The sequence below is a fragment of the Idiotropiscis lumnitzeri genome, chromosome 3 (assembly GCF_059441095.1).
Source record: "Idiotropiscis lumnitzeri isolate Australia: NSW breed Sydney's pygmy pipehorse chromosome 3, RoL_Ilum_1.0, whole genome shotgun sequence".
NCBI classification, from domain to species: domain Eukaryota; kingdom Metazoa; phylum Chordata; class Actinopteri; order Syngnathiformes; family Syngnathidae; genus Idiotropiscis; species Idiotropiscis lumnitzeri.
In genome coordinates, this window is record NC_142393.1 from 815,120 (window position 1) to 884,842 (window position 69,723).

The following is a 69,723-nucleotide window of genomic DNA, read 5'->3' on the forward strand; positions in this document are numbered from 1 at the left end:
AAATACACAAAAAGAGATCAAGAAGTTGGAAGTGAGCGAGTTTGCCCTTCTGGGTTTTTATTTCGAGCACAAACAAGCAAGGCAGGACTGGAAGCAAGATATTTATGGACTCAACGAGTTCCAGGTTAAAGCATCACGCACGCACGCACGCACACAAGCGCGCGCACATACACACAGCATAATGTCTGAGGCCTAAAGACAAACATCAGCTTGCAGTGTCGTTTACATCTGCACAACTTTATTTGTGGAGCCCTAAAAAAAACAAACAAAAAAAAAACAGCTGCCTGCTAAGTGCTGGAGATAAAGTAAAAGTCAGACTTGTAAAAACAAAAGACTGTTAAAGCAACAAATGAATAGCTTAAAAACAGTAAAAAAAAAAAAAAACGAAAGCAATGTCGAGTCAGCTGAGTTGAAAGTAGGGCTGGGCGATAAACGGAAAATTTACCGTTACCGAAATGTATTAGAATGACCGACATCATTTTGCCCATGTCGGTAAATTCGGTGCCTAAAAAAAAAAAAGAAAACGAAAAGTCTTTTCTGTCTGCGGCGATGCTCACGCCTCTTTAAGACGGCTCCGGCGCAAGTAGTCACGTGACTCATGCGCTGTAGAAGAATGTAAAGAGAAGACGCGTTCGTATCTGGCGGTTCAAATCCTGAAGCGGCTGACACGGCTGCAGACGAAGTAACGTTAGTTGAAATTGTTCCTGTCGCGCTTGTCCCGAAAAGAAATTGGACATCTGTCGTTTGGAAATGTTTTGGGTTCCATAAAGACGATGTTTGAGCAAAAGAACACGAACTACAAAGTGCGTCGTAAGCAACAGAAACAGCGCGTCCAACCTTTTCTTTTTCACCACCCACAACACAACCGTGCTGGGCTGAAAGTTCAAAGTGAGGAGCAAGGTTGGACAAGTGACAACAGCCCATAACGGAGGCGACACCATCCGAGAGAACGTCTCAGAGGTGGACGCGAGAGCCTAGCACAGAGCTAAAGATGGAGCGCCTCAAGCTACAGTGGAACGCGCAAGATTGAAACGCCTCATGAACGCAGCCGACAAGAGGTACGAAAATATTTGCCGCAAACAGCACTTCCCGATAAGGACAACAACGGGAGCTTAGACATGTCAAGCATTTGGCATCCACATCCGACTTGTGGTCGAGTCGCAACATGGATCCCTGTTTGAGCCCGAATGTGCATAGACGACAAGTGGCGACCGCACCCGAGTACTCGAGACGGCACATTTTCCTGATGAAGCGCACGCGTTTATTTGGCATTGGCGTTCCATTGACATTTTTTTCATTTTGTTTACAGGCGACTAGCGCCTTTGCACGTGGCATTATTTTTATTGTTTACAAGATACCTTTACGCAAATCTAGGCCTTTGCAAATGGCATGACAGCATCTCGGCACAATATATTTGCATAAAAAGATTTTGTGAGAGGTTCCCTTTTTCTCCTGTTCTTTGTGACATTGTTCAAGTCATGCAAAGCAAGCTATTTCGAATGTTTATTCAAATGATTTTTGTACTTCTATTTTTCATTGAAAGTAATGTGTACCAGTTGGTCAATAAAAAAAAAAAAAGCAGTTAATATGCATTTCCTGCATTTATTTTATTATCGAGGTAAAATCGCCCAATTTATTGCGATATTGATTTGAGGTCATATCGCCCAGCCCTAGTTGAAAGCTAACAAATAAAAATGAGTTTGAACGAGTTCCAATACAAGAGCTTCATGAGAAATTGAACGTAAACTTTTGCGTCAAGATTTTAGACTTTTAGATCAAAGACTGCGTCTCTGTTCCCTTCTCTACTTTATTCCTCAGCCAAGTGAATTTTTTTCCAATGGCTCACAGTAGTCGGTGTAATTTCAAAAAATGTTCGTGGAATACGTATAGGAAAGCAAGGACTGTTGAAGCGCTTTGTTTAAAAAAAATGTTAAAAAAAATAGTTTTTAATGCGAGGCATGGTTGTCCATAAAATTGGAGACAGCAATTAACTAGTTAATTAGTGAATATGTGACTCATATTTCGTTTTATTATTAGTCGTAGTAGCGGTATTGTTGTTGGCCATAATGCCCGAATGAATGTTGTGCACTGTGATTGGCTCATGTGTGAAAAGAGGCGGGTCTTCGGGTGACAGGTAGGCTGACTTTTGTAAACAAGGCCAAAGGTCAAACTTGCCGACAAATGCTGAGAGCGAGTCTGGCACATTTTGGGAGGAAACGCCTGTGGTGAAAAAAAGGCGGGAATTTATTTGTGTTGTTATTATTATAATTAATATTTTATGATCATTTCAGGGAGATAAATTGAACAAACTATACATTCTGCCGTTTATTTCCACAAGATAAACGTTTGTTGAAAAATAATAATATGATCTTTTTAGTAATCAAGCTGCAGAACATCTTTATTATTTTAAAGTCAAATCATGTCCAGCAAAATGTGAATTTAAAACACTGCCGTTTCATAATAAAATGAACACGAGAGGAAATGTGAACATTTGATTTACAAGTGAATTTAAAGTGTGCAATCTTAAATCCCCCCCCCCTGAGCCCCAAAATTTGAAGTTCCTGAGCTTCTATTTAAAAAATAACCAAAAAACGGGAAAAAAAAAATGTCAGTGTGACCGACGGTGTAAAACACATTTTGCCGTATTATTCAAATCAAAGTAAAGTATGGATGAATTGAGATGATTTCTTTTTTTTTAATAGAGAGCCGTTTGTAACCGACAGTATTGTGTCTAAAAGTCAGCCGTTAAAAACAACAACAACAACAACAAAAATGCTAACGGCTCATCATAAAACATGTCGACACGTTTCTTTCAATAACATTTCTTGGATGGCCGGGCCTTCAGGTGCTGAGCAATTCCAAAATGCTCCCCTTGGTCATGAGCACCTTGCTAAGTGTATTCCGCGCGCCGGGAAATATGGCCTCAGCTGTGGGACTTAATGGCATTCTGCAGGCCGAGATGTGCTGAATGACTGAGTGCAAGAGATGCATTTGCATGGGGCGCCGATCCATCTTCACGTCAGCGCCGAGGTGACTCAGGGTTCACGCGCTCGCTTGTTTCTCTCCTGCGCACTCCATAAATAAATCTCTGCAGCGCTCTGTTTACCGCCTGAATATAAATTTGTTTGCAGTCGATCGAAGGCCTGTGCGGAGGTATTAGAAATTGTATTTCTGTAATGGCTTTCAGCAGAGGGTGGAGAGAAGAGGAGGGGGGGTAAGGGGGGGGGTGCCAGGATGGGCTGAAAACGGGGAGGAGAGGGGAGAAAAAACAGGTGTAAGCAATCTCTATTCTCTCTTATGCAAACAATTGTGAGAATGGAAGGCAAGAGCGTCAAGCGCCGAGGGGGCGGGACGCATTCCAATGAAGGAAAGGAAGTCACCTTTTTATCTTGTAGGACAAAAAAAAAAAACAGCAATCGCTGTTTGCTCACAAGCGCCATCTGTGCCATGAGCATATTTCAAGTGCACCTTTCCACATGTTACATTTAAGCGGAGAATCTTGCCACAGAACAGCTTGCCTGCCGCCGAAACACACGTTGAGCAACAACAGAAGCCGTGAATTCTCACAAACAGCTCCACTTCAAAAAAAAAAAAAATCATACTTATGCGGTGGCACAGTGATTAGCCCGTCCCATTTCTGAGGTTGCAGGTTCCAATCCCTGCCGCGGCCTCCCATGTGGCGCTTCCATGTTCCGCGTCTCTTATTGCAAAAGCATGCATGGGAGCTTCCGAGGCTTTTGACCAATTGTGCCCTGCGATTGGTTGGCATCCAATCCAGGGTGCAACCCCGCCCCCTCCCCAAAAGTCGACTCGCTTAGGCTCCAGCTCACCTGCAAAGCGAATGAGGAAAATGCTCGCTCGGCCCTTCCTGGTCCGTCCGGGTCGCGACTGGAGCCGCGTTTGCATTTGGGCGGCAACGTCGCGAGGAACCGATGTCGTCTGCTCCGAATGGATTCGGCCTTTCTGCTCGGATGAGCGTCGACAAGCGCTTCGAGTTGCCACGTCGAGCTCGGATTGAGTTGACCCTCGGCCGGCTCGCGCAAAGGTCAGACCTCATTTTGTGTCGGCTCTTGACCCGCCCGTGTCGACAGAACAGCATCAGCCGCAGAACGGAACGGAAGCGCGCAAGCGATCTGTGCGCAATGAAAAGCCCGCGAGCCGTCGTCAGCGCAAAGCCGGAAGGTGTCGCGGAGACGGCGAGGAATCAAAGAAGCGCAAATTGAGAGAAACGGTCAGACGCCGTGCCGCGGATCGTCAAGCGTGCCATTGACGGCTGGAGACGCCTTTGATTGATGGAGCTTTTCTAATATTGACATTTGTGAGTAATGGTCACGTCCGTGCGCAGACCACACACGATGGCACGCCCGCAAGCGACAACACGACTGCCGCGGGCTCATTTCCATTCCCGCCTCAAAAGAATTTCCATCGCGAGAGAGTCGAGCAGGTCCTCCGTGGCTGGGTTGGTGCTTTTTTTTTTTCATTTTCCCCAGTCATCGATGGGTTGTGTTGACGGTTCTTTCAATGGTTTGCACATTCAAGCCCCCAAAACGTCGTCAGCGTCCGAACGCAAGACACTTCGGAAAGAATCTTTTACGGAGCGTGCGCAGAGCGGACGATTTTTCCCATTGAACTGTTTAGACGGCGCTGGTTCGGATCGGCTAAAAGGAATATCCCACCCGAATGAGATTTTGTTTGGATTCAGTCTTTAATTCCGATTGAGGTGTTTGGATGGAGCGTTTGGTCATTTGGATCCTTCCGAATCCCGGCATACTCGAGGAAAGTCAAACGGTTCTCCCACTTCGGTTTGACGAAACACCAAAATAAGCACATCATCAGGTCTCTTAAATGAGCCAGCTGATCATTTTTAAATCAACGTCCGCTGTTGGCCACTCTCCCGTGGCGGCGTCATTTTGGGGGGGGGCGAGTTGAACAACATGGTTGGGGGCCGACACTTTTTATGACTGGAGGCCGGAACGGGACCTCGGTCGTTGCCGCAGGTTGGGGGTCGACCGGCAAAAAAAGGGTCAAGTGCCCAGCTCCGGCCATTCGGATCCTCTCCAACGGGAATGCACGGCGCCGCGTAAACTTGTCGAACGGAGACGGCCGACCTAACGTTCAACGCAGCCGCCGAGTGTTGCGCATCTTGATGAGGCTCGCCCGGAGTCGGCGCGGTCCCGAACCAGATGACAAGCGGTCATCCGTCACGTTCGCCCCGAGCCGCCGCCTGCTTGCGGGAAATGAGCGGGGTTCAACATGAAACGGGAGGAAATGTTCATCATGGCGGCGCGTGTTGTTTCTCGCCGCGGGGAAAGCGGAGGAGAGCGTTTGTTTGTTTTGCTGCGCGCTCGCTGCGCACATCAGTGCTCCGCTGGGTGCGCAAACTTCATATGAGACGATTAATTAGCTGCGGCCTTTAACTTCAAATTGGACTTTATTGAGCATCTTTCTTGCATTACTTGTGCAGGTTAAAAAAAAAAAAAACGCCGTGTTTTTGTGAATTTCTCTTCTTTTTTCATTTTGATATTGGCTCCTCGCAAATCATTGTTAAACTATATTTGTTCTGCTTCCGCAGGCCGCAGTAATTGTTCCCATGCAAATGCATTTCATTTCACCATAATTTCCCTTGAAGTTCATTTTTATTTATTGGCATCTTTGCGAAGAAATCTCTCTTCAAATGTGAACTCACGTTTATGTTTTGAGCAGAACTTTCATAAGTGGCGAGCAAAACACCATAAAAGTCTCCAGAATATTCCACAAAAGTCTGTGACGTAACGAAATAAAGAAGTTGAGCGTAAATCTGAAAGGCAATTCTGAGAAAACATATTTCCGGCCGTCCACGTGTTTGTTTTTTTTTTTGCTTTGTACGTGGGCATGTCACATGACGACCGTGTTTTTGTTTTTTTATAACGTGAACGACGACAAATTGCAATTGGGCGTCGTCCGCTGCAATGTGAATGTTGTCTACATTTGTTTGTTTTGTTTTGGGTTTTTTTTGCTCACCAGAAATGTTTACAACCCTTTTTTTGGGATGACAAATGAACAAATTGAAAACAATTGCTGTTTTTGTTGTCGGGACACGTTTCGTCTTTTTGTTCCACGTCGACGTCTCGTCTTACGCGTCGGTTTGCAGCCGTTGTCGTCAGCCCACAAATCGCGTCGCTCGTGTCTTGACCCGTTTTCTCTTCGTTTGGCTCGTATTTAGTTGGGCGCTTCGGCTCGGTTGCCGCTTTGTCTTGCTGTCGTGAGTCCAGTTAATCGGCGTGACTTTGTTACGATGACCTTTCCTTTTTTGGACTTTGCTCATTGAGCATTTTGATTCTTCCCGTTTTCGTCTTTTCCATTTTCATCAAAATTTCCCCTTTTGTTTTGTTTCGTGTCGTCCACATTTTGCCCGCCATCACCAAAGACGCTCAAGTTTCACATGAGCGTCTGAACGACGACGAGCCGGACTTGTCATGTGCTTGATGTCTCCAAACGTGAGCCGCATTTTGCCCGAACGTGCGTTGCGTTGTGTGCGTTGTGTGATGAAGCCATTGACTGTTGAGCGATTCCGGAGCGATCGATATCGGTCAGCGTTTGACATTTAGCCGGATGATTGTTGCGGTCGCAAGTTCGTTCATTAAAGCGAGCGACTTCCTCAGATGGAAACGTGGAAAGAAAAAAGAAGCTCGGCGCTTCTTTGATGAGCAACTTTACCTTTAAGTGTCGCCGGTGGGCGCTTGGAATGTCATCAACACGACACCAAAATATGACGTTGACCGCTGTCGAAAATGGAGGAAGTCAAATTTGCCCGATTGATGAGTGGCATCACTTGAGTTATCATCCACGGAGCTGAGCGATACCTTCGACTTTGTTTCGCGCGATGGAGCAGACAAATAAAAAAAGTCGCCAAGGTGACAGATGGAATTGAGACGCGACAAGGACTCGCTGCCGAGGTAGGCCAAGCTGAACTACCGACGGTTGCCGGTGGGCCAACCGAGGTTTAAAAAAAAAAGAATAAATCTCATCTCATTCTTCTTGCCCTCTTTGTGTGTCAAGTTTCCTTCTTTGCAGCGAAATAAATTTAGTTTGTATGTTCAATCCCTCATGTGAGGTGCATGTGAGCGCATTTTGGGAGAATCTCTGAAAGAACACGCAAAGCCGAAAGGGCCTCATTTGACCAAATGTTGCTCTTCAATCGCTTGTCGGCTTTTTCCGGATGCCAGCCACCTTTTGGTCTTTTATGAGCTCGTCATCATTACAACAAATGGATGCAGGACTTTTTTTGAAAAATATATTTATTGAACTCTTCAACTCTGATGAAGACTTTGAAAGACGACAACATAGCGTTCATACGTCCATGAAAGCAGAATATCTCTCCAGACGTTCTTACGTAATGAGCGATGTCTATTTATAGGCACGATTAGTGGAGTGTAAGTTGTTATCTCCGTCACGCAGCCGCACTTGTTGCACTCCGGGTCCAAATAGATCACCATTAAAGCTTGAGTGGCAAAGAGAACTTTTACGAGTATTCGCCGACAACGCTGTGAGTAGTTATGGTCTTGTAAAATGCTCAAATGAAACAAGCGAGGAGACAATCGGCAAGAATCGTATAATGGGGAAACGATTGAGTGGCTTGAAGGAACGGAAACGTTTGCTTGGAACAAAACATTTGGAGTTCGGAGTTGTTCTTTTTGCATTTTTTTCCTTTGCAAGTGAAAAGCGCACGAATGTCGGCATCACGATTTGATGTGTGTGCCGGTGACGCCACAAATGTCTTTGCCAATTTCTCAAAGATTTTTGTAAAAAAAAAGGTAAAAAGGAGTGAGTTGTTTAAAAAAAAAAAAACTGAAACGCTGAAACTACATTTTATGTTCCTAAAAGTAATTAAAGCCAAAATATTTTGGTCTTTCTCACTAAATGATTCACGAGCTTTCAAGGTTAATTACGATGACGCTAACGGCGGCAAAACTCCGTCAATCCCGAAATGCTGAGCATGCCTTCGGTCTGCACGAATCATGATTAAATTCTAAAAAGTCTTCATGATGGCCTCACCGGGGCCTCCCAGGGGGCGCACCCCCCAGTTTGAAAACCACTATTCTTGAAGCCAGGGTCAACGTTTGTCACAAGCCACGTTTTAGCCACACCCCCAAAAATCTGGAAAACTCCAATGGTGAAAAATGATTCACGTTTGCTCCATCTTTGCAACTGAGTTCTAAAAATCGTCCGTCTTTGCTCATTTTCAGCAATTATATTCAAACGAACAAATCTCTGACTTTGTCTTCCACTTTTTCATTGTGGCCTTTTTTGGGGAGGTGTGCCTCGCTTGTTGTGTTTGCGTCTTGCAGGAGAATGTGACCAGGAAGCGGCGGAGGTAAACCTCCAGCGGCAGCGGCGTCATAAATCAGACGACGCATCCAAGAATCTCAGGAATGCAACACTGTCTTCCTTGCACCTCCCCCACCCGGGCCACCCCCATTTTCGCTCTCTGCAGCCAGCAGACATATTTGGAAGAGCTGGGAACTTCTTTGTCCACTCCCTTCGTTGCCCCCCCCCCAATTGGTGAGCACTCAGGCGGTGTCGCTGTCATGTTCTGCATCATTTTGCACGGGTCTATCGGCCCCCCGACGCGCTGGCAAACGTTGTGCTCTTGGTGTCGAATATCGTCGGAATGGCAAGCGCTGATCAGGTCATGAAATTGGAGCGAGGCGAGTCATTCCAGTCAGGAGGGCTTCCTCATTACCGCCCTCACTTCGTCGCTGTCACTATTCCTCCGTGGCAACTCTTTCACCGCAAGGCCACACACATGAAACTGTCAGCAGCAAAAAAAAATGAAAAAGGCCTTTTTTTTCATTCTTTAGATGCGAGCGTTTGCGTTCCCAAGCGCACCTTCTTTTTGGCAGTGAAAGGAGGGCCAGCGACTGCATTTGGACCAAAGTAGCGGGAAGCACCGGGGTTGGACTCGAGACGCTGAATCTTTATTTAACATCTCAACAATATTTTGGACACTTCTATGCGGCCAACTTTGCGGAGGAGCCTTTTTTGTTTTACAACAATAACGTCCCAATGCACAAATGTGCACAATGACAAGCTCCGATGAATTTGGCGTGGAAAGAGCCCTGACCTAAAAGCTAAGGCTTTGTTTTCACCAAAGATCAACTCGGCTCTGCTCCACTTGACTTGAGAGCGACTCCTTTGTGAATCCCAAAAAAGTAGCTCGGTTCGAAAATGTGACGGAAATATTTAGGAGGTCGAGGATTGGTCCGAGACAATCGTCGTCGTTGTGCCGCCGCCGCGCAAAGCACCGATCTGGGAAAACGGCAACGACAAAGTCATTCGATTGACTATTGAGGAGCTGCAAACGTTTGTAGCTGACCAGGAAGAAGAAGCTGGACGGGTCCACGGGGCTCCAAAATGTGTTCCGTTGGTTTTGTCCATGTGTGCAGTGCACGCTGGCTCCAATCGCTCATGAGATGAGGAGGGCCACCTCGGCTCGTGGCGGCGCTGGCGGCGCACTTTTTTGTGGCGTCGAGCTGAGTAGAGTAGAGCAGATACCGTTGGTGGAAACGAGGCTTTACGCACGTTTCGGACCAACTCGAGGGTGGACATTCTTCTCCTTTCACGTAATTCCACAAAACTAAAGAAGACGATACCATTGCTCAGGTTACAATGTCAGACAATTACGTTGGACTGAGAAGGGATGCAGGATTTATTTCACCCCAACCAGAGTACATTTGAGTACTCGCAGGAACTTAACCCTTCATTCATAAATAACACTAAATATGATTTTTTTATTATTTTAAAAATCAGATGTGCAAGAGAAAAACGAGGGCAGATTCAGAATCAAAGCAAAAATCTTCAGCGAAAAACACGTAGTTGCATAAAAAAAAAAATGTGTTGCCAATCGTCATTGTGGGTGCCGCTGATTTAAAAAAAAAATCATCAGCTCAAATTGAATGCTCACTCTTTACCAGACAACTTGAGGGAATCAAATCATCATGTTCTGATTGTTTTTTTTCAAGAAAATTGTTGGCCCATGTTGGCCTCGTGGCAAAACACCAAAAGAAGACCGTCAACAAGACCCTCTGAAGTCACGTGAGCTAAATGCTAAAGCTCATCATCTTGCTTTGATTGCGTAAACTTCATAAATTGTCTATTGATGGGATATTTTTTTTATCTCCATCTTACAAGCTTATTAATTTTTAATTAGATTTTACTTTTAGTGTGGCCCTAATTCTCCATGGTCAAGTGTTGAAAAGCTTCCGATTGAAAATGTTGCTTTAATCGCTCCGATTCTGACAACGCGGACAAACTGCGCCAGTTTACTTTTGTGACTCCATGTGGAATTTTTTTTCTCCTCTTTTGTCGCCGGCGTGAATTCCAAATAAAACATGTTGAGACTGTGAACCGCTTCTGTTGACAAAAAGTGTGTTAAATGCTTCACATGCGTCTTAAATATTGAGAGAATTTTTTTTTTTTTGTTTTTTAATGAATAATACAACTTGTAATCCCAAAGTATGGCAGAAATCAAACGGCCGCTGTCTCAGGAGGCAAACAAGGTTTGCTTATTGGCTGAGCCTGCCGTGTTTGTTGTGGCGTCCGAGCTGCAAATCTAACATCCATCCAGAGGGAGGCCAGCCCTGACTTGCAGCTTTTGTCAAGGAGGAGGCGAGGCATCCTGTCATGCTGCCCACTGGGCTTAGAAGTCGTGCTTGCGCGGCTCCAAAGGTTCGGTGATTAATGGCGGGGAAGTCGGAGGGGCCAGCCTGCAGGGAGACACTTTGGCTCGGAAACGCTCCGCAACTTCACTGCGCAGTTGGGAGGAGTTTGGACAAACACATTTTCCACCGAGCCGTCTTCGATAATGCGACCGCCCAACTGTGAAATGAGCGTTCAAGCGCGAGTCATTCCAAGCAGGCATTGTTTATTAAGAACGGACAGTACGTGACAATCCGCCGACAACTGGATCAACGTTTTTTTTTTTTTTCTTTTGAAAAAATAATGGACGCCGTTCCATATGAGCACAAAGTCGACCGTTTCACAGTCGCACGCAAGAAACGAGGCCACAAACATGCGACAACACTCTTAACAGCCACCAAACCTTTTTATTGATTTTTTTTTTAAACATGCTGCATTGGTGGCCTTCAGGAGTGCAGGAAATTAAACACGACGGTCGTTTCCTGAAAACGTGTGACACTTGAGTGCTGCGGCATTTCAGATGAGCGATGCTAATGAGTGCGAGTAAACGTGTGATTGAGATGAAGATGGCGGCCCCGGGGCCACTTTGGGATGCGCTGATGACCATCTGGGCCGAGCGGGTCCCGTGCTGCCTTCACATAGCGCTTTGGAGTTGGGGGAGATGCGAGCCGAGCGCTGCTGCTTTTCTGTTTTTCTTTTGACTTGCGAGCAGAAAGTTGAGATTGGAGCTCGTTATGATGGCGGTTAACCGTCACGCAACTCATTGGACGAGACTTGTGGCGAAATTCAAGCAGTCCTCAAGTTGTTGCCTGACACTTGCGGGTGTATTTTACCGTCGAACTGAACGTGAAATCGGGAGAATTTTAAACAACCACGTGCTTTCATTTAGTCTGCTAGCTTCATGCTAATGCTAACACAAAATGGGAAAGTCATATCGAACGATGGGGAAATTTGAGTCTTGCATTCTTTATCGTCTGCAAAAAGGTCGACACTGTGCAGATGTCCGTCTACACTTCTGTCGATACAAACGGTTTCATTCTTAAGATTCGGTTTCAATTTGTTTTTGCAAGACGTTTTTTTTACAGTATGGTATAATAACATTGATCAAAAAATGCTTGCTATTTTTTTTTTTTTAATGAGAGGTACAAGGAAACTTTTCCAGGTGAATTTCTTTTCGGCTGACACCAAATCTGCTCTCATCGGGTATTAACGATAATAAGGATAATCATTATAATAAGACCATAATATGAGTTCTTTTTGTTCAAAATCAAAATGATGAATTTGATGTCGACTTGACATCAGACGCCCTCTGTGATGACAATGTTAGCAAAAATCCTTTTATGGGTCAAACTTAAAAAAACGACAAAATGTACTAGAAAAAAGTCAAGACATTTTTGAAGTCAGAGTCAAAAAGACATTTCGGCACACAACACCATCTTGGATTGTTTTAACAAAAAAAGAAAAAAAACTTTTTTTAGTGAGGAAGCTGGTAGGGATTTTTTCAATGTGGAAAGTTGATTTGAGGCGTTGCGAGCATGGACATGAAATCTATGAAACTTGTGCGTCAAGTTTCGAGTTCATGCGGGTCGCAGTCAGAACCGAGTGAGAACCGAGGGGAATCATTGTCCGCATGTGAGGAAGAGAAACACCACCACAACTGGGCTGCACTTGAATTCTTTTTGGCTCCTGCGCTGCCTCTCGCGCGTCACGGTGCCGTTGCGGAATCGGATCTTGACCCGGTGACCGGCGAGCCACGCGCCTGTCGCCATCTCCGCCCAGCGACGGCCACGCTTGCTCGGGCTGCGGTGGAATTCCTTCCGCGGCCGCTCGAGGTCGCGCTCGCCTCCCCGGGAAGACGAGCCCGTCCAATCCCATCCCTGTGTTGAAAGCGCACACAAGAACAACACGTCGGGTCACATGTCCATCGCGCTCCGAAGACGTTGATGCTCGGAAACAAGTGCTGAGCTCCGATCTCTCGGCGGGTATTCCGTCAACGCTTGACACGTACCGTCGGGAAGGTTTGGCTCCCCAAGCGTGAGTCGGACGCCACTGCGCCCGCCTGACAGGCCACATTCATCACGCCGGCCGACACGCACGGGCACACGTGCCGCCGCCCCATCTCACTCGCTTAAACGCCTCCTTGGGACATCCCCGCCAAATAAGCGCCGTTGGACGGCGACGTTGATAGCGAAATCGCACGCGGCGCTTAACAGGCGCTTAATAAGACCCGAGTGACGTGAGACCACGAGGCGCACATCTTAGAAAGCGCGGATGGGCCACGCGCGAAGAACATGTTGCGTAATTTGTCGCAAGCTCTGCAGCATCTGACACTCGCCATTTTGCAACCGAGCGGTTTGCAGAACGCAGGCGTCAAAACAAGACCTGGACCACCAGATCATTTTTTGGGGTCCATTAAAACGAGGCGAGTGTCTTTTACTCCGTTCGTTGTTTCAAGTAAGATCCAATTTGTCGTCATGGGCAACACAAAAACTTTCTTCGCCCAAATTACGGGCAACCCAAAGAAAATCCATCGATTATTTGAGCCGCTTCTCCTCACAAGGGTAGCGGGCGTGTAGGGGTCGTCGTCGGGCGGGAGGCGGCGCACACATTGAACGGGTCGCCGGACAATCGCGGGGTACGCAAAGACAAACAAACAGCTCGCCTCACATTTTTGGAATGTGGGAGGAAACCGGCGGACCCGCAGAACCAAACAAAATTCTTCACAAAATCCAAATGAGTGCAATCTTTCGCCTATTCAACGTAAATAATTGAGAGTAAGTAAACATAAAGTGAATTTGAATTTCTTTCCCACGTGAAGAAGATGGCCGATTGCCATCACTTCGTGCCACAAGTTCCTGCAACTCCTTCAATGTTGCAATCGGCCGATTGACAACCTGCCTGACCGATCGTCTTTTCGAGCACAGGCGTTCAGGAAATAAAAACCTGGACTGCTACAAGTGGAACCGGCGGCGGCCATCTTGCGTTGTCTCCGGCTGAGCACATCTGACTTGAATACACTTTGGCGTTTTCAGGTCGTTATTTTCTGCTTCTATGGTGAAAATGTCACACGATGTTGGTTGACTGAGAACTTTGGTAGAAACTCTAAATGCATTTTTCAATGGACCAGAACGCAATTATGAATTTTCTCTTTGCTCTACTCAAAGATTGTCCCGCATCTTGTTGCCAGAAACATCAACAATGGAATGAAAGCAAAGCTCATTGGGACCAAATTGGCTGTCGAATGCCAACCTAGCCTGTAAATCACGATTCACCACACTGAATGGTCCAAGCGGAGAGCAACAGAGGCAACGCAAGATGGCCGCCCTCTGGCTTCAGTTGCCACCGACAACTGGCGGTCCAGGTTCATTGAGGCTCTCAAATATGTCGAGATTTTGTAAATGTAACTCTTAGTCATCATCAAGTGGTGAAAGGGTGACCTGTCTTCACCGTGCTCGACGGTATTTTTAATGCCTTGGAAAATTGTTTTGCCTTTAAACGTTCAGATTTCTCTGATGCTTTGGACGCGCTCCGTGGACGCTCGGCTTGTGCTTTAAAATGTGGCTAGAAAAATGACAGCGAAAGCCTACCGGACCATCTGAACACGATTTGCGGCGCTTAAAACGGTGGCCGATGAGTGCTGACTCCGATCGATTCATTCTGAACGCATGCGGCCACGGTCTACTTCCTGACTTGTACGTTTTCATGCTCGTGACTGCAAAGGGTCGTTAGAGCTAAACAAACAATCGTCATGCTGAATATTTTTCATAATTAGGTGTTATGTTGGCGACCGTACAGAACAAAAATCCCTCTTTACCCGATTGCTCCGAGGCGCTCGTCTGCGGATTCATGGCAATTTGGCTCCTGAATGACAAGCAGGCAGAAAAGTGCCTTTGTTGGTCTTGAGCTGCATCTCGGCTTGCACCGGGTCCAACGAGCAGCGGCGTGCATCTCCTTGCCTCGGCCCGCTTCGAGCTGCAAGTCACAAAATAAGACGAGCTCATGTTCTTCGCTTCTTTGGAGACAAGGGGACACTTTCAGCAGCCTGGGACCAACAACAAGTGCCCTGCAGCTGTACAGGGTGGTGGGGGGGCTGGTGGGGGGTCACACTGTGTGCACTGCGAGGGAGGGGAGGGGGGTGACGCCCATGGAGCTCCCACCTCATCAAATAAATAAATTCAAGCCGCTACAAAATGATGTGTGTTTGACCAAATGCGAGATGAAAATATGAAGCACGCATTAGGAAGAAGAATGCGGAACAATATTTACCAGGAGGCAGCCCCGGTCACGTGCTCGGCAGCCGTCCAACGGCTGAGGAAAGCCGACTTCAAACTTCTTGTCTACATTTTTCACACCACATCGTCATCGTAGAGCAGCAGCAGCAGTGGCAGTCTTTGTTCATCTATTAGGATGTTTAAAAAAAAAAAGAGTTGGGGACGTAAATTAGGGGGGACAATGAGTAGGGAGGAATGGGAGTGACGTCATCGCGAAATGGCAGCGAGGAGAGGCAAACGTTTCTTTGGATGATGCGGAACGTCTGATTCTACTCGTCATTAGTCGTTATTTATTTACGGGATGTTGTATTTATTAACAGCAGATTTCGCTTGTGGCCGCGCAGCCTCAATTTTCTTTGTGGTGTTTTTTGTTCGGGTTTTATTTTGTTCCGTTCTTGTCATCTTGATTTCAACGTCGGGCTGTGGCTATTTGCTGAAAAGCGCCACAGTATTTACATAACTAAACATTTTATATGATTAAAGTCAATTGCGATCCGTCTTAATAAATTAAATAATAGCATGAGAGTTAAAGGAGCTTCCCCTTTAGTTCTTTTTTATTTAAAATAATGCAACTTTATGATTTTTAAAACGACGTATTTAATTATTTCGATTGTTTTGATGTTTTCCTGTGGGGAAACAGAACCCAATTGCCATTTTCTTGTTGTGGTGGGCTTGCCAGCGAGTCTCGGCTTGCTTGCATGCCTGTCAGCGCACAAAGACAAAAGGAGAATCATTTGTGGCTGCATAAATCCGCGTTGTCTGCAGCAAATATCGCAAGTGGTCCTGTCAGCCTGATTGCTCGATTGTGGTTCGCATTCATTTTCGAATAATCACATAAAACCAAATGGTCGCTCTTCCGATCGCGAAGTAACTGCACGGCTGCTCTCACCGCGGATGATTTTTACAAAAACGACATTGCGCGCAATTGATCCAATTGCTTTTCAGAATAATTACACATTTATAATTTGAAAAACGAAACGATATATTCTTAATTGTACATGTAAATGTCCTATTATTTTTTTGTTATAAAACCACGTTTTAAAATTGTATTGCATATTGTTATTATTATTAAATGTGCATTGTTATTCCGAGCAACACTGCACAATTCAGAATGCGCTCATGACATTTCAAACCGAAACAACGTTTCCGTTCACTGCGTGCATGGCGCAATGACAAACGAATACAAAACATTCCTGCAAGTGATTGTCCTTATTATCGTGGTTGCTGTAATCTGTTTTCGCTATCAGCGATGGATGTGAAGGAGGCACTGGAGGGGAAAGTCATGCAATTGCTCGTCTTTCCTTTCGATGCCACATGCACCTTTGAACGCGCGCTCTGCGTCGGCCATAGAAAGTGTGTGTTCGCCTCCAAGCTCTGCAAGGCCATCATTTGGCTCCGGCGCCTGCACCACGATTCTCCCTGAACTCTGTTTGAACCTCGTGGGTGGCAATAAATCATTTTTCACGCACACGCACATGCGCGCCGGTCGCTCTGGGTGTCACCCTCTTTACAACTTCTCTTGACATCCCCGTTTCTTTTTCATGAGCTCCTGCTAATGACCACAACCAAGATTGGGTTTTTTTTGTAAAGGGTAAATAATAATTTCGAGGAAAAGCGTCTCGGAATTCGATGTTTGCATGTCAAATCATGAAAATGCTGCACATTTGCAGAAAAAACACACCTCGTGTTAATTTGCTGAGATGATGTGTGGGTGTGCGCTTGTGTGTGCGTGCGCATGCGCAGGCTGTCTGGCCAGATAAGAAGAGACCGAGGGAGGAGGCGTTAATGGGCAGAGAGGATGCTGCCGGTTAAAACGCTGCATATAAATGGCGCTGTCCTGGCACACGGGGGAAGATTGATGGTTCCGGTGCCCTATATTGCTGTAAACAATGCCGGGCCAAATGAAAGGACTGCAGTTTGCTCACCGCACTTCCTTAGTGAGCCCCAAAACACACAAACCAAGTACGGACAGTGTCAGTCGCACAAACCAATCTTGACTTTTGCAGGCAAGCATGCGCAAAAAAAATGACTCGCGCTTTAATTTGGGGCTGCTGTGGCCATGCATGCATGCCTGACATAAATCATGCTGCTGTGAGCACATGAAAAAAGCAATCAGCATTTGGAGTTGGCGAAATATGCTATTATGTCGTTTGACTTTGAAAAAATACAACAAATGCGAACGCATTACAGTTGAGGTACAAAAAAAAGAAGTTATAAAATATTGAAGTGTAAATGTGCACAGGTCACTGCATAGAACTCTGGCGCGGTTCCTAATATTTTGGACGCCAAGCAACGTTTGTAGCCACATCTTTTGTGCATGTGATATACGCTAAATTACAAGCGCAAGACAATAATAACCGCATTAAATTGACGTCAATCAAACTAGTTTTCTGGTCAAGGGAGTTTTTGAAAAAGCTCTTCTGTGCTGCATCGGGTGCGTTTGTCCAACTTTGTGGTTAGGTTACGAACAAAAAAGCACAGGAATGGAGGCACACGCAAAAAAACTAGCGTGTGAATAAAACAAATCACACTATGTCCTGCGCAAGACAATGATATCAATAAACAATTTCAAAATCTGTCATTGCCGATGTAGGCTAACGTTCCGATTTTTTAATGTAACTGTTAGAAACATATTCATGTAACACTTTGTAGTTTGCAGAATCGCAATAATAGCTGCAACGAACATTTTAAATTGCCATTGACCTAAAAGGGGGAGTCAAAATTTTAGAAAAAAAAATAATCATACTCTAAGTTCATTGAACATTACCGTGACAATAAATAAAAAAAAATGTTTGTAAATGACACACCTGTATGAAATGATTATTACTATTGTTATTATGAATAATATCACAATTATTTTGATGGACCTGATTAAACTGAGCAGCCTTAAAGATGCCAAAAGAATATTTGCAGCCACGAGTCCTGAAAGTTGACTTCAGTCATCGTTTCCTGTGCGATGCGGCGTTCGAGTACATTTGGGACATTTGAGTGTTGCTGCTGGCGTTTTTAAATGTGTGTTTTATGGAAATGAATTGAGCACAAAATGGACGCGGTGCATCTGCTGCTGGCCGCCGAAGAGGAGATTTACGCATTGATGACACGCCCAGTGGTGCTGTCAGTGGTCAGTGCACACAAACACACGCGCACACACACACGCGCACACGCTAGTCAGCAGGGTGACCCTTGTTTCAACTCGCAGCCTTTATGCAGCTGCCACCTCTGCACACAATAACAATAAGACACTTTTCATCACCTAGCAAAGTGGCTGCTCACCTGAGAGAGCGCGCGCCATGCACGTTTGTTTTGTGTGACAATAAAAACGTCAGCTAGTCAACTATATATAGATTTTTTATTATGATGATTCTCACTCCCATTCAAACATTTCGATACCTGTTTGTGTGAATATTTTTCCTGCATCCTGCAAGACAGAGACTCGAAGCGAGCATAAATCAGTGCAAGTGTGCCACAGTGCAACTGAAGCTGAAAATCCAAAACGATTCTACAGTCACGCGGGAAAAAAAAAGAAAGCAAAAAAATCTCTAGTGCTGAGTAAGCGTGTAGGAATTTAAACGAGTGACGTTGAGACGAGCTGCACACGTCCAGCGTGACTGCAAGCGGCCTCGCCTCACCTGCAGCACAGGTGTGCTTCAGAAAAGATTTCATTTCTTTTGAACGGGAAGGATTTTAAGAAGACATAAAGCGTGAGTCTCTAACAGCTAAGATACAAGGCGGCTGTTTCTAGCACAGGTAGGCTGGCTACCCGATTTAACTTAACCTTTTTGAAACAAACTACATTTGAATGCACCTTCAAATCCAACAAAAAAGGCGACATGACTAATCCAAGCAAAACATTTGAAATACCACAATTATTACAAGTTGTCTCTTGGTTGTTGTCCGCATTTCACTGAAGTAAAATGTTGGTCTTGATCCCAAAAGAGGGGGTAATATTTCATCTAGAAGTTTACAATTTTGAAATTTGGGGGCAAATATGACCGATGACGAAACAATGCCATAAAAAGTTTTGCCTTTCTCCTCATAATTTATTTAAAAAAAACAAAAAGAAAAGAAAAAGTACACATTTTGCTAATTCTGCCAAATCGAGAAAAACAACTCAAGAGCACAAAATAAAATAAAAGAAGAATCATCGAACTTGATGACTGCTTGTTATTGGGCCAAATGGTCCCGTTTGTGTTTGGAAAAGTTAAGACGCAGGCTTACATTGCAAAAAAACTTCCAGCACTTTCCGTCCAAACACGAAGCCAAAAAAACGCCAAACCAAAACTGGTTGGATGGGCACACCTTTGAATTTCTCAAGTAACACGCAGGCCACGTGACATGACGCCCCACCCCCACCCGCGACTTTTATGACGACGCAAGTGAACATTTTTGCGCAGCATTTGATTTCCCATCCGCCGATTTTCCCAGAACGCGCACGGAAGGAATTTGAAGCATATTCTAAGTTGAGTTTTGAGTCCATTCGCAGTCCATGAGAAGAGAGCAGCAGGTAAAAATGCACTCCCGGCGAAGCTCCCGTCCACGGGATGCCCAAAGAAAGCAAAACAAGCCGGAAAACCCAAACCCGTGCCCGAACGGGTCACGTGGCTCGGGGCGGGAGGGGGTCGAGCATCCAGCTTGAAACGAGCCTAATGGGACAGAAAATGTGGCCTCGATGTGAACTCGGCCTTCTCCCATGCAAGCCCTCCCCCCCAACTTCAATCAAGCACCTTTTGAGCGTGGCGACACGGAGGCGAGAAAAAAGGCCAGTGGAGGGATCCTGCATGCTGACTGTGGCCAGCAGCACATCCATTTGTCCAAACGTGTCCGCCAACATAAAGGCGCCTCTGCTCATTTTTCAGCCGCGTCTCATCACTATTCTGCGGAGGGGCAACCTCCTCCACATGCACCACTTCACACTTTTGCGACATATTGCAAGTCCGCTTCGCAAATATTTTCTTCGGTTATATTCTCCATATCAAACTTTCCGGAATATGTTTTTTGTACACCACAAAACCTGTGTAGTGAGAGATTGATGGTGGAGAAAGATGCTTTCTTTTATGCCGCCCCAACAAACACACCCACACACACACACGTATACAAAGAGGAATGGCAATTTATGCCACAATAATCATGGCAAAAAATCGCTTAATTTATCCCCCAAAAATATCACAAATGATGTACAAAAAAAATCAATGTGTATACAAAATAATTGAATATTTCAAAGTCGCCTCTCGTGTAAATCTTTTTTTCGGGGCATTGTTTTGCTTTTAAGTCCGATAACAAAAAAAGATAAGGGTGGGAAAAATCTTCAGGCTGATCACGTGGTGCTGTATCGCCTTAATTAACAGCACATCCTGCAAATAATGATTTGATCCAATTTATTTATGCTCACGTGCAAGAGCCGCCAAACTGCACAAAAGCTAGAAGACGATTTTCCAAAACAATGTCGACCCCCCTCCAGACACACTGCGAACGTCCTCAAAATTGATTCGCATGCAGCTTTGTGTTCAAGTCACGCACACACACACGCACACGCACGCATTGAAATGCGCAGCAATAGCTGCAGGGTTCAGAAAGACTCTTGGAGGGGGAAAAAAAACAAAAGTGATTCTCGTTTGCTTCACATTCAAAAATCTACACGCGAGTCAAGCAAATTCCGCCTGCAATGAACCAACGAGCCAGCAAACGTATAGAAAACACTCATTGTTTTATTGACCAATATGATTAGCACAAATACACTAAACTCCGTTTATTGCATTTCACAATAATCCGTTTTTAAAAGGTCCTAAACACAACACCAACACCACGAAACCAAACTGTAAATCAAATCAACAAAATCCCGTTTCTGAAATACACGAGGTAATTGTCACATTTTTATCCTAAACATACAAGTTCAAGATCAATGGTGTGTTTCAGCTTTCTTTTTCTTTTTTTTTAATCCTCCCCTAATACCAAAAATAATTATATTGATATCCTTCCAGTGTTGTTTGAAATAAATAGATTGTGCATTTTACCTGGGCGGCGGGGCAAAAGAATGGCCCACAATAATATTTGGATTAAATGTATAATCATCTGCGTTTTTCTTCCTTCATTCAAGACAGAATAAAAACACAATTTCAAAATAAATTAAACCCTGTATCACGTACAAAAGAATGCATCGCGGTATTCGCAGTCCTCCATGCTATATAACATGCATTTTATATAACGTCGGAACACCGCACACGATGGCTACGAAAAAACAAAATAGATCATCATTCTATAAATAAGCAGTCCTGTTCTGTTCTGTTTCGTTTCGTTTTCCGCCCGCAGCGTCGTCCATGTGTGGTTTTTACAACCTGGTAATGTCGTCGCCGTGCTGCGCCGCGCTCAGTTCGTCGGAGGCCGCTGCAGCGCCGGTGGTCGAGGGGGGGCCCGCCGCGCCGGCTGCCGACGCGGCGCTGGAACCGGACGACGACGTCGACGACGACGACGACGACGACGAGCGCACTTTGGTGTTGGGCAGCCGGTGGTCCTTTTTCCATTTCATCCTGCGGTTCTGAAACCAGATTTTGATCTGGCGCTCGGACAGGACCAGCGTGTGGGCGATCTCGATGCGCCTCCTCCGAGTCAAATAGCGGTTATAGTGGAACTCCTTCTCCAGTTCCAAGACTTGCTGGCGGGTGTACGCTGTCCGAGACCGCTTGGGCTCCGTCCCGTTGTAGCCCGAGTTCACTGGGCGACGGTGCAGAGGGGGGGGGAGAGGAGAGAAGAAGAAGAAGAAGAAGAAGAAGAAGAAAAGGAGAAGAGGAAGAAGGAGGAGAAGGAGAAGGACAAGACGGAATAAAGGAGGGCTATAAACATGGATGTGACTTGAAAGATTTATGGGCCCGTTTGTGATATTGAAAAGGCAACTTTAACAAGTTGTGGGGACACTCGCTGCAGCCAACCAAGCTAAATTATTAATGCAAGATTACAAAGCTGATTTTTTTTTCTCCCCGCCAGCCCTTCTTATTCATATGTCCCCCTCGCTCTCTCTCTCCCTTTCCATGGCGCAATACATAACAGCAGAAGCCACATGGTGATACGGCTGCCCTGAGTATACCTCGGCTATAAAATTTATGGTGGGTGTAATTACCAATGCCGAGTCGTAAATCCGCCTCAATTGTGCCATTTCAAAAGGCTCGCCTGCTATCGGAGCAGGGGCTGGCAACGAGATGGGAGTCGGGGGCTGATCAAGGGGGGAGAGGGCGGACATAAACACGCAGCTTTTGCCTACCAGTGCTGACGTGAATCTTCTTCATCCACGGGTAGACCACGGGCTGCTTGGACGAGGCGGCGGCGCTGTTGGGATGCTCCGGGAGGGCTTGGTTGCAGGCGGAGGCTGCGGCCGGCGGGGTGGCGGGGGACATGGACAACTGGGGGGTCTCACACGAGGCGGGCTGGCCCTTGGCCGCGAGCAGGTGCGCCGAGTGGGCTATTCCCGCGTGTCCCCTCGGCGTGTCGGGCTCGGGGATGCTTGCACAGTTGTACTGGCGCTCTTGGTAGCTGGCCCGCGGTGCGGCATACGAGTCCTGCTGCTGCTGCTGGTGGTGATGCTGCTGCTGCTGCTGCTGCTGCTGCTGCTGGTAGCCCGGGTCCCTGGCGCGGCCGTAATATTCGGGGCTGTGCTCGGGAATGTAGTTGTTTTGCGAATATTCCTCGCATGGAGGAAATTTCGGATCAATGTAGTTGGACTCCATCAAATACGAGCTCATGATCATTAATTTCGAGAATGCAAAATAATTTTTCTAGCTTTGTCGTTTTTCTGCTCCATAAAGCCCTCCTACTTGCGAGCAGCCCTGTAAAGTTACTTTTACCACGTGAGCCGGCCGGCCAATCGCAGGCGACCTGGAGGTGCCCGGATGAGGAACCAGCGGTGTTTAGCATACCTCCAGTCGACTCGCCATGCATGGCGTCCTCTCTCCAAGCTGCCTCGCTCACTCGCTCGCCCCCTCTTTCTCTCTTTCTCTTTTCGCCTTCTTCTCGTCCTCGCTCGCTTGCTCTCGCTCTTCGCTTGTCTTCGCAAAGCCATTGATCTTGGCGACAAAACTAGTAGCTTACTTGCTGACCAAGGAGAAGAAACAAAAGGCGGTGGTCTCAATTATTCGAGGGACAACAACAACCACAACAATAGCGAACCAGGAGGAGCTTGCACGAAGGTCACGAATGAAACCAGCAGCATGAAAGCGATTACAAAACATGGACGCGAGAGGAACTGCTTGTCTCCAAATTTGTTGGGCAAAATGATGCTTGTGCTCGATTTGGAATTCAGAAAGATTGGTCAACATATTTGAAGATAAGGTCAAGATAAACATATTAAAATGTGGAGGCAAAATCTTTTCTAATCTCAATTTCCCATTTTATCAATTCATTGAAATCTAAGCAATTATTTCATGAAATCAAGAAACTTTTTTTATTATTATTAAATAACATGAGCAAATTATTTGACGTGAAGCGTCTCCTTTTGAGGGTGTCCAGCAGGAGTTGGAATCGAGATGCCATCTGACCGCAGGCCAAAAGTGGACAACGCCGTCCGTGCGGTTTAAAGAGAACTTGAGTACGAGCCTCCATTTTGCCAAAACGTGAAAACAATCACTGGCCAAGATTGTATTTGTTTGATTGAATGCATTTTCATTTTACAGAACGGTTTGTTTTCAAACTTTTGGTCCATTTTTTATTTTACGTTCATGTGCAAATACAACTGAGACATCATTTCGTTGCATATTTTCTAGGTTGCAGCACGGCGTTCAAATTCAAACTGTGCATAATGTTACAGAGGCTTAAATTAAATAAACGTTTTAGAAATCATGCCAGCGGTGTTTTTTGCTGAACACTTTGGTCTACCGAGCAAATTGGAAATTTTCGAGCTCAATATCTTGGACCACGAGTAGTTGGCGACCTGCCAGGTTGCCAGTGAGCTTCATCTGAACGTTTTGTGTTGCCATTATTTTTGAAATTACACAATTTGGAAATTATATGTATTTTTTTGTCGCAGAGTTTAGAGGTCGGCATTCTAGTGCTTGAGCAAACTATATTGTTTGTGGGCACAAGCTAGAGCGTGCAACGAGCATGATGAGATGATTTACCGCCAATTATTTTGATCAAAATTCCTATTTCAGAAGTTGGTACGCAACTGGAAGTCTCTCAGCGTTAATCACTTTCCAAGAAGTGGCTCTCAGTTTGCAAAAGGTTGTTGACTGTTGAGCATTCGCGCCTTCACTGAGCCGGAAATGAACCATGACAAAGAGAATATTGAATCAGATAAACGCCTTTGAAATAAAAGCACATGGAATGAATGATTATATTTGAAAGAAACCATTTTGGTTTAAACTAAAAAAAGAATGTGACAAATATATTACAGGAGTTTTGATCCTGTAAATGGCTGAGAGGGCCGCAGTCAAGAAGAAAGGGGGCTGTAGCTCACCCCCAAGCCATAGTTTGCACACTTTGTCCTAATTACGCAGCCTCCACAAAATTGTTGGTTGAGCATGAAAAGCTCAGACAGCATGTGAGTCTGTGACGTGGGCCGTGGTGGCGGTGGCGGTGGCGGTGAGGGGGGGGGCTGAAATTTGGGCTGAAACAGGCCGACTCATTTATGGCTGCCTGTCTGGCTGGGATAAATATAACAATATCATTTTCTGTTGCAGTATTGACACAAACGTCAAATGTTGATGCTATGAATGTCGAATTGATGATGATTTTCAACTCAGATGTAGTGAGAACCACAATTCTCAAAATAGGAACATAATCTAGAACGCATGCATCGATACGCTGAAGCATTCTGAAATACTGAACAAACCGCGTGACGGCAACACCAAAGTCTTTTTTTTTTTTTTTACATCTGTTGCTAAATCCTTCTGGTGGACAGTCCTCTGTGTAGCATTTGGATCGGTTGCAATGAAAAAGTTTATTCTTGCACTTAATGCACATATACCTTTTTTAACCATGTTATAATATCCAATAATGTGTGCCCACTTCTTGTTTTTTTCATATACACTTGGGCTCATAAATTACACATTAGCTGGCATGTAATGGCATTCTGATTTAACTATAACAAATGTCAAAAGAAAAAAGTAGGGATCAGCTATAGTTTCCCCAAAAATAGACATTTGTGCAGATATATATATATATATATATATATATATATATATATATATATATATATATATACCTCACTGAGCTATTTTTGCTTAGACAAGCCATATAGGGACAACATGGAACATTTGGAAATCCATCCAGCTCCAAATGCTGATCCTATCTGAAGCAGTAAAAACATTAGCTCTGTTTTTTTTTCTTCATTGGATGCAAGTAAACTTGTCATGGGAATGCTGCACTCTTTCTTATCTGGGGGTCAAATGCGGCTGACAAGAGGCTGACTTCCATGTAGCCTACTTTATTTTTTTGTCTAGTACCTGAGCTCTAAATAATAATAATAATAATAATAATAATAATAATAATAATAACCAGATGAGAGGGAGGAAGGTGATGCAAATGAGAGCTTGTTGCGTTTGCGGCTTTGTGGGAAAGGCGCGTGACATTTCTATTAGGATGTCGGAAGCCTTTTATAGCGCAATAAAAGCCGTAAATCAGTCAGGTTGAAACGAGCGCTGGTTCGCAACGTGTTCCACGAGGTCGCGCAGGAGAGCTGCATGCATTGTCGCTCCCGCGGATGTGGCTTGCTCGGCTCGCTCAAGCGGGCGTGTGCGTGAGGACCTGTGCGCATGCTCGCTGAGGCTGGCGGTGACTTGCAGCTGCCCATGTATTCCCGTAGAGACGTATTTGCGATTGTTTTCAACTGCACACAAATTCGGTTCTACAGGGTACATATAGACAACTAAAGCGGATCTCTCAGCCTTTGTGCAAATGCGCCGCAGCATCCCAACAACTCAACAAACGCTGCATCGTGTTTTGCTCGAACTGGCGTGTGCGTGCCCGACGCAGAAGAAAGCATGTCCGCCTTCGAGGTCGCTCGCGCTTTTATGAATATTCAGTCACCAACATATACAAAGAGTCGGCGTGACAGCGCGGATGAAAAATAACTTTCCATTGTTCCCAAGCATTTCTTTAGGCTTGCGATTAGCATACTGACCGCTCGCTAACCTTTCTTGCTGCCACTCGGGAAGCTAATGAGAAAAGGCGGCGATGAAAAATGTCATATCGGACATGTGGCTCTGTTCGTGCTTTATTAAAAACCGCAAACAGGCCAGATTGTGAATCGATGGCTATTGATTACCGGTGGAAGTGCACGACGAGCTCCACCACCGCTGTGTGAAGATTTCGCCTTGGTCAAAAAAAGAAAAAAAAAACAGCAACAAGAAGATGGTGTAAAAATGAAAAAAAAAAAAAAAAAAAGAGTCATGTGACGTGTCGATGTGGCGGACTAGATTGTTGCTCCGCGAGGATGCATTTTAATCCGAGTGAGACAGGCTGACCCGCGCTTCACCCCGCGCGTTTGACTGCCGCCAATAGTTCACTGCCAAGCATTATTGATGGAGGGACACCAATGAATTCCTTCTCCGCACAAATGGCTTTCAGATCGTGCACCCAGTTCAATAAGTTGCTATAATGTACAAGTGAAAAAGATGAGGCCCTCGGGCGAATTATTTGCCTGTTTCATTTATTCATCGGAGGGCTAATTAAACTGCTCCTTAGCTAATTAAAAAGCCGTACACGTGTAAATCGGAAATACAGACTATGTGGTGGTTCCGCGTGTGAATTGGTGGCCCAGTGGCACCTGACCTGAGCGCTGCAATATTCCTGATTAAATGGACATAACGCGCTTTTAATCAAACCAGAACAGAATAGACTGCGCAAAGCCCACCTCCCCCCCGCCGCCCCGCCCACAGGTGTAATAACAATAAGCTATATCGTCTTGTTAAGAAAAAAGTTTTAATGAAGTGCGCTCGACAGTCGTGTGAGAGTTGGGATATGAATTTGCACTAAAAGTAGCCGCCATGTTGGGAAGGGGAGCTCTTAGTGGCCGCCGAGAAAGCAAAGTGCTTGTTTTGCACGTCACGAGAGCTCCATGTTCAAACCACTTCACTGCAACTTGAAGGACGATGCTCAAGTTGTTCGCGCAACAAGCACGATCACACATGTCGAACCTTTTTTTTCTCAACCGCGAGGGGAGCCGGTGGGGGCGGAGGAGGGGTGGCTGCTGGCCTGCAAGCTGCGAGAAGTGTCAGATCTCACCGCAAGACAGGTGGACAGGCAGGCGACACGTCCACGCACACACGCACGCCCTCATCCGTGGAAGGATCTGCAAAGCACAAAGGAGACACGAGATCAAACGCGGTGCATGCCTCAAGGACAATTTGGAAAAAGAAAAGTCAAGCTGCAAAGGAAGCGCAAGTAAATGCATCAAGATGGAAATGAAAACTTGCGGTGATTTTGTGAACAATTCAAATAGTTGATTGTTTTTGAGAAATTTCGAAACTTTTTTTTAACGAATAATATGTCATGTAATATTTTTATTAATGTTTCGTGCAGATTATAAAGTGAAAATATCTAATTGAACAGAAAATGTATTTAGGACACTTGCATTTAGTTGCTCACTTTGTCTTCCATGTTTTTTTATTTGCTGCAAATAAGTAAACTAGCTCCACCACTTAAGTTAGCTTTCTTTAAAAAAAAAAAAGATAGAAACAAATGTAATCCATATACGCAACGTTTTATTTAGCAACTTTTGGATTTACAAAAGCGGCATGTGATGTGAGGGAAACAAAAAAACAACTTCACGCTTCAAATTCGACACTCACTGCGCGCCAAACAAATTATGGAGATGGACAATTACTTAAACTTTTTCTTTTTATGGCTGGGCGTTAAATGTATTTTATTTTGATTTAAATTAAATGTAAACAGATAATGTTTTGAATTATGAGAAATGTTTCATACAATTTTCATACGCATGCCTTCGATCGTCGATTAATTTTCCCTCTTGTGATTTATTTGCAAATGGGCTGAGGTTGCCCCAGAATGGAAGAAAAAAGTACAAGGACACTACCAGAGACATTTAGGACGCGTCGTTTTGACACTAAACTAAAACGAAAGCCCCTTCGGCCTGAAGTCCCCCAACTGAAAGAAGACCACTGACGTCATCATGCAATTAGGTTAAAATAAGACGACTTTGCCTTCACATTGCAAAAACATTTGAGGTGGCGCGATGCGGAGGGACTTCCAACGTCAGCTGAGACAAAGGAAACGTCACCCGGAAGTGACCTGTGCGTCTTGAATAATGACCGTGTCAGATGCACAGGTCAGAGAAAGAAACAAAAACAGCGCACGTGCACGCTGCCAGTGAAAGCGGAAGTTTGTATTGTTCCACTTTCTAGCTTGAAGACAAAAGACGAGACAAAAAATAATACGAAAATATTTACTCTGTGTGGGGATTTTTTTAACAGGGTCTACACGCACACACACACACACACACACACACACACGCGCGCGCACAGGTTAAGAGTGTGTTGCACAGTGCCCCCTAACGTTAGTGTATAAAATGAATCAGCCTGCACCACAGGAAAAGGTATAAAAATAATAAATAGCACATTGTTGAAAAGGGAAAAGTAGTAGTAGTTGTTGTTTTTGTTGTTGCAATTACAACATCGCAACTTGAATCGATAATTCAAGTCTAAATAAAGACTTCACAATTCATGCGTAAATATGTAACTAAATTCAACTGGTTGAGCAGCTTGTGGCTCTGCGACACACACACGCACGCACCCCCGCAAACACACACACACACACAGACTTCCTCGACGCAAAACACACATTCGTTGACGCACGGCCCCAATTTAGCGTCCTCACAACAAATTCAGACATAGCAGACAACACATCCACGTGGTTATTTATTTTTATTCAGAATTTGGTTCTAGATATTGTTTAAAAGATTGGAACTTACGCATGCAGCGCGACAAAACGGCAAACAATTGGAGTCTTTCCGAAGACTTTTCCCGTCTGTCTGCACGAGAAGCCACAATGACGATGCACTCATTCCTCACGCGCACACATACACGCAGTCCCATTTCGTGTTGTTCGTTTTTTTTTTTTTTTTGGTATTGTGGCTGCACGACAACACGTTCAGTTTGTTCGCTAACACGCTCAAAAAAATAAAGGCACTCCAACACAACACACACGCATCCGCATTTTGTGCTGTTCTTTTTTTAGTATGTATGGCTGCATAACAACACACTCACTTCGTTTGCTAACACGCTCAAAAACCATAAAGCGCTTCAATACACACACACACACACACACACACACAGACCTTCCTCCTTTTGTTTAAATGTTTTCTAAAAATAAATAAAAATCATAATATCCTCGTACAACGCGTGTATTAATGTTATTCTTGTTAGTATTTACGTTTTTTGCGGCTGTATTCAATAATCTAAAATCCATCATAAATAATAAAACCGCGAATTTACAAGGAGCACGCTTCAATCAAATGTGCACTGTAAAATAATTCAAGTCTGTTTTTCATTTATTTCGTCATTCATTTATTTATTTATTTGTTTATGAAAGGCGATTCATCTTGAGAGTTGGCAACTTACAGCTTAGGTGCCTCGCAGCCTGCCCAGTGTCCGAATTGCCTGATCCCGGCTTGCATCGAACCTTCTGTGGCCCAAATCAGGCGCACGCACGCACGCACCCACGCACGCACGCACGCAACCAGCCAGCCAGCAGCTGCGATTACCGGACAGTTCACATTATATATGATGTGTATATATCGAAGGTTTGTCAGCCCTTCCAGGCCATAAAAACCACTTAAATGACACCACGTGCTTCCCAAGCACCATTCACAGGGCCTGCTGCGGCCAATTGGCATATGTAACCTTGTAAACTTTAAAATACTCCAAAAGAGGAGACTGGGGACACCAGGGGGGGTTCAATACATTGTCAACGAATAAGCCACGTCGGGCCTTGCACGAGAGCGCACGCAAGGAATGAAAGTGGACGGCGATTGTCTTTTTCGAAGCGCCAAACAAGTTTGAGTAGGACTCAGGAGGTGAGTCCTATTTCTTTGTTGGATTTTATTCCTAATAGATCTCTTTGGGTGGGAGTTGGGGGTGGGGTCCATTTCAAACGGACTGCCGTACACTGCATGTGCGCTGCCATGCAATTGTTACGTCAAGAGCGTGCATGGACAGTGTGAGCATGTAGTCTTGTAAAAAGGAAAACAGATTTTAGCATGCACGTGGTTGTTTGCATGGGAAGGGGTGGGGGGGGGCGAGTGTTAGCTATCACAGGCCAGGCCAGGGCTTCCCTTCCTTCTCCTGGCAAAACAGGAAACAGTCTGTCTGGAAACGGGGACAATAAACTTTTATGGGGGCCTTAAACTTCATTGCGCATTTGTCACTCGACTATAAATGGCAATGCTTTAAATGTGACTTTTTTTAAACGACGTGATTACGTCTTTTGGCATCAACCTCGGCAAACGTCATAAAATCAACGTCATGAGTGGAAACGCATGTCGTCACTTTATTGTTTACAGTCAACAAGGAAGCTATAATGACACGATTTATTCACCAGACACGGGGTAGTCTACAAAGTGGACCTTTTCTTTTCTTTTTTTTTTTTTTTTTGCACACAGCAGCATCACATTTGTCTTGGCTTACATACACAATTCAGTCATCGACAAAGACACGTCACTGAACGCAGCAAATACAGCATGTTACATGTTAGAAAAAGACAAAAAACATTCGAGGATCATGTGATGTTGGAGATTAAGTCGACGTGACTTGATCCAAGTTGTAATTCCAATTGGGAGCACGAATGATTGGGCCCGCAGCGCCGCTCATCTTCTCGTCCTCAAACTGACCAGTGGCCACCAAAATTGATTTTGCAACGCAAATCAATCGATCAACGTGAGTGAGAGTCGATACAGTGGATTCCAAACTGCAACGGGTGACACATAATTGCTGATGAAGAGCCACGACGCGCTGTCGTGACGTCATCGCTCCCCGCAGTTCATTCGGAGGTCAGGCAGCTCTTGGCACGCTGCGGTCTGTTCTAATCGGCCTTCATTCCTTCACTTTGATCTTGGAGTCCTTCTTCCACTTCATGCGCCGGTTCTGGAACCAGATTTTGATCTGCCTCTCGTTGAGGCACAGCGTGTGCGCGATCTCGACGCGCCTGCGGCGGCTCAGGTAGCGGTTGAAGTGGAACTCCTTCTCCAGCTCCAAAGTCTGGTAGCGCGTGTAGCTGGTCCTCGAGCGCTTCCCTTCCGATTCTGCCGTGTTGCAAACACAAGTTAGCCTTCAGGAGACGTTCAATCAAAGCAACATTTAAGTGGGGGGGACTCGTACACCACCCTCGTTTTCGCAGCTTCGCGTTCCCTTTTAGGATTTAAAGACAAATTGTTTGTATACAAATAAGATGATGGCAACAAAAGAGCTCAGATGTTGAACTGAAGAGCTGACGTCAAGCCATTTAATTTTCTTGCTAATCGCTGACGTCAGTTCGAAGCAGTGCCTTTTTAGCATTGCTTGTTTTCTTTTATGTCTGTTCGTCACGCGAATCACCTACAGAGTGGTGCCAGGCAGGCATTTTCAAGGAGCTAGAAATTGCAGAAAACAAGGTGGTGTCATTATTTTGTTACCAAAAGATTTTAAAATAAAAACATTCCAAATATTTTAACATTAAAAGCAAAAGCTCCTCAGTTCTTCACATTACGACTTGCGCAATTTAGCTGCAGAAAAATGGAAATACGTTTGACCCCAAAAAATCATTCATTAAAAATAAATAAATTACTTTTGATTTAATTTCTGATTAATTGTGTTATTTTTGTGCACATTACACGAGAGCCGTGCCGCAAATTTGGACTTTTGTTTCGTGATGCAAGTGAGCGACTTTTCGTCATTGACAATGAAAACGCAGCTTGATTGAGCTGACTTTTGATGGAAGCTTATTTCGCGTTGTAATCGGCGTGCAGTCATTGAAATGAACAACACTCAAATGACTCAATTATTCTTGTTGCTTCAGAAATCATTTGTGACTTTTTCACAAGGAACAAAATATTCCTTTGCTCAAGCTGAAGCAATGCCGGCCTCGTGTCGGCACAGCAACCAAAACCCAATTTCAAAAGAAAAGCCATGTATAGTTTGCGAGCTATTTTGTCCAAATTCCAGCACTCGCACAGCCAGTCGGATATTTTGAAGCCTCGTTGAGGCGTGCTGGCTGTCTGTCTGTCTGACTGCAGGGATGTTTGCGTACGAAGTCAGAGAAAACAGAAGCATTTGCAGTCAAAGTGTCCACTGTCCATTTGCAGCCTGCAGCCAACTTGTGGCTCCACTGCGTGCAAAAGAGTGCATGCCTATTGAAATCTTTTCGAGGTGAAAAGTTCAGGCGAGGGTCAGGTCATCGGTGTTTCCCAGAGTTCAATTTAAGGCTAAAGCTTCAAACACACACACACACACACCGGCTGATCATGTAAAAAAAATCATATGATGCACCGAGAGGAGTGTAAAAGAAGCAATAAAGAAAATAATATTTGGAGACGAATCTGTAATATTATTTGATAATTTTGTCACAATTTGATCCCGTGGTCCAATTACTGCATCATAAATCAGCCCTCAGATCACCTCTCCGCCGTAATAGAGCAGCTTTACGAGCAATGGATGCCTTTGTCATAAAATTTATGACCGCGAGTTTTTATTATTTCCTGCGTTTGGCCTATAAAACTCAAGAGGGAAAGTGGACCGCTCGAAAAGAAGTGGAGCAGCCCGAAAGAGGGAGTGAGAAGAAAGACGCAAAGTTTACCGTTGCTCATGTGCAGTTTGGTCATCCACGGATAAATCTGCGGTCCGCGCTCGCTGCTTCGCTGCTGCTGCTGCTGCTGGCTCGCGATCGCCTTGCGCGAGCCCGTTTGCGCCTCTTCCGCACTTGGGCCGCTTTCCTGGCTGCGCTCTCCGCCGGACTTGCAGGCGCTCCTCTGCGGCGCTCTGTCGGCGCCGCGGCCGCTGCACGCGGGGGCCGAGTGGGCGCGAGGTCCCGGCGGCAGAGGCAGAGCCTCTCCCGAGCTGCCTCGCGGGCTCCTTTGCATCTCGCCCGGTCCAAGCGAGCCGACGGGGACCGGCCGCGTAAATAGGGCGCTCCCATTGACGCCTCCGTGACACAGGCTGGACCCGCGCCCCGCCACGCCGAAGCCAAACATTGGACAACTTGTCTCGACCGCTTGCCTCACATTGCAGCTGTCAACATAAGAGCTCATTTTCAAAATCGCTTTACACTTTTAGCGCCCAGATGCTTGCTGGATGGACGCTGATTTTGGTCCCTGATTTGTGTTGATCATTGCTTTTCTTGGTAGCCCCGTGAGGAAGGAAAAAAAACTGCCTCGCCTTAAAAAAAAAATAATCCAGGATTTATAGGTGGAGTAGCCTTCGGTATGTTTTTTTTAATCCTTGATCCGATGCGCGCTGCCCAAATATGGCCTATTTGTATGGGATCACGTGCGCATGTTGGCCAGTCATAAATTGGCGTTGATACTCAATGGGGATATTGATGAATAGCAAAAACGTGTCCAGTAAACTTTGAGCTGCTGCGGCTGGGGAGCAGGGCGAGCAGACGTTCGCGAAAAAAGGCCAGCACAGAAGGACAAGAGCGTCATCTGCTGTTGGGAAGGGGGCAAGACGGCACGGGAAGGAAAAGGAAACCCCCGCTCGGACACACACAACCTGCATGCAATCATCCACTCGCTCGCCATTCCCAGAAAAAAATGATAGAAATGAAATAAAAACACACGAATGTTCAAAAACACAAAAGAGTTGGATCATGTCAACCTCATTTTAGTTCCAATCAAGCACAGTGGCTCAGAACATGAAGCACCTATATGATGTCCATACGAAAATGTTTAGTTTTGTTTTTTTATATCCCCTCGTCCAAAATGTGTTTCTGTAATAGTGTGGCCAAGCTATTCGCTTGTTTTGAAAGCCCCAAATTCACTGCACGCACATGACACGACATGAAGACACTTCACAAAAGGCAGGTAAAGTTTGACAAATATTTTATTCCGTGATACACAATTAAGACAAAACAGGAACTTTCAAATGAAAAAAATGATATATTTCTCACAGGGAATTGTGTCACAGGGTCAAACGAAAAAAGGCGCAGTGGGATAAGCGCAATTTGGTGTTCTATCAAAGCAACTAAATGCACATTCATCCTTTAAGGATTTGCATAATATCTGCTAGTTGATCGGCTTGTTTGCAGTCACATATTTCTATGTGTGTGCGCGTGTGCGCGTGTGTGTGTAGTGCAGTCTATTCGCGCAACGCTCATGTTTCTGAAGAGCTATTTGTTTACATTTTATATATTCAAGTAGTAGCCTGCATGACACTGCGACCAAATGGAGGGTCCAATTCCTTCCTTCCGTGGAATGTCGAGACTAACTTAACACTGTTTTTGGCGCATATGCAGAGACTTCACAGTGATGATGCCTTGGCTGCGTGGGGGATAAATAGTTTATACTGGCATTGGAAATCACGTATAGGAATTAATACTTTTTTTTTTAAATTATTATTATTATTTGCACAATACAAGTGTGACACTGAGAGGTAAGAAAAATAAAAAATAATAATAACAGTAACAACATAAGAGTGATCCAGAGTCACAGGGTTCAGAATGTGGCTGAAATGATCGGGATTATGAATTTTCTTTAAGGCTCATCACCCCTGTGATATGAGGAAGACGACGAGGGGAGCCATCATGCAGTGTTGTCCCTTTCAGCTCCATTTTTAGGTAGTATCGTTGCTGTTCTATTTTCCACTTGGCCGCAACTATTCCTTCTGTTTCTTGTCCTCGTCCTCTTTGACGTCTTTCAGCGCGTCGTCGCCGCCGCCGCCGCCGCCGCGTTCGTCGTCTTGCGTGGCCGCCGTGGACTCGACTCCGGCCACCGTGGAAGTCAGGTTGCTCTCCTTTTTCCACTTCATGCGCCGGTTCTGGAACCAGATCTTGATCTGGCGCTCGGTCAGGCAGAGCGCGTTGGCGATCTCGATGCGTCTGCGGCGGGTCAGGTAGCGGTTGAAGTGGAACTCCTTCTCCAGCTCCAGAGTTTGGTAGCGGGAGTAGATCTGGCGTCCCCTGCGTCTGTCTGTCCCGTAGCCCACTCCTGCTGGGGTACAAAGTCGCCCGTTCAAAATGGAGTAGTGTATTTGTTGCATTTATTTATCAGGGTTTTTTTTGTTGTTTGTTTGTTGGTGGGTGGGGGTCATCTCGGCCTTGTTGTATCAATAAATTCGAGCATGTACAAGAGTTGGTTGGGTGTGCCTAAACGCAAGCTGTTTGTTTGCACATGCAAAAGGCCCGTCTACGAGTCAAGGAGATACAGTCGTGTTTTATGGGGCCATAAAAAGTAGCTTACTCTCTTGGTGAGACAAATCGTAAAAGGGGGCCCATTTCCTTAATTTATTTGCTGCTAGTAAAACTCACCGCTGTGTGAGTTCATGCGCTGCATCCACGGGTAGATCGGGATGTTGCTCTTCTGCTCCTGGGCCGCCCTGCCCTGCTCCAACGTGTAGTCTTGGCCGATGTGGCTCTGCGCGCTGCTCAGTCCCATGTTTGCCTGCCTGCAGCTGGGCAGCACGTCCTTGTCCTGCAGGAAGACGTTGGAGCCGTAGTCGTACTGCGCCCGGCCCGAGCCGAACACCACGTTGTCCTGGGGCGAGTAGAAAGGGCCGGCGTATATCCGATGGTTCTGGCTGACGGCGGCGCCGTACGACGAGAAGTGTCTGACTGTGTCATAGGTGCTGGAGTTGATGGGCACGTTGGGCAGAACGTCTTGGCCGCCGGATAGATGGCAGGAGAGCGACGGGTTGGCGAAATAAGAATTCATACCTTGCCTCGTAACCCTCTTCTGCAACTCTCCCCACTTCTTTATCGCTCGCTTTTCAATCTTCCTTCCCTGTAAATCTCCCTCCCGCGTGTGTCAGCCAACCACACCTTTCTGCGAGCTCTTCTTCTCTCTTTTTTCTTTTTGCCCCCCCCTCTCTCGCGTGTTCCCCCGATCGCACCTCCACTTGTGTGCTTCCCCGCTACTTTGACGAGTCAATATTATTAATTTGCAATCTCCGCTAAGACGCACAAAGCCGAGTGTTATAGTCGAGGCTTGGCTCGCTCGCAGACAATATGACGAAGTCAGCTGACCCGGCTCCACCAATGGCGAGGCGGGAGTGCGCTACAAACTGTAGCTTGTAGCCCAGAGCCGGAGCATTAGTGCAAAATGCCGATAAACAGTGCAAGTGACACACACACACACACACACGCACGCGCACACACCATGCGTACTCGTCTTGTGAGCGCCGCGAAGGAGGTGTTTACTTTCATAAAGGCAATTGGGACTGATGAGATTCCAATGGAGGGGGCACATTTGCATTCAAATCCCCACCTAGTCATGTCCAAAGAGCCATGAAAGATATTATCTTTTAATCCCACATTGAGTGCAAACTCTATGAGTGCTCGTGTTGTGACCAAAATATTCAATGCTTCCCCTCAAAATACATTTAAACACACACACACACATACACACACACTTTCGCCAAGATGGAACGTTACAGATGAAAATTGACATTTCATATTTGCAAACCACAATCGATGACTTTCTCGCATGGCGTCAAAATGTCCACGCGGCGAGACAAATTGGTGGACGTGTGAGCAATTTACAAAGCTTTTTTTTGTTGCAGTGAACAAGGGGGAGGTGGTAAGAATGCGTTTATGGTCTCTCTTGTGTGAGGGCAATAAAACAAGTGACGTTCCCCAGCTCACAAAAAAAGATCTGCAGCAAAGCGATATGACCGCTTGTAAGCATAAAGATGTAAAAAAAAGTGTTTTAATGAACATTATTTGTGACACTCATGCTGAACAAAACGCGCTGGTTCCTCACATCGAAACACTCCACACACACTCGCGCGCCGGCAGCGAGACTTTTGAAGCAGTTCGAAGTTGTGAGTGGTTGCCGTCCTACGTGTGCATTCCTGTTTCGTGCGCCGTGCAAGAGAGCAAGCAAACCGATGATTATCTGAGCGACAAATAATGGCTTTGCAAATTGCTTTTGAGGCGCACCACCAACACGCAAAACTTGAGCGATTGTCTGCATGCGTGTGTGATTTGTACAACTCCAAACGGATATTAGAATTGCGGCCCACTTTTGTTCTGCCCTGATAAATTGGCTGCGAGTGAATCTCAATTTGCCTTTTTTTCATGTCGTTGTTCCCCACGCAACAAAACCCAAATTTTTTTTTTTTGGGGGGGGGGCTCCAAAAAAATAATAAATAAAAGAAACATATTGGGTAGAAATCCAAATTGAAGAGGACTTTTCAACAGGTCAAATTGCAAATTGCAAATTGCAATTCCAAAGTGCATTCCCGGGCTGCGGGTGTTCGTGCACCTCATTGATTTGTTGTGCAAGCCTCAACAACCCACAAAAGAGACGAGGAAGTGACTTGCCATAAAACCTTGCTTCCCTTCGCCGTATTTGAGGCCATATGTGGTGAGCATCCGCCTTTGCAGCAAATGTTGCCACGTATGACCTCTAAATTTTACGATCAACGTCGTCTGACAATTTGCGCCGCAAAAATGTGCACGTTTGCAGTGCAAGTTTTATGATTTACTTTTTGTTTTTTGGTTGAGCGGTTGATTAATTCTAAACTGGATTCATATTGAAATCTGCCACCCGTCTTCACTCGACAAATGGATTGAATTATGCTTTTTTTTTTGTTTAATATATTTTCCTTTCCCCAGCGACGGGCAAAAGCGGCAGACCACAAAGAGCGAGCGCGGCCCATCAAGTTTGGGCTGCAAATAAAAAGCCGAGGAGCGAAGCCTGCGATGTGTGCCGACTGAGGCTGCCTGCCTGGCCGGCTGGAATGCAGCAAAGCTGCAGCCACTGTGCACGATTAGAAAGGTCAGTCTTGCCGTCGTGTTTTACGGTTTTATTGCGGCCCATCAGGCGCGTCACAAGGGTGGCTTGAGCTGCTCCAAAGGAGCCTTTTGCTACACTTTTGCCGCTCATTAGTTTGGGAAGAAAAAATGTGTACGAACAAACAGAATTGCATTTAATTAACGTCTATTCTTATTCTCGTTCTTATTCTAAATATTATTCTTAGTATTCTTAATATTTATTTTTAATGGCATTTATTATTATTTTTATCATTATTATTATTATCATGATTATTATCATCATCATCATTATTATTATTATAATTATTATTATTATTATCATTATTATTATCATTATGTTTCAAATTAGGGTTTAATGAAGATAGCAGCCATATGTGCCCAAGTGAAACTGCAGAAACGGCTTTTTTTTGTTGTTTGTTTTTCCTGCTGTGACTTCACATGGCATGCATACTGTTCGTTTTATGACCACTGTACAATTTCTACATTATCCGTCATGATTAAAACGCAGCCAGAAAGCTTGAGTCTGGTAAGTCTTGATGTTTTCCCCTTTTGCTGCCCTTTCTAATAAGGACTAATTCTGGTTGTAACAATGTAAAGCCATCTATAGGCACTTTAGCGTGGCAGGCTGGCCCAATTACGTCCGGAAGTGTTGGACTTTATGCTCGTTATATGCACTCAGGAAGCCAGTGGCCAGCGAGCGGCATGTTGATCCACACGTCATAAATTAGGACCATTAGTGGGCAAAAACTTTTGCCCTGTCGGGAGTTCTAAATGTGGTGATAGGGACAGATGGAGGACTTCAATGGACCTTTATTTAACAGCGAAAAACATGAAGCATTGGGCCTTCCACCTTGTTCTTTTTTTCCTTTCCAAACTGCAAGCGGCACTGTAAATGGAAATGTATTAAAATGGACTGCTTGCTTCTCTGTCCAGGCACAGAAGTGGACCATTACAGCAGCAGAGCCTCGCGAGGGGACAACAAACTACTTGCAAGGGCGGCTCAGAAGGATTAACGAGGCTTCAAGAAGCACGAATTGACAATAATTACATTTTTCCTGCAGCATACAAAGCCTTTGTTAATTTTCGGCACGGGGGAAACACAAACAGACACACGCACCCCCGCGCACACACACACGCACACACACACGCACACAGATCCGCGAATACCTTTTAAAGCACACAATTTGTGTTGCCTCACACACTGTAAAATGTAGCAGCTCTGAAAAACACACACCTTTATGTTGTGTGGTTTCAAATTAATTAAATGATGTAAAATGTGTCAAGGATAATAAAATCACTTTAATGTTAAATTGAGGACCAAACTCATAATGCTCATAGCCAAATTAAAGACGCAGGCGCGCACACAAACACACATTAACGCTTACGTTCACTCACACACACGCGCGCACGCACACACACACAGACACACCCCAACATACGCACACACACGCGGTGCAGCTGTTATCCACACGTGTATCCTGGGATATTTTTTGTCTACTTCCGTCAGGGAAAAAAGCTGGAATGCGTTTGATGGCTTGATATATATCTTGCTAGTGAGTAGTTCCCCGGTACTATGTACATTCATACTACACACACACAAAGAGACGCACACACACGTCTCATTTGACACAGCTGTGATTATAATTCCTCATGTCAGTAAACATGAACGACAATAAAGATGATCTTGCAACCTCTCCGTGTAATTGTGTCCTGCTTGCACAAAGCAAGGTGAGGTGTTGATCGGCACCAAGTGAAGCTTCTCCAAGTCAGCATGACGAAAGCAGACGTCGCCGACCAGCGCACGCGCACGCGCACAGCAGCAGACACACGCTCGCGCACACAAGTGGGTCAGTTGACATCCGCAGTGAAGCAGCAAGCAGCTCAAAACAACAGCTGCCCCGCCCACTTCCACATGCAACATGACTGGTCGCTAGGGGGCAGTGTGGGGCGCTACCACGACGTCAGTGCATGTGTCTCTACTCGCGTTCTGTGCGCGTGTGTGTGCGCGTGTGTGCGTGATACACAACAGTCTGTTGGCACACACTTGAATGTAACAACAAGAACGTAATTACAATACATCACTCAGCTCTAACAGTAATCATGGCAGGACGCGTCGAAAAAAAGAAGAAAAAAAAGAAAAAGCGTCTCGGAGTAATTAATTGCTAACGCTACAGTGGCCACATCAGCGTTCAAATGCTAAACCGTGGAAGTCTCCACTCAGGTGCTCCTGGCCGCCAGCAAGACAGCCAGCACCGCCGCTGTGGCGCGGAGGCTCCCACGGGTCACGCGCGCCCCCACGCATGCATCTCGCCATCGTGTCACACGCATCCGCCTCGCCCACGAGGCCACGCGCGGCTTCCAAACACGAGCACAGATAGAAAGGAGACAAATGAGCGGTCCTACCTGAGCAGCGCCTCCGCGGGAGCTCCGTGGGTGTTCCATCTTGGTTCGTTCGCTCGCTAACGCGCACGCACGCACGCACGCAGCCTATGAGGATGCAGCATAGCAAAGTCGGTTTTTGCAGCTCCTTTTGCTTCCGTCTTCCGGACGGAGAGCGGCTGCAGGCTGGCTGCGAGACACCGAGATGCCCGCGCCCGCGGGCGGCCGAGAGAAGGCGAACGCGCGCCCAAACGTGTTGGGCGTCCACGTTGGAGTGCATGAAGAAAAAGGAAGCTTTTACACGACTGCAGCCTGCTGTGCTGCCGATTCAAAGGAAGGAGCAGGGAATAGACAACAGCATAAAGTTCATGTTCATAGAGCGTGAGCCACGTGGCTCGCTGCAGCCAATCACGGCGAGCCGTGAGTCGTAAACTTTTATTACTCAGCTGTAAATTTCTCCCTTTAACAACCAGGAATGTTTGCACCCATCTTCTCCATTCTCCCTTCGTTCCAATGCAGCAAAGATACAACACATGCAAAAAAAAAAGAAGCAGCCGCAAAAGACGCAACTCGGCCGCTGACATTTGTCGGCGTGTTGTCAAAGTATGGCGGCAAGGCAAGAAATGTGACAGGAGGACACGCTGCACAAGCGACGTAGGATGCTATTGCAAATAGTTTCAGGGTGTGCAGTGCAAATAAACAAAGGCATAATGAGAGCAGAGAGTTGACTGCAATGAGACGAAGCCGACGGAAGGCCTCTGGCCTCTTCATTCACATGACGCAACGCGTCCAATCAAGAGCGCGCACTGCCTTGCGCGGTCAACCGATCAAATCCAACAAAAACTTGAACATGTTGACGTTGGAAACAAAACAAAGGCCAAGCAGAATGTCACCTAACACCTGACAGTCGCATTCATATGACGCACTTTCTTCAATACGGCAGGAAAAAAAAAACAAGAAGACACCCAAAAATTCAGACACCTATCGAATTCCAAAGTAACAAAGACTACAATTCGGCGCATTCAGTTGAGCACGTTGCAAATATTATTCGGCAAGCATTCATTTTTTAATGCTGCAAACATGCAACGACACTCGGCTGAAAATAAAACTAGCCTTTCAAAATAGGATTTGGAAGGACGGCTGAGTTTAGGGGCGCACCGGAACCGCCAGCAGACACAAAAGACGCCCAAAAAATGATGGCCAGCCTCGCCTTTACACCACCAATAAAGTTTACGACAGGTACACTAAACTTTAGTGGTAATGTGAGGAAGCCCTCTGGTGAAAACACGCACACTAGATCGAGGCTGATGTGTACACACCAAATGTTGCCACATCCGGGTTGGTGCACGCGTGTGTACAAAATGAAGGCACAGTAAAATAAGCCATGCACGAGAATTTCTTGTTACGAAGGTGGCAAAACGCACCACTTAAGCCATTTTGTTGGCCACGATAATAATGAGTGTGAAAACAGTTGAGGTGATTGGAGAGAAGATTTGACTTTTTTAACACCAATAAAATTGAAATGCGGTAATGTGCATTTCATTTGTGTCGTTCCGATTTCATTCGTTTGCTTCGACACTCTAATCCGCACACTAAAGACATCATTTGTTTTGAAGGCATTCACTCAAAAATAGACAAAACTACTAAACAGAAAAAACTATTTTAATTTTATTTTAGCTTTTTAATATACAGGCCTATCTATCTGTATATATGTAAATATATATATATATATATATATATATATATATATATATATATATATATATACACATCATAGATTTTCTATTTGTGCAGAGTTTATTTAACGAGTATACTGTATGGAGTATTTCTTTCATGAAGCAACACACACAGAGACACAAATACATTTGTATTTGTACATACAAATGTATGTTTTTGTGCGTGTCTGTGTGTGTAGCTATTCATAAAAAAATATTCCATACACTATAAATATATATATATATATATATATATATATATATATATATATATTAAATATATTAGGTTGTCAAAATTAAAGCGTTAACTCAGGTGATTAATCCAAAATATATTATATATGTTAAACACACGTGCTCTCTCTCTCTCTCTTCTTTATTTTTTCAACATTAAAGCAGTAGAGGCACATGAATTAATTTAGTACTATTTTACTGTAAAGAAAGACTTTAAATGAATTGAACGATACGCAAACATAATATTATATGGTGAAATGTGAATTAGGAATGGGGGGGGGGTCATACAAAAGCTGGAGCTTTGCCCCCAGCCTTTGGTCCCATCCATTGTTTTAACGTATGGGGTGACCAATAAACGTGTTCATTCCTTCATTCATTCATCCATTCATTCAATGCACTTTGTTCCATTGAAAAGTTTGCGTTTGAACCACTGAAATGACAAAACATTGTTTCAAGCATGTTGTGTCTTTCGGCCTGGCGTGCGTGAAGCCTGCTCGCAATCGATCTGCTCCATGCAAGCCACACCTTGCTTGCTCGCTACATTCTAAAGCCTCGCCATTGTTAATAGCGCAGCGGATGTTTATTCATCACCGATATTAATCACTCAAAGATTCATTATAAAAAACTCCCTAAAGAGAGGAAGTTTTTATGATCTCATTATTAAAGGGATTCATCAAAAAGAGAAAGACTTTGGACACTTTGCACGCTGTGAATTCCACGCGAAAGGAAAATGAAAGAATTTATTTAAACTGCTAGTTCATTTTTACAATACAAATTTTATGTTGTTAACTAGCTAAAAAGAATCCTTTGCCATCATGACCGAATATTGTACAGTGTACAAGCGCCACGAACCCATCTTTGTGTGTGTTGATATGATCAGCCCATTTCGAAGAAAACAATAAACGAAAAAAATGTGCTGTTGTGAGGAGGCAGCCGAAGGCGTTATTCATATTCATATATTTTAGTGTGAGCGTGTGCGTGTGTGTGTGGGTGTGTGTGTGCGTGTGCGTGTGTGTGTAAGTGTGTGCGTGCGTGCGTGTGTGTGTGTAAGTGTGTGTGTGCGTGCGTGTGCGTGTGTACGCGTGTGTGTGTGTGTGAGGGAGAAAGAGGGAAAGAATGGAGGCAATCAATGGGAGGCTGCATGTCATAAAAAAGAAAACAGGAAGAAATGATTGTGAGCCATCATCTTTATTTGTGACTTAACATCAACAATGGCGGAACACAATGTCGTCTTTCACAGGAGAAACACCAGGAAACGAGCATAATTGTTAACATCAATATGGAACAAGACGTAGATAAAGGTTATATTCAGTGCAAAAAAAAAACGAAAACGAAAACAAAACGAAACAAAACCAACTAGTCTATTTCACCAGCACGTTGAAATAAAAAAAATGAAAGAAAGAAACTCGCTGTAATTGTCGCAGGTAGGCGCAGTCAATGTGCGTTGTAGGCAGTTTGAGTTGTTGGGGAACTCGTTTGTCGTTCGTCCGGGTTCGTGCCACTGTCTCGCCTCGTTTCGTTTCGAGTGTGAATGCTGCAAAGGCATCGTGGCTCCGAAGTTTAGGTAGTGCCTGCAAGCCTGCAGGTAACAAGCTCGTCATTTTGTTGCTTGCTTGGCTTCGAGCTAATTGCTAATTGCCTTGCCAAGACTTCAACACAATTGTCTTCAACAAGTATTGGCTAAATACTACATAACTTAATAACAAGAGAAGATTGCTTCTGTGTTGCGTGCGTGTGCGTGTGTGTGTGTATATTTAACACTTTCCAATGAAAAACCGTATGAAATCTCTATATTCAGAAATCTCTATTGCAATTCTCCCCAGGTTTAGGTAGCATCAAAAGATTTCAAACGATTGCAATTCCCTGACCCCCACCCCCACCCCCACCCCCCAAAAAATGAGAAAAGAAAAGCGCATGTGAGAAGCTCATGGCTGCTTTCAGGCCATTCATGTGGAAACAAAACGACTAAAACGGCAACAATGACAATAATAATCACCATAATCATAATAATAAAAATGTCTGGTTTGTACAAACTGCTGCAATGATGACTGAACACGCCACTAAAAACCCTCCATTCAGTTTACAAGGTCTACTTTTGAAATGATGTTTATTTTATTTTTATTTTTTGTTTTGTTTTTTTTTTTGGGGGGGGGGCGTCTATATTTACAGTTTGCATCGTGGTCGTCTAAACTGATTTTGATGCAGTTGTCCAAAAAATTAGCTTGGCCATTTTTTTTACAAATCATCTAACATGCGTTTTATTTCCCTTTTTTGTTTTATTTTGCAAGGGCAGCAGTTGAAATACAAAACAAAATGGAGAGCGTCTATTTTTTTATTTTATTGAATTTTTTTTAACGAAAGAAGGTCAATCCCGTTGGATGACAAGGGCTAAATGTGCCTATTGATGACAGGAATATTGTCGGGATTCCTGTTCCCACTTGACAAAACGAAAGGGTGGTCATAAAGATGACGCGCTTGCGACTCCTGCTCCGTTTATGAGACCTCGCTCTCCTTTTTCTCTCTCTTTTTCAGCCCTATAACCATAAAAAAGGCCCATAAAAATCACTCCTTGCTCTCCTCTCGCTCTTCCGGTTCCTTGTCTTCCGCCTCTTCGCCTTCACCGTCCTCGTTGCCCTCCTCCTCGGCCTCGGCCTCTCCCCTCTGACCCGGAAACTTGTCCTTGTTGTTCTCCTTTTTCCACTTCATGCGCCGGTTCTGGAACCAGATCTTCACCTGCCGCTCGGTCAGGCTGAGAGCGTGCGACACCTCGATCCTCCTCTTGCGGGTCAGGTAAGGGTTGAAGAGAAACTCCTTCTCCAGTTCCAGAGTCTGGTAGCGGCTGTAAGTCTGCCTGCCGTTGCGTCGTCCTGGGGCTGGAGGGGCAAACAGTCACGCAATTAAAAAAAAAAAAAAAAAACAACCAAAGAAAATAAACGCTCGTGCACACGATGGCCACGGTTAAGTGTGTCTGATTGTCTTTTCGAATGTGTGAGCGTGTGCGTGTCATTATTCATGTAGGCCGCATGGATAATTCGGAATAAAAGAAGCAGACGACCTCTTCTCGGATGAGAATGCGTTTTGAAGTCAGTGTCATGTCTTTCAAGTATGACTGCGCCGTGTTGTGAAATATCAAATGGCTGTCATGCTCCCATCGCTAAATTGGAGTTGCACGAACATGTAGAGGCGGCACTGCAGTGCCGCCTCTACATGTTCCCGGTATGATTTGCTCCGTACAGTACACGCACACACGCACATGCACACACACGCACACACCGACACACGCGTAGACGCATCACGAATATTACAATCTGGTGCAGACGCTCACAACACAATGATAGCGAAAAGTGCAAATTCTAACCGTGGGGTCGCATCCAGGGGAACATGAGGCTGGGAGAGGAGCTTTGGTTCAAGTGGCCTTGTCCTTCTCCAGGGTTGGAGCCTACCGACGATTTACAGTCCGGGTACTGCGCCAGGCTCGCCTCTTGCTGGCTGCCGTAAAGCGTTTGCCTCGGCAGGGCTTCGTAGCCGTAGAACTTGCCCGCGTCGCCGTGGCACGCCAGGGCGCACGGGTTCTGCTGGTAGCCCGGGTTGGAGATGCCCGTGGTGCCGTGGTGGAAAAAGTCCTGCACATGGTGGGACGGGTGCTGGAAGCCCGGCGCGGCCGCCCCGGCTCCGTAGACCAGCGTGTGGCTGCGGGCGACGCTCTGTGGGAACCGGCAGTCGTAGTAAGTTGGTTCCAGGGACTCGCCGCCTTTGTACTTGGAGAAAAGAGGGTTGACAAAATAGGAGCTCATGTTTGTTTTTGCATCCAGCGGTGCGCCTCGCTCTCGCTCTCGCTCTCGCTCGCGCTCGCTCTTTCTCTCGCTCTCTCGCTCGCTCTCTCGCGGCCGTGGAAGATCTCGGCGAGGGTGATGGCAGCCTTTTGTTTGGGCTCGCAACTCGCACACGGCGCGTCCACACAAAACCGGAACTGGAGGAACGCTGCCCCTTTGGACAATCCACGGCAGCTCACTGGCGCTGAGCCTTTGCTCTCATCGGATCGCTCCCTGCGTGGGCTGCGTGGGCTGCTGCTGCTGTCGCTGCTGTCGCTGCTGTCGCTGCTGTCGCCGCGTGTTGTTGTTTTTCCGCCCCGGCTTTTTGCAGGCTCAAGTCCGGCTCATGGCATGTGCGCGTCTTATCTAAACTTAAAGCTTGGCGTGCTCCACCGGCACAGTCACAGGCTCTGCGTGCTCTTTTTTTTCCCCTTTTTTTAGCTTACCACCCCCACTGCAGGCGCCCCCTCCTCCCTGTCCTCCCCCTCCCATCCCCATCCCCTTCATCTTTTCCATAGCGGTCAGACATGAGGCCCTATACGGATACTGTAAAGGCACACCTCGAGAGGAGCTGCCTGCAATCATCACAATGTGATCACCTGAGCAGTGGAGGACATTTTCAAACAGTCCGAACTGCTGAGCCTTTTTGCTGCTCTACAAAGGGAAGTTCCGCTCTAAATAAAGACGAAGCAATGCACCCCCTCATCGTGGCCAGTGACGGATGAAACGCCATTTTAGCGTTATACTTGACCTCTGGTGGGCTGTTGCAGTGAACAATGACAACAATAATAACAATGTCCATAAGCAGCGTGAGCGCAGCAACAAAACAAAAAGCACCGCGAGTAAATGATGCACGCCAGACAAACAACGCCATTGCAAAGCGCTAATAAACCAAGAATACACAAATTACAATGCAAGAAAAACAACAACCACAATCGGCATCGAGTGTGGGAAGATCAACAAACAATAACCGAAGCTATATATAGGAACTCGCGCGCACGCACACACACACAAACAGCAAACGAAAAGAAGCGTGAACGACGTTGCGTTGACATCCACAGCAAAGCATGCACGGCCCTCGCTCGTGTAATCGAGTAAAAGGGGGCCAAGCAGGGCAGCGCACACTTGCACCCGGCGCTGTAAAACACCGACACACGCAAATATAAACACGACCTATGAATAGTAGGTGCCACTCAATGACCCCGTAAAAGCCACCGAGGATAAATCTCCTCGCGTGGAAGAGTTCATAAAATTTTACACTGGATGTTTAGCTGCAATCAGCACTCGCGAGTCCCACTTGAATGCTCACACGGGCTCGCTCGCTCGCTCGCTTGCTCTCTCCAAATATGCCAACGTGCTTTTTGTGAGGCCACTAACGTTTTATACACATCGTCGTAAAATATGAAAGGCGCGCTCGGCGAATTTATAGACCTTTCACACTCTATAAATATGCAGATTGCCAATCACTGCAACGGACGTGCACGTGCACACACACACACACACACACACGCACACACACGCACACGCACTCACACTCGCACACATTAGCGTGCGCGAGTTTGTGTTAGTACAAAAGATCAGGCCTATATTATTATTAGTATCAATTGTATCTGTAGTAATAGTATTGATCAAGTATTAGTGTTAGTTTTAGTTTTTGTATTAGTATTAGTATTATTAGTATTCGTATTATTCTTCCATGACGACAGATTTTTATTCTTGGGCTTTCGACCAGAAATGAGACTGACACTGTTCTGCTGCTTTCTGATGTCGACTTTGAATAAGTGTGTTCGTATCATTAATTTGTGTTTTCATTTGACTGTCTTTGTTGTTGCATTATTGCTATTTTATGTATGCAAAGTGATCATTGTTACAGCTGCAGCTGTTGTGAAATGCGCTATACAAATAAAGTTGTATTGTATTGTTGCGATCTTGAAGTGAGTTCTACCAGCGCGCATTTTTGTATGAAGCAGATTGTCATTTGAGAATCATATTAGAAAATATCGATTATTTTATTTTGTCCTGGTTCGGTGCATATTATTTTCCTTTTCACTATTTCATAAATGTATAAAATATTTCTAAAGAACATTTGCTTAACAATGTATATCTTGATGTAATTCAAATACAGAGCGGTGGTTATCTCGTAAGGCTGGAGTTAATTTCAGAATTATATTTGTAATCAGCACGAAATAAAATCATGTTTGGACAGCAATCATCCGGTATTGTCCATGAAATGGTGCCAACGAGCAAGGCTGTCATTTCGTCGTTTCTCGCTCTCACAGAGGCGAGCCTCAAAAGCACCTGAACAGAAAAGAGGAGCAACAGCGTCATCTAGCGTCCATGCGGATACCTGCACTTGGCAACCTGACTGCATTCCACCAATCGCAAAACACCACGGCGTGGGCAACAAAATGTCCCCATTTGTTCAAATCACGTCACAGCGTCGCCATTTTGTTTGTAATTTGCAAAATATGACCCCCATTTTCATATTTGTCTTTTTGTGAAACATTTAAGCCCTTTTCGGGGTTCATTGATGTACGACAACTATTGACTCGTTGCCCATCTAATGGTTGCCTAATAAGAGCACTTATATGATGAAGTACAGGGGAGGGAGGGGGATGTTGCAGCTGGCCAGTGAGAAGTGGGAGGTGGGGAGGGGGGGGGGGACGAAGAGAAGGGAGGGGGCCGAGGTTCCACTGAAGGTGCGCGGAACTCCTTTGAACGAGTCCTGCCGCTGCGTCCATTAAAACCATAAAGTCATTTAGGCCAGACGTCTAGCCAGTCGCTCGAGTTTGCTTTGTGGCTCTGCATTTGAGACAAACAAGCCAACTCCGGCGAGGCCTTGTAAAAAAAAAAAAGCGGTGAAAAAGAAGGGCAAAATGGTGGCCTTTTGTGTGTGTCCGGGCGGAAATGCACACGGTCGGCCTTTGGAAAGTGCAGCTTCCTGTCTGTATTGTTGAGCACCACAAAAAGATCATTTAGCCCCGACAAGGCGGGAAAGCAAATGCGACGCTCACTCTCACATTCGGGGTTGCCCGCATGCCGTCTTATCATACTCGTATCAAAACATGGCAATATACTCCAGGTAGACAAGTTGGAAATGTGCAGGGGTTTTTTTTTGTTTTGTTTTTGTTTTGGAGGGGGGGTGTGCAATGTCGAAATTGCACGCGGAAATTTGTCTCCGCCTGTGCAACTGCTGCGTTGAAACAAGCGCGTTGCAAGCAACATTTTTTTTATTATTATTCGAAGTTAAACTCATTCGATCTTCAACAAGTTAAGGTTTTCGTTTTTAGACATTAAATATTGGCCATTAATATTGCAACTGTGGCCGGCAGCATTTGTGGCCCTTTTATTTGCCCAATGTGGTCTTACGAATTCAAAACACACATTCGACAATGACAAGTTGCAAACAAAGCTTGTACTAAACGTTCACATTTGGGAAAAAATAAAAGCAAATTACATTTGTACACAGTAAATTTAGACGGGTACATACTCTAAAAAGACTATTTGGTCCGAGTCAACAGAGTAAAATTGGAGAATAATATATATATATATATATATATATATATATATATATATATATATATATATATATATATATATATATATATAGTGCATTTAAAGAGATGTTCTTATTAGATGCACACACAGGGTCAGTTTCACAATCAACACAGAACGCAAGAGTTTAGGATGATGAAGTTTATATTTGCAGATCTCTATCTACATTCTCAACTCGTATAGGATATTACAGTGGCAAAAAAAAAATACACAACAACTATCACAAAAATACAAACAAGACAAACAGTGGCAGATGTTTTGATCCTGTACAAAAAAAGTCCACCTGCGAAGTAAATGCGGTAGTAAATGCGTGAAACACGGACGATTTCAAGTATTGTCTCACTCTGGAGCGCTGCTACGCGCCCAAATTGTACTTTGACCATTTCCCTTATAAAAATGCCTTTTAAGTGTCAATGTTGAATTATTTTTATTTTTTATTTTTTTTTGCTTTTTTTTATTTTTTTGAAACGACACCCATTTGCGTAGAAAAATAACAAGCATCCAACAGTCTTGAACGTGGGCTTCCAATTGATAAATATAAAGAGAGGAAGGTGTTGCTGCTGCGTGCACGCGTGCGTGGCCGCTGTCCTTAGTGGTTCAACTCGTGACAGTCACGACATTATTGCTCCTTGCTGTTGCTCTTCTCCTTGTTCATTTTCTTCATCTTCATTCGCCGGTTCTGGAACCAGATTTTCACCTGCCTCTCAGTCAGGTTGAGGACCCGGGCCACCTCATAGCGGCGGTCCCTGGTGAGGTACATATTGAACAAAAACTCCTTCTCCAGTTCCAGAGTCTGGTACTTTGTGTAGGGGCAGCGTTTCTTCCTGGTGGAGCGGGCGTGGATCCAATTTGCCACGGGGTTATCTGCAATGAAAACACACGTAATGAGCCATCGCGAAAGCAACGAGCAAAATGTGTCCAAGCAGCATGTGGGCTTCCAAAGTCCTTCCAAAGCAGCTCGCCTCTCATTCGCTTGGGAGTGCACTTAACTTGTGAGGAACACCATCGTAAAAGATTCAATGCGCGTATTCACTTTATTGGCCAATAAAGTAGCCCACATTGACATTCCTCAAGTTGCATGGATGACTTTCGCTTACTGATCTGAACACGTCATCTTGCAATTATAAGCCTTGGTCGGAGTAAAGTGTATGTGCAAACACTGCATGCATGGGCTTTTTGGATTATTTTTCTTTCTGTCTCTCTTTTTTGGTTTGCTCAGTGTTGGGCCTAAAATGGCTGCACGCATCACGGCCGTGTGACCTCAGATGTGTGTTTACCGAGCAGTCCAAATCCACCGATCACATTTAGAAACTCAACGAGCGATGACTTCCCTGCACCAAAATTCAACATTTTCCTGCACATTTTTTTTTTACAATCCCGTCAAGTTTTTATAGCCCCAGTATGATTAGCCCAGTAGCGTTTGTCTTTTATAGTTCCTAAAGCTACACAGCCTGCAGTAGAAAGGGGGGGGGATATCATTTCACTTTACGGACCATGTTGTTCGCAGCAAAAAAAAAAGAAAAAGAGGGGAAAAAACGCCAAGCGGCTGTAAAAGGAGCTTGAACTTACTCGGGTCGAGCTCCGGCTTGTCCTCTTTATGCTTCGCAGCAGCCAGCAGCTCCGGTTCGGGCGAGGGGAGGCTCTGCAGCGTCTTGTCCCGCATGTCCGAGGATGAGCAGTACAGATAATCCGTGTAGGTCCGCCCGGTGCTCGCCAGGCAGTCGGCGGCTCTGTGCTCCGGGAAGGCGTCGGGTTTCAAGCCGTAGTGCCTGCCGTTGCCCGGGTAGCCGTGGAAAGGCACCGCGCCCGAGATGGGCTCCAGCCAGGAGCGCACGTAGCGCGAGTCTGTGCCCAAGTGAGTCTGGTGGCTGTACGGATGGTAGACCACCGACGACTGCGAGGGCGCCCACGAGGTGGGGAACACGGCGGGTTTGGCGGCGAAGCTGCACGACGGGTAGTCTCCGCAGTCCGCGACCAGGGACGCTGGACGTGGGCCGGAAGAGTGCGAGGCGGGCCCGGAAAAGCGAGTGGCGGCGGCTGCCGCGGCCGCCGCTGCCGCCGCCGCAGCCGCCGCCGCTGCCGACAGGACCTCGTCGCTGTCGTGGCTGATCAGGGAGTCCACGTAATAATTACTTATGGGCCCCGTGGTCGACATGTCGAAGCTGCCCGCACTCGTTTACATGCATCCGATTATTATATGGCGTGTATGTGTACTTTTTTTATCTGACCATAGAACAATCAAGGCAGGTAATTATTTCTCCGAGCTCCGTTGCCTCTGATTGGCTGCCCGCGCGTCATGTGACTGTATTTAGCCCACAAAAATTGCACGGTGGATCAATGCGCCACTTACCGCCGGATAGCTTTGCGATTTCTTCGGATTAAACAACTTTTACTCTCCGTAGTGGACGTCTTTACAGGTACAAGTCCAGCTGCTGCTTTTTTTGTTGTTGTTGTTTTTGCGGGGCATCGAATATGGCGTGCGAGTGCTAATGGTGGATGGTTTATGCAGACGCAGTGCAGATACATGCGCACACTGCGTCTGAAACGGAGCCCGGCACTATTTGACGGTGTCATCAATCTCTGTCCGACTGGGAGGGAAAAAAATACATCTTGATGCTACTGCAGTGAATAATATTGCAACTTGAACATGTTTATTCGCACAAACGCTCCTCTTTAGCCGCTGTTTACGAGTAATTATGACAAGTGGTTTATGGCTTTTTTGTGTTTGTTGTTTTTTTTTCTCTTTCAAGCAGGGCGGTGTTGACAGTTAAAGAGACGAGAGACGAATCCTCGCAGCAGACGCGGGATGCGCACAATAAAGTTTGCGCTGTTTTCAAGAGCTAGGGCGCAGCGACATTTCCTAAAATGGGGAACCGGGGACATGACAGTGGAGAAGGGGGTCCCAACATTGTTGACAGGCAGCCCACTTGCGCGGCTGTATTCCACATAGTGGCCGTTCAAGTTTTAATGCCTGTCAATAAATTTTAACGACGACCATTTGATTGTTCATAAACGTGTCGTTAATAAGCCAGCATCACAGTCCCTCTCTTGACATCAAAACGTTGTGCTCGTGCGCATGTGAAGCGCGCGCGCACACACACACACACACACACACACGCACACTCGCACACACAAAGGCCGAAGACATTGCAGCTTCAAAACCAAGTTAAAGCGTTTGCTAGATTAAAAAAAAACAAGCAAACAAAAAAGCTCTCACAAGGCGGGTGATGTTTCTGATTTGGTTGCAATGTTGTGCCACCAAACAACATCGGGCCAGTAAGTTTAATTTTAACTTTCACTCACAAACTTTCATAATATCTGCTTTCAGATGATCTGGGATCTGTTCGTGCGTGCAGGCAGGAGGGCTCACTGTTGGACCCCAAAGTGCATTTAAACAACATCATCAGTCGCTGCTTTTTGCGTCTGATTGGTTTTTGGGGAGCTTTAAATTCCGGCCAGGTTTGTTTTTTCTTCTTGTTGTTTGTTGTTGTTTTTTTCGTCCGCACCAGCTGGGTACTTCTACACACAAATCTGATTTCAACTCAGGCCGTATTGAAGTTCATTGCAAAAACAAACAAAAAAAAACCAAAAAAAAACGAAAGTGTGTTGCGCTGTTGTGGATGACGCAAAATCAAAAGTGGGACCATGAGCAAATAATGAAATATACATTTTAAAAAAATGTAGTTGTAACTTCTACAAGACGTCAACAACGATCCCAGAAGAAAAGAAATTTGACCAAAGCTAATAATCGTCTGTAGGCTACGTTTGCATTTGGGGTTACTGTGTGCGCGCGTGCACGCGTGTGAGCGTGGGAGCGTAGGCGTGTGTGTGCGTGCGTGTGTGTGTGCGTGTGTGGGCGTGCGTGTGTGTGTGTGTGTGCTTGTTTTTATAGAGTTCAGATTCAAGCATGAAATGTAAAAGGCCAGACAGCATCGCCGAGTCCAGATGACGTCAAATGTTTCACCAGATGTATTCGCTGTAAATTCCTTTTCACTTCAATAAGATCATTTCAAAGTTTTTTTTGGGGTGGGGCAGGTTGAAGGTCTGCGTGTGTTTATTCTGTTGCTGCCATTAAACTCGAGTGTTCACTGGTCATGCGATACTGGCACATATGAGCCTGTAATGACACCCTTTCCTCTTTTTTGCGTGGCTCTCTTTAATTTTAACACCACACTGATATTTAATATGCGTGTACCTTTGTCTTTTTCTGAAATTAAATTGATGACTTCCGAGCATTTACTGCTTGTTCATTCATTTTTTTTTTGCTTCAATGACTTGAACGCGGGTGTCAAATATTGAAATTTCTTCCTTGCTTCACTTTGCGTTCACAAAAAGCTCCAAAAGCTTCAACTGCAACTGCCATGACACGTTTGTCATCCATCTCGTCAACAAGCAGTGCATCAAAATTTGACAGTGACTGAATCTGGGAAACAATGCAACATCGCATCGACAGCCTTCAAGCTCGCCCGCAAATGCATTTTAAACACGAAACAGCGACCACAACAACGCGCAAATTCATCCACGTCACCGTGCAGCATTATCCAAATTTGTCTTTCCTCCCTGGCAAAGATTGGACTGATTTGGATTCCTTTCATAATCAATTGCGTTCTTTGCAACAATTTCTGACATTGTTGACTTGCAGACAACGCATAAAGCCTCATTGGCTCAAATTCCGCCGCCGCAATTAATATTGTATTTTTTTCAATCATTAGCAAAAGTGTCCAAGTTGTTTAAAGGCTATTTGAAGAGACGAGCCTGCTTTCTTCAAAACGGGTCAGAAAAATGAGTAAGACACTGATGCCATCATCTTCATCGTCGGACACAAATAAAACCCCTACACACACACGGACACATACACGTGTGTGTATATATATATATATATATATATATATATATATATATATATATATATATATACGTATATTCTGTTGTGAGTGTTTGGATTTAAAGAGAATATGATTCACTTAGACATTTGAGAGCGTCATGTGAAGAAACTTTAAGAGTTGGAAACATTTCGTTCGTTTTTGCGGCTAAAAGAAACACGTCAGAGGAGCACGAGCCTTCATCTTGGCCTGCAGAGAAAACGCACACGCAAACCAAAAACAAAAACACAAAACCGAGAGACCCTCGGTAAAATTGGCAAGCAAAAATACGATCTATATTAATACGATGGTGATGATGATGATTAGCATTACTAACAACCAAAGCATTTAGAAATACGAAAGACAATTGAAAGGGTTCAAGACATTTAGTTTTTACATTTTGATAGATGACATAACTGTTGAGCTGCATATTTGTAGACTGCAATTGGCATTTTTTTGCATATTCATTTACTAACGGTTTACTGAATTGCTGTTTTTATTTTTTTTAAATCATTATCAGGATCAAATGACGTTGCGCGGAAGGGAATAATTTTTGTTTATTTATAAATAAATAAATAAATAAATGCAGTGTGTGTCTGTGTGAGTGTGTGTGTCGTTGCATTGGGTTTTGGCGTTTCGAAGCGTTGTGATGTTGTTGTTGTTCGTTTTTTCTTTTTTTTTTGGGGGGGGGGTGCATTTGAAGCTTGCAGGCGCTGCAGTGTGTCGCCGTCACACCTCGGCCAAAGTGTCCCGAGCAGGAAGTGAGCGTCCGAGGGCTTCCCTTTCTGCGCGCTACTACAAAGTGAAAAGAAATGACTTTATGTTTATATGGTTTTAGGGTGAACTGTTTGCGGCGCTGTAAAAGGCTTTTGTCCCAGATGCATTCCAGGAGAAGACGCCCATTGAGCGGACTGAATGTAAGTGACTTTGGATTCCAGACTGTGCCCCCCAGCTTGCAGTTTGCATGTGGCAGTGCCGCCAGAGACTTTTCGATAGGATGAGACAAGAAGAGCGGATGAGAGCGAGCAGTAAACGCACCGGCGGCCCTCAGGCCCCACGAGGGGGCAACTACACAACACAACACAACCAAACAGCACAACAAGCCACTATTGTTGCTCACTTGGTTTCCCTCATCTGACTTGACGCTGTCTACTCACGACCGGTGCAGAGCAGCAACGCACATGATTGCCTCCAAGAAGAACATTTGGAGTCCAAAGATCATTTGCGTGTATGCAGAGCAGAGTGAGACACGTGATGAGAATTCATCTCATCACGATGAGATCAGCAAACAGCACGTGAGGTGCATGCATGTTATTGTTTTTCGTGACACACACCTGATGTGATTCAAATGAGATTTCTAAAAAAATCAAATCAATTGCTCTTGGCATAAATCATTTGGTTGTGACTCAGCCTTCATGTGTAAATTCAACTCCTTGTAATTTTTATACAAAACGTAAAATACCTTTTGCTAGAAAATCAACGTGACTTGAATGTGACAAGTACGAATTTTTGGATAAACTATTTGGCCCAACATTGCGTATGGTAAGAATACATATTCAGAAACATTTTTCATTTCATTTTCAATTTCTTCAGCCAGAAAATGGCAGCTCTTGTATTAGCATGCATGCTAAAACAATTAACGGAAGATTTCTTTTTGTTACAGCTCTTGTGAAATGCGCAATATAAATAAAGTTGCATTGTATTATATTATTGTATTCTTTGCATTGTAATTTAATTCAAGTAACTGCACGTTTTCATCTTTTGAAATGGACGAAAGGACGATTTTGAATGCACATCTGGAAGGCTAAGCCAGCAGAAGCTCGGTGGCGAGTTGTGCCTGCTGCACATCACTGTCACATGATTTTTTTGTCTCCGATGTTCGGCTCACGCGACAGTCCAAAGGCGGCCTCACTTGAAAGCTTCAGACATATTGATTTTCCACGTGCACGCGTCCGAACGGCCATGCAAGCATCCGTCCACCAATGGCGGAAGCCTTTTGTTTACAACCGCATGCAACAAAACAGCAGCGAGACAAGCAAGGGATGTCTGAGCGCCCCCGCCGCCCCAACACACACACACACACACACGCGCGAGTTGAAGCGAAATATTCTTTTGACAATTCCATTTAGTGTAGACATTGGGATGAAATTGTGTCCTTGATGAAGACGAACTGACGTAATCAAGGCAGTTTCTTGTTGCCGAGTCAGGAAGCCAACCCCAACAACATGAAACTACCTAAACCACGCTTCAGCTGCGTGATAAAAGGGGTCAAAATCCACCAGGGGAGACAAGCCAGAGGCACAAAGACAAAGGCGACAACAGCAAAAGCACGCGAGGCTGCGAGCAGCAGCAGCAAGCAGGCAGGCAAGCAGGCAGGCAGGTTGACGTTACTTCCTTCCAGTCCGCTCATCCATATCGCAACTGTACAACATCGCCCACAACACACACGAAATCATTTGCAACGTGCCAACACGAGCCCGCATGCGTGTCCGCTCAACATCGTCGTCAGCAGCACACACATCTCCATCATCATAAAGTGTCAACGTCTCCACGGCTGTCAAACGGCCAACACCCGCTGAGAGAGAAATCGCGCTCTTCCGCAACAGCAAACGAAAACGTGGAAATCAAGCCTCGGAGTGCAATCGATACATCACAAATAAGAACAGAAAACGGCAAGACAAGAAAAGCGTCCTACCTTGACTTGGTCCAATCCACGTGCTCTCGTTGACGGACGGATGGAGGGAGGGAGGGAGGAGACGCTTTCCTTGCTGTCCATGCAGGCCGCGTCTCCTCCATCGTTCTTTCTTTCTTTCTTTCCTTCTTTCTGCTCCATGCTGTTTGTTTCTGCAGCCTCCAAGTGTGATTTGTGCACTTTGCAGCCGGCGCCGCGTGCATGTGCAGATTGGCCCTCCTTCGCGCACGCACACCTTTTAAAGCGCATCTTTACTGCTGCGGCACATTATATTTGCAGATCATAAAATCCACCCCCAACGCTTTCCAGGGCGAAGCTGACATTAGATTTTTATGACCTTGACTTACTGTGGTCACCTGGATAATATTTAAATCAAGGTTATGGTCTCTCTCTTCTATTAAAAGTGGCCTGATGCTCTCGGCAGCACTTTCTCCCTCTCTCTCCCACTCGCTCGTACTTTTCTCAGGGACAAGTTAGCTCCCCTGCGCGCGCGTGTGTGTGTGTGTGTGGGGGGGGGGTACGTGTGCGTGCTTTGTGTGTCACTGTGTGTGTGTGTCCAAATGAAGTTGATGAATGGTTTCATGTTTATAAGCGACTGAAGTGTGTATGCATGTGTGTCTGCATGTGCGTGTGCGTGTGCGTGTGCGTGTTAGACGTAGTGATAGACGGCGCCTTGCTCCCTATGGCGGCTCTCCCTGCTGAGCTTCTTGAGCTTCATCCGTCTGTTCTGGAACCAGATCTTGACCTGTCTGTCGGTCAGGTTGATACTCCGACTGATCTCCAGGCGGCGCTCGCGGGACAGATACATGTTGAACAAGAACTCCTTCTCCAGCTCCAGCGTCTGGTGCTTGGTGTAGGGGCAGCGCTTCTTGCGGCCGCTTTTGGCCTTCAACCAGCTTCCGCTTGCCTTCTCCTCCGACGAAACATCTGCACAAGCACATGCACACGCAAACACACACGGTCAGTACGTCTGTCCATCTTTCATAAAGCCAACAATTTATCATATTTAGCTAGCTGCAGGATTTAACACATGAAACATGCTGACAAAAGAATTCCTTAAACATTAGAAACAAGTGAATTAGCCCACATTGAGATGGAGTTGATAAAAAATATAACAAATAAGCAAGCCAAACATTCAAATTCACCCAATCTCGCTTTTTATATTTGTCTAGTCAGTTGCATAGCCAGTGTTTTCTATTTAATGAAAAAAAGTAAAGAAAAAGAAAATATATTAGGTGGCGTGTGCAAATAGCAATGAAGCAAAATTAGATTAATGCTTTAGACCTAAAACTCACATTGTTGTCAACGGTAACATACGTTTCAAGCTAATATAGCCTAAGATCACGTACCGACTCTACATACAAATATTATTATTATCATTATTATTATTATTATTATTATTATTGTGATTATTCTTATTATTATTATTATTATTATTATTATTATGTTTTTATTTTACCATTGTTGTTGTTGTTGAGTCCCAGGACTGAACTGTCAGGCTCCAAGAATAATATTCATCCTAATTAAATGTAGCTGTACCTGGAGATGCGCTCTTATTTTGACAAGCGAACATACTTCCTGCTACAATTACCTCTGCTTTGAGTGTAATTGCATCCAATTACGACGAACCACGTTAGCGCCTTCCTTTATTGTGGTTACTTTACTGTCGGTGTTGGACCTCAGACTCCCATAAAGGTTTATTACTTTGGTGCACTAGCGCCAGAGATCTTGTACAAGGGTTCTCTATTCTTAAAAAAATAAAATAAAACAATTGTGGTGTGTAAAACGAAACATTAAAAAAAAGGGCGGGGGAGTATGCGTTCTGTTCGGTAGCACACGCACACACACTTACACACAACCACAAACACACTACACACACACACACACACACACACACACACACAGCGGAAGTAAAAAATAAAGACCCTACTGTGGTCAGTCTTATATCAGTACCACCAAAAACATTAACACCCTCATGCACGTACGCAGGCACCAAGTAAAAGCAGCAGAAAAGAAAGGAAAAAAACACGTCAATGGCATATAAAGAGTCGCACACTTGTCTTCATATGAATCAACAACCACACACGAGCGCATAAGACAAGCCGAATAAATGAATGCATATTGTCGAAAATTCTTCGCACGCATTTGCTCGAGTTAAAAAATGTTGCGACGTCAACGTTGCTGCCTTGAAATGTGAAGTTTTAAAACTGCTCTAAACGCGATGTTGTTGCTGCAGTGCAACAGCGCAAACGCATTTAGCAGATCTTACTGCATGGCGGCAATCTTCAAATATGTTGGCTATGCCTTCTTTTTTTGTTGTTGTCTTAAATAAACCAAAGCAGGGCGATTTTTCTAATTAATATTAATAAAGGTGTCACGGCACAATTTAGAAGCATAAATGATGAGAGTTTAAAAGTAGTCGTCGATTCAAGAATGGTAATGAGCGCGTGTGTGTGAGCGTGAGTGTGTGTGTGTCTGTGTGTGTGAGAGAGTTTATAGCATGATAAGTGCTCTTCTCACATTGTCACGCATTAATGTAAAGGTGTTAATGTCCCAGGCTGCTGCTGGGTGAGGCGGAAGTCTGCATTATTGGGCTCTCTCGCGTTCAATCGTTTTAAGGGAGGCGGGGGGGGGGGTGTAAGGGGGTCCAAATTGAGTGTACCTTTGAATTGGACATCCGAGTCATCCGAGAAGCTGTCACTCTTGGCCTTCTCTTTGGTGCCATGACCCTCGTCATCAACATCCGCCCGACCGACATCCCTCGCGCTCTGTCGGCCCGAACTCGGTTGGGCCGCCACGGCCGAGTGCGCCAGAGAGAATCCGGAGGGGGGCGATCGAAGCCGCCCCTCGGTTCCGTACACCTGGAAGGAGCCGCTCGCCTGGGGCCCGCAGCTATTGTCCCCCAGCCGGATGTAGACGGCCGGCTCTGTTGTGTCTTTGCTCTTATTGCCGTCATCCGGATAGCGGCCACAAAACGCCTCCTCCTTGACGTCGCACGCTTGTAAACACGGGGCAACAGGTTGCGAGTCCCCCCCGGACTTGGAGTTCGGGCTCCATGTGGCCATCTGCGACGGCAGGTAGGGCCCGTCGTGGAAGGTGGCCAGCGGGAGGCCATCGGCCGGGAGTCCGTCAACGGCGGCGGCAGCGGCGGCGGCAGTCTTGGAGGGAGAAAACGGGGCCACCTTAGCCTGCATGTTTCTCCCCCCGGAGTAGCCGTAGTCTGCGGCGGCGGCGGCATGGACGAACATCCCGGGCCCGCCGGAGTAAGCGTCACTCCGGTAAGATGACGATCCTCCCATCAAGGAATCCATGAGGAAGTTGCCAGCCGCTACGTTATTGGGACCTGACATGTTTCAGCCCCACTCGTGGATCCTCCCGACACAATAAGGACAGTAGGATGCTGACATCTTTTGGGGAGGAGGGGGGCGCCAAAAAATATATCAGCAACATAATTATGGATGCTAGGAGACGTGATCATGTGACTTTCAAGACCAATAGCGGCGTGGAAGTGGCCTTGATGCTCCAGACTGCCGTGACGTCAGCGCGGTCAAGTTGGGAAGGGTGAGGCGTCTTGGGTGGAGCACGAGCGACACCCAGTGGCCTCGTGTGGCTCAGCACTCGAGAGGCGAAGCAAGCAGGCCTGCTGCCAAACAAAGGCGGTCTGCTTCAGCTCGCAACATTTGCAGCTTGCTCGACAACTCGACGTGGCTTCATTTCTTGGCATTCAAGTTCAAAACATGAACTTTAGCCAAAGGTGCTTCGTGCAGACAAAAGACAACCGAACCGGAAGCAGCGCGACGGACACGATCCATCCACGTTGGCACTTTGTTTATTTGCTTGCTTGTGTTTTTGCCATCAACATGACTACTAGGTAAGTTCCGATTTAGAGGGAGGGTACGCACCATTTCTGCAGGCTTCCTTGCTTAAAATCTTAAAAGACAAGAACAACAACAAGATTTGATATTTGTGTTTAACTATCTTGGCTTACTTCCTCTCCGTGGGGCGGCGCGTTCTCGTGTTGAGGAAACATATTTCTCCAATTCACTACGTAACCTAATGTAGCTCTGATTTTTATATATTTTTTTTGCGTAGCTCCGCATTATATTGATCGCAATTACATCGAGGAGGTGTTTGGACTATAGGCTCAGTAACACTCGACTTTTCTGAATGATAAACAAATTATTCCATTAGTGGTGGGATAGGTACAGCAGGTCTGATTTATTATTTTAAGATCATTATCGTAATTGTTATCATGACTTGGGGGAATAAAGTAGCTCAATCGCTAATTTTGTTCTTGTTCGTTTCACACGTTTGACAACATTTTACAAACTCATAAATAATAATCCACACAACACATTAAATAATCGAGCCACGGTTATGTACGATCGTATTATTTTTGTTGAGAAATGTGCTTTCAATTTGACATTTTATACTTAATATATTTTGGAGTCATGTTTTATATTCGGGGCCGATGTGAATTCAAAATAAAGAAAGAAATAAACAGTCTGACTGCTGTAATGTTGTGTGTGTTTTTTTTTTCCAATTTTGCATTGACTCGTGTTAAAGTGCATGCTGTGTTATTTTATTTGGTTTTGAGTCCAAATGACAAAGCAGTTTGGAGTAAGTAACATTTTAGGAGCGATTTGTCGACACATAAGTGTGGTGACGTCCCGCTGCTCGTCGTTTCATCTGCTGAGATGAGTCCAGCATGTCGAACAATATGGTGAGCACATGACACCGTGCAGCAAACGCAAAACGATGCTCCCCCGTCGTCCATTTGCGAGCTACTTGCAACTTGCAAACGCCCCGCCTCAACAATTCTTTACACACACGCAAAGAAAGTTTAAAAAAAAAAATCAAGGCTGCCTTCATTTTCTCGTGTCCAAATAATATTTGAACAGACAGCAAGATGGGAAGCGTCCCTACACACTCAATTTCATAGAGTGCATTTTGTCTCTAAAAAGATTCAATTTGGCCTCAGTAAAATGTGAGAGGAAAATATTCAGCGCAGAATTAAGTAAATTTCAAGCAAAATTTTATTGAATATTTTACTCTCACATTTCAATCTGTTTACTGGGACCAGATAGAGTCTTTCTAAAATGTACTCTCTGAAATTTACTGCGTACGAGTTGCACCATCCGAAAAAAATCACCGAAGCAAACGAAGGCGACTTGAAACTTTATTTTTTACTTTATTTACACGGACGCACATTGACGCTTAAACGTGATCTTGGTGAAATAAACGGAAGTAAAACAAATTGTGTCTCTTGTCTTGTTTTCCCGCGTGTGTGTGTGTGTGTGTGTTTGCATGTGAAGCTGAAACTAATCACAAAGAGCCATACAGACACAGCTTATTTTGAGTTGAGACAGAAAACTTGGAGCAGACACACATTTAAAGTGCATACACTTAACGTCAAATCAACTATTTGCCTGCAAGCTATAACTGAATAAAAAGATAACAAGAAGGGGAGGGGTGGGTGAAATTAGGGTGGGGTGGGCAGGATCAAGTTAAGAAAAGACGGAATGTGGAATGTAACACATGACGGTCAAGTTGTGTGATTCTTCACACTTGAGCTCTACATAAGACACTGCCCACACATTCAAGTGTGTGTGCGCGCGGGTGTGTGTGTTTGTGTGCTTGTCTGAGTGGGAGGGTCTTTTTTGTCCCATTTCATTGAAACGAAATGCTCCTGAAGGCAATAATTAGAACAAGTCGACAGCAAACACATTCCTGCCCACTAGACACACACTGTAACAGCTCACATAAACACAAACATGCAGAAATACACACACACACACTCACACAATTGACAGGAAACATGGTGTATATATTTAAACATGTTCGGTAGACTTAAAAAAAAGTATCTGGACACAGATGAATTTTTGTGCAACTGCTTCACGAAATAAATCTGAGTAAATTATATATATATATATATATATATATATATATATATATATATATATATATCGTTGTGCTATTTGATTTTTATATCGTTGTTTGATTTTTTTATACGTCCTGGATGTTTTTGTCCACCTTGGAGACATCTCGAGTGTCCTCAGACATACTTGAATTCCTGACGCAATCAGTTTGTCGGCTCTTCAATGCCACGCGTCAGAACTTCAACCTTGCACTTGCATCACCGAGAAGGCTGGAGGCCGTTCTTCTACAGCAAATAAAAGGCCAAAGTATGGCTGTTGAGAGCTGCAGGACAAGGCGCGGCTCGCCGTGCGAGCTTGAGTGTGTTCGCGTTTAGGTGCGCGTGTGTACGTTGCACAAATCCGGAAGTAGCGAGCTGACGACACTCATTTGCTTCTGGCAGCTTCGTCCAATGTCTTTGCCAATTGGATGCGTGAGACTGCTGTCTGTCCTTTCATGCTGTCGTCCACTGCGCGCAACCCAAGTGCACATGTTCGGCGAATCATCACAGCCTTCATTAAAAAAGCAGAGTGGCAAGCGCCACTACAATTGATGGAATGAAACACATTTGAAAACGGCGAGCCTTTGACGCGCACACGGCAACGAGCAAGCACAAGAAACGCCACAATTTGACTGAATGTAAATGTAAATGATCATTTTGAGGGTGACTTGTGCGCCACTAACATGAAACCTCTTTTATTGGGTCGAGCTGTTTTATTGCCCCATAGAACAGGATAGGTGTTGCCATGTGAGCATACCCCCCAGTGGAAAAGCAGTCAGTACGTTGTTAAAAGGAAAAACTAAAGTTATCAATTCATTATATATATATATATATATATATTTATATATATATGTATATATAATATGTGTGTCAAAATAAAATCGAGATGAATTCAAAACATTTTTACCACAGTTAAATATTTTAACCCAGTTAACTCCATTTTATTTACTTCACGAATAATGTGCAGATCTTGCAAAGCCAAATTCAAATCCTGCACTACCAAACCAACACTGCGAGAGTGTGGTACTTGTGGGCAGAACAAAATATAGGTTTTGAGAATTGTTTCTACGAAAAATGCCTGTAAGGAGACTCTGTTTAGATCGTATTCAAGGATCAAAGAAAGCTATTCGGACTGTCTGTGAATTAAAATACACTTCATATATACATTATATATATATATATATATATATATATATATATATATATATATATATATATATATATATATATATATATATATATATATATATATGGAGATTTTACATTAATTACAAGATATTATTCAAGTAAATACCTGTTACAAACTTCATAAACATAGTAGTTGAAAAATGTGATTAATCGCAATTAATTGTGGAATATATTCTGATTAATTAGTTACAGAATTGAATCGCTCAACAGCATTAATATATATATATATATATATATATATATATATATAAATATATATAAGCGCAATAATTACATATTTTTAACCCCCCAAAAAATCTGAAGACAAAAGAAAAAAATAAATTCGTATAATTATATTTTTATTTTTTTAAATAGAAGAATTATTGTCATTCCTTTTGTGTAATTTGCTTTTTCATTTTAAAGGCTATTTTGATTGCGATAAGCAAGCACATTAAAGTTTCCTAAGCGTTTGCTCAAATTACCTGCGCGGAAGATCTCCACGCACGCACAAGGTTGTCAGAACAAAACCCAAACTGTCAAAAATAACCATCAGAGCAACAATTTTCATTGGCACCAAAAAATATTTCGAGACGTTGCACAATCATTTTCAGTCCCAGATAGACTTGTTAAGATATTTTTGGACTTGAATTTGAAAAGGTGTTAAATGCGTATGACGACAAATGTTGCAAGTTTGACAGTTCAGGCAATATTTGGAAACTTTACAAGGCAATGAAATCAAATAAAATCAATAAAATCGACGGTAAAGGTTATTCATTCATCGATAATTTTCTCTTAATTTTTAAAGCTGTTAAATGCATTGACAAGAATTGCGCCTTTGAATTGCTTTTAATAAGTTTTCATTTGAAAACACAATCCAAACGGGGCCCAAACAACATCAATAAGATATTATTTACAGATCATAAATATTGACCAAAGTCAAAGAAAACTATCTGCAATTTCAAAACAGATCGGCCGGTTGCTGCCGCGGCTCAGTTTTATGGAGTAGATTTTCATTTTGCTTGAAACTTTGAAGGTTTAATCTCCTCCATAAAAACACGCGCGGTCATTTGCCTCCCACCACAACACACACACACACACCCCAACACACGCGCACACACACACGCTGAAATATTCCACACGGCGCAAAGTCCAAGAGAGGAGTCAATTTGCTCCATTCTGATGTCACCGTCCACATCAGGAAACGCGATCAACATCCCGTGGAGGAAAGAAAACAGAGGGGGGGCGCTTTGCCCCCGTGTGGTAAAGCGAGGCAACACTGGCAGGATCAACAAATGATCCAGGGCCAAGGTTGGTGGGAGTGGCCGGTTGTGTGTGTGTGTGTGGGGGGGGGGGTTCCCCTGCAGCCTTGATCCCTTTTGCTGTGTGCTTTTGTCACACTAACACACGCACACACACACGCACACACACACGCACGCACGCACACACTCACACCGACTCACCCCCTATACACAACCATTCCAGCCACCCCATTTGCTTTCTGAGAAGCTGTATTATGCTTATCAGGGGTGCTCTTGATTACAGGGGGGCGGGGGGGCGCTAAAGAAAGAGTCCAATTAGGAGCAGGAAGTGGCTGGCCCACGTGGACAAAACAAGCCCCGCCCCGAGTAATACAAAGCTTGACCACTGTTAACCAAAAGTGAATCGTATTCATGCAGAATTAAACACTTAACCGTGCATGTAAGATGCAGATAATAGAACAGCTTGTTACAGCAGCAATCAAACACACACACACGCACGCGCACGCGCGCACGCACACACACACACACACGAGATCATGCTGTGAAGTGTTTTAAGTCTCGTCTTTCAGCAAGTCTTCACGTCACAGGCACAATCAAGACTATTTATTGCGCAATGTCCGAAGGCGGGCGAAGTTACCTGCTGTAGTTTTTAAGGCAAAGGGTCAAAGTTGAAGCCTGCACACATTCCTCGTTGGGTTCCCACTCATTCCCATTGGTCCGCTCACACACTCACACATCCGGGCTGGGGTGTGTGTGTGTGTGGGGCGGGGGGGTGTCGGGGTCCTTGATTCCACTTTATTGCAGCGGGTTAAAGGTGAAGGCCTTGACATTATTGAAGTTCAAAGACTAGATTTCATTCTCAAATGTTCTGCAGCGCTCATAGAGGGTCTCGTGTGCATCTCAAAGACTAAAAATCGAAGATGACATGATCGCTTTGCTCTCCACTGGATGTCGTTTGTAGCACTCCCGCTTACACCTAAACAAATCCGAACGGGTAGTAATGAATGAAAGGGGCGGAGTCTTCTACTCTACGTTGCTATTTGCTATATTGCGGAAAGACTGGTTTTGCCCTCTTCCCCTTTGCAGCACAACCGGAAGTGTGTGCAGTTTGCAGACTTTAGAGTTGTCTAAATAAAGTTTTGTGTGCAGCAAAGCTCCTGGCAAATGTAACCCCCCCCTCGGACACGCAGCCTTGCATGTTGACTATTTACTGCGGAAGAGAACGCCTTTTCGGCCAGAACAGAAGGTGCAATTAAGAGGAGGGGTGGGGGTGGGGCTGGAGAAAAAAATCGCCATTTAGTGCCTGTGTCTTTATGGCGGTGTCTAGACTGGACAACACAACAAGAGTGGGGATTCCATTTAGTGGGCACTAAAAAAGCTTATCATTGCACTCTCGGTCTCGCTCCAGTTTTGCGCCTTTGAAAGCACGTCTGAAAATAGCCGCAAAACAAGTCGGAGCCCAAAACGGGTGAGCAGTTTGGACGGCGAGAAAAACGCCAACACGGGAACACGTTACGAGGGAAATGTCGCTCATTCGGGGGCAGTAAACATTTCAAACTCCATCTCCAAAAGCATGCAGAGCACAAGAAGCACAAAAAAGGCGTCATCGTTTGCCTCTATGCTTGCAGTTTATTTCATAGCTATATTAGATGATTGATACACAGTGTGTCCCCCTCTATGGAATCCAGAGCACCAAATAATTTAACGAGTATTGGTGTTAAAGCTGTGGAAGGAGAATGGGCAGTGTGGTGAATAATAGCAGCAGGGAGATTGAGAGACTTTCAACCTTATTTACAAGTGCAGTTGCATTGGCTCCTTGGTGTGTGTGTGTGTGTGTGTGTGTGTGTGTGTGTCATTTCACAGATTGGACGTCACATTTGTCATCGCAGCTTGGAAGTATTAGGCTGAGATATTCTCTGGCCGAGAAATAATTCTAATGATATGTTATATACATGGACCAGAAGGGAGAGTCAACAACCATTTAAACTATCAACATATTTAAAAAAAAAAAAAACGCCCAAATAAGTCTACGTGGCCATTTGGAATAAACATAAATGAGACATATTCGAGAACAGCATAGTTGATGTTTTTGTTGTTTTTTTTTTTTTTTTAATTATTATAGGTCTTTTTTTCTGAGAACCAGCTAGAAATACACCGCCACCCGTGCGCAATAAGAAAATGGCAACTTTTCTTTTTTTTCTTTCTTTTTTTTTTTTAACCTCATGCGGCCTAAAAAAAAAGTCCTCATTGCACTGTTGCTGATACATCGTCGGCGGCCGCTTTGAGGATTGTTTGCAAGCCCACGTTCGCAATTGTTTGACGTGAGAAGAGAAGATCGAGGCCTCGGTGCCACTGACCGAGACTGTGACCGCCGCTGCTGCCGCCGGCGCGGCCCGGCCCGGCCCAGCGCGGAGCGGAGCGGAGGCTCACAACAAGGGATTGCCGGAGAAATACTGAAGGCGATCCCTGCTCAGCTTCTTCTCTTTCATTCGTCTGTTCTGAAACCAAATTTTCACCTGGCGGTCGGTGAGGTTTAACATGCGGGAGAGCTGCAGACGTTTCTCCTTGTTGATGTAAACGTTAAAGAAGAATTCTCGCTCCAGTTCTCGAATTTGGAACTTGGAGTAGGGACACCTCTTCTTCCTTGTGCGCGGGGTACCTGGAAATAATCACAAAAAAAGAGACACTCCATTCAACTATTTCACAATAGATTCACGGAGGTGGGGAAACGATTGCCAACATTAATTAGCTGCAACAACGCATGTAAAAAAAAAAGTAATAATAATAATAGCAATAATAATAATGCTAATGAAATTGACTGTGAAGTAGCGCTGCTGATGCGCCAGCGGTGAGGAGGCGAAGAGTGTAAAATATGCCAAGCGTTTGGAGTAAATAAGAGCAAGTGACAGCATCTAAGCACGTGTTTATCTGTTATAAATTGACGACAACAAAAAGCCTTTCGCCGCATTATGTGCCCTCGCATTCCTCTGGAGCCCAACGCACAATTTACACACTCTTGGCACCAAGTTGAAATGCATTTGGCCACATTTGCGATGGCCTCTGCACACCTCCGAGGACCGATAACTTCTTATCAAACAGCTGACTGGGGGGATATGGAATTGTCTATTTTTTTATTATTTTTTTGCTCAGCCCCCCCTCCCCCACTTCTTCATTCAGGAGAGCATTCCAAATGAGCCAGAGAGCAACATGGCAACTGGTCTTGTCGGAGGAGGGGGTGGGGGCGTTTTTATCATAAAATACCACTTTTGGATATTTCATTGGGTGAAATAGAAATGCACATTTGATCAGTGCTCAGAATCGCCCTTTCTTGCGATCAAAATGACACAGAGGCGCTTGTCTAGGCTCAGCACGCGTGTGTCTGTGCGTGTGTGTGTGTGTGTGTGGGGGGGTGTATGCGCGTGTGTGCTAGCACGAAGTGCAGCATGGACGGCCAAAAGCCAGGCAGTGTTTCTCAAAAGACATTTCACAAGACGCCAACAGCAATGTTCTGCCCAATTGCCTTTTACACATGTACGGTGGGCACAACAAGAAGAAAGAAAATCCCTTCATAAAACGCCGAATGCAAGTTCACGATCAAAGTTACCATTTGTCACAATAGCGCTGTCTCTTTATTAAAAACAGGGGAAAAATACACACACACACACACACACACATTTACACACACACGCACCCCCCCACACACACGCAGTCACCCAGCACGCAGTGTGTATAACTTGGTCATTTTTGAAGAGGCTCAGCATCGTAAAAATTCTTCTCATTGCAAAAAGCGCTTTTGTGGGCTTATAATAAAATCCTTTTGAATGCTTATAAAAGTGCACATAAAATGAGCGCGACAAAACAGCGGGCTAGCCCCCTTCACCTCTTCCCCCATTTTACAGCTTGGACCTACTGGAGTGGTTGCTTTTGGAGCCTGCGCCGGCTTCCTTGGTGGCCGCCGACGATGACGTGCAAGAGCCCGAGTTGGTGTGTTCCTCGTCGGCGTCGGCGTCGTCGTCGTCCGCCTCTTTGTCCTGCTCGGAGCCTGCAGCGGAGGCGGGCTGCTGCTGCTGCTGCTGCTGTTGTTGTTGCTGCTGCTGGGGGTCGCCTGCGCCGCCGCCGCCGCCTGCGCCGCCGCCGCCGCCGCCGCCCGACAGCTTCCCCCCCTCGGCCTTTTGTAAACAAGCGTCCGTCTGACTGTCCGTGCTGCTGCAGTACGCCGTCTCGAAAAAGCGGTCGAAGCCCTGCGGGAGGACGTTGTTCTTGGCCACGCCGGAGTAGAAGCCC

General features: G+C 45.1%; 7 protein-coding genes and 1 long non-coding RNA gene across 11 annotated transcripts in view; all 8 read right to left on the reverse strand.

Annotated features, from left to right (window-relative positions):
• Nucleotides 1-11,714: 11,714 nt before the first annotated feature.
• On the reverse strand, nt 11,715-57,329 carry LOC148339309 (uncharacterized). The gene is made up of 5 exons (XR_015842512.1): nt 57,100-57,329; nt 27,068-27,222; nt 14,944-15,076; nt 14,492-14,649; nt 11,715-12,554 (listed from the first exon to the last, which is right to left on the reverse strand). It is a non-coding gene; the product is annotated as an uncharacterized LOC148339309 (long non-coding RNA).
• On the reverse strand, nt 20,790-23,039 carry hoxc4a (homeobox C4a). The gene is made up of 2 exons (XM_088290259.1): nt 22,201-23,039; nt 20,790-21,656 (listed from the first exon to the last, which is right to left on the reverse strand). Exons 1-2 carry the CDS (start codon nt 22,682-22,684, stop codon nt 21,274-21,276), a joined length of 867 nt encoding a protein of 288 aa, XP_088146385.1. The 5' UTR covers nt 22,685-23,039; the 3' UTR covers nt 20,790-21,273.
• Nucleotides 30,556-33,168, reverse strand: hoxc5a (homeobox C5a). The gene is made up of 2 exons (XM_088290306.1): nt 32,718-33,168; nt 30,556-31,188 (listed from the first exon to the last, which is right to left on the reverse strand). Exons 1-2 carry the CDS (start codon nt 33,166-33,168, stop codon nt 30,980-30,982), a joined length of 660 nt encoding a protein of 219 aa, XP_088146432.1. The 3' UTR covers nt 30,556-30,979.
• hoxc6a (homeobox C6a) lies at nt 34,047-40,910 on the reverse strand. 4 transcript variants are annotated; one of them, XM_088290302.1, is made up of 3 exons: nt 40,254-40,910; nt 35,385-35,732; nt 34,047-35,064 (listed from the first exon to the last, which is right to left on the reverse strand). In XM_088290302.1, exons 1-3 carry the CDS (start codon nt 40,507-40,509, stop codon nt 34,733-34,735), a joined length of 936 nt encoding a protein of 311 aa, XP_088146428.1. In that variant the 5' UTR covers nt 40,510-40,910; the 3' UTR covers nt 34,047-34,732. The 4 variants fall into 4 exon arrangements, with proteins under 4 accessions (XP_088146428.1, XP_088146427.1, XP_088146430.1 ...); XM_088290301.1 differs by having other exon boundaries at nt 34,047-35,067; XM_088290304.1 differs by having other exon boundaries at nt 34,047-35,067; nt 35,385-35,610; nt 40,254-40,400.
• On the reverse strand, nt 44,105-46,249 carry hoxc8a (homeobox C8a). Its single transcript, XM_088290305.1, has 2 exons — nt 45,534-46,249; nt 44,105-45,048 (listed from the first exon to the last, which is right to left on the reverse strand). The coding sequence occupies exons 1-2, from the start codon at nt 45,967-45,969 to the stop codon at nt 44,738-44,740; spliced, it is 747 nt and encodes a 248-aa protein (XP_088146431.1). The 5' UTR covers nt 45,970-46,249; the 3' UTR covers nt 44,105-44,737.
• Nucleotides 50,088-51,697, reverse strand: hoxc9a (homeobox C9a). The gene is made up of 2 exons (XM_088290601.1): nt 51,112-51,697; nt 50,088-50,406 (listed from the first exon to the last, which is right to left on the reverse strand). The coding sequence occupies exons 1-2, from the start codon at nt 51,695-51,697 to the stop codon at nt 50,162-50,164; spliced, it is 831 nt and encodes a 276-aa protein (XP_088146727.1). The 3' UTR covers nt 50,088-50,161.
• Nucleotides 57,330-57,745: 416 nt separating the features above from the next.
• On the reverse strand, nt 57,746-60,461 carry LOC148339315 (homeobox protein Hox-C10a-like). The gene is made up of 2 exons (XM_088291358.1): nt 59,759-60,461; nt 57,746-58,023 (listed from the first exon to the last, which is right to left on the reverse strand). The coding sequence occupies exons 1-2, from the start codon at nt 60,444-60,446 to the stop codon at nt 57,746-57,748; spliced, it is 966 nt and encodes a 321-aa protein (XP_088147484.1). The 5' UTR covers nt 60,447-60,461.
• Nucleotides 60,462-67,865: 7,404 nt separating this feature from the next.
• Nucleotides 67,866-69,723, reverse strand: part of hoxc11a (homeobox C11a) — a 2,295-nt gene continuing 437 nt past the window's right edge. The window contains exons 1-2 of the mRNA XM_088290942.1: nt 69,350-69,723; nt 67,866-68,098 (exon numbers count right to left, since the gene is read on the reverse strand). The exon at nt 69,350-69,723 is cut by the window's right edge and continues 437 nt beyond it. Of these exons, the coding sequence (XP_088147068.1) occupies nt 67,866-68,098; nt 69,350-69,723 (607 nt within the window). The remainder of the gene's footprint in view (nt 68,099-69,349) is intronic.

Excerpts from the sequence above, each read along its gene's own strand:
- hoxc4a (XM_088290259.1), bottom strand. The coding sequence starts at position 22,684 with ATGATCATGAGCTCGTATTTGATGGAGTCCAACTACATTGATCCGAAA. Across the intron at positions 21,657-22,200 it reads GAAGATTCACGTCAGCACTG|TGAACTCGGGCTACAACGGG; the intron begins GTAGGCAAAAGC and ends ACCGTCGCCCAG.
- hoxc5a (XM_088290306.1), bottom strand. The coding sequence starts at position 33,168 with ATGAGCTCTTATGTTGACAGCTGCAATGTGAGGCAAGCGGTCGAGACA. Across the intron at positions 31,189-32,717 it reads CAAACTGCACATGAGCAACG|AATCGGAAGGGAAGCGCTCG; the intron begins GTAAACTTTGCG and ends GCAACACGGCAG.
- hoxc6a (XM_088290301.1), bottom strand. The coding sequence starts at position 40,509 with ATGCACTCCAACGTGGACGCCCAACACGTTTGGGCGCGCGTTCGCCTT. Across the intron at positions 35,733-40,253 it reads CCCGCGGAGGCGCTGCTCAG|ACGTTCTGCCCAACGTGCCC; the intron begins GTAGGACCGCTC and ends CCGGCGGCCAAG. Across the intron at positions 35,068-35,384 it reads GCGCATGAACTCACACAGCG|CAGGAGTGGGCTACGGGACA; the intron begins GTGAGTTTTACT and ends TTTGTACCCCAG.
- hoxc8a (XM_088290305.1), bottom strand. The coding sequence starts at position 45,969 with ATGAGCTCCTATTTTGTCAACCCTCTTTTCTCCAAGTACAAAGGCGGC. Across the intron at positions 45,049-45,533 it reads CCCCTGGATGCGACCCCACG|CCCCAGGACGACGCAACGGC; the intron begins GTTAGAATTTGC and ends TTGCCCCTCCAG.
- hoxc9a (XM_088290601.1), bottom strand. The coding sequence starts at position 51,697 with ATGTCGACCACGGGGCCCATAAGTAATTATTACGTGGACTCCCTGATC. Across the intron at positions 50,407-51,111 it reads CAAGCCGGAGCTCGACCCGA|ATAACCCCGTGGCAAATTGG; the intron begins GTAAGTTCAAGC and ends TTTTCATTGCAG.
- LOC148339315 (XM_088291358.1), bottom strand. The coding sequence starts at position 60,446 with ATGTCAGGTCCCAATAACGTAGCGGCTGGCAACTTCCTCATGGATTCC. Across the intron at positions 58,024-59,758 it reads CTCGGATGTCCAATTCAAAG|ATGTTTCGTCGGAGGAGAAG; the intron begins GTACACTCAATT and ends GTGCTTGTGCAG.